Source organism: Hemitrygon akajei, chromosome 1, assembly GCF_048418815.1.
Source record: "Hemitrygon akajei chromosome 1, sHemAka1.3, whole genome shotgun sequence".
Lineage (NCBI taxonomy): Eukaryota > Metazoa > Chordata > Chondrichthyes > Myliobatiformes > Dasyatidae > Hemitrygon > Hemitrygon akajei.
In genome coordinates this window covers 174573516-174645604 of record NC_133124.1, presented here as the reverse complement: position 1 = coordinate 174645604, position 72089 = coordinate 174573516, and the positions used below count along the sequence as shown (strand labels likewise).

Below are 72089 nucleotides of genomic sequence, written 5' to 3'. Positions count from 1 at the left end.
CAGAATGTTTCATTGTGACCATAAGTCCATAAGACAGAGAAGCCGAAATAGACCATTCGGCCCATTGAGTCTGCTCCGCCATTCCATCATGTCTGATTTATTATCTCACTCAATCTCTCTCAATCTCTTCATTCTCCTATCTGCTTCCCAGTCAGATAGAGCTCTTAAGGATAGCGGAGTCAAGGGATATGGGGAGAAAGCAGGAATGGGTTACTGATTGTGGATGATCAGCCATGATCACAGTGAATGGCGGTGCTGGTATGAAGGGCCAAATGGACTACTCCTGCACCTATTGTCTATTGTCTATAACCATTGACACTCTGACTAGTCAAAAACCTGTCAACCTCTGCTTTAAATGTTTCCTGAGACTTGGACCCCACAGCCATCTGGGGTACTGAATTACACAGATTCACCACCCTCTGGTTAAAGTGATCTCTAGCTTCTGTCACTATTCAAAACATTTCTCGAGTCACTTCTTCACCTGCCTTGCCCCCTGTGATGAACTAAGCACATTCTCTCAGAGTCTTTCTCCTTTATAGTACTGTTTCCAGAATTGCATCCTCTTTTCTTTCCTCCTCCCTGCATTTAGCACTTCTCCTTTCTCAGTGAAAACCTATGCCTGTCCCTTCTCTGCTACCTCCCCGTCCTATATTTATCTCCTTGAATTCTCCCATGGTCCTCCTCTTGATCCACCCCTTCTCCAAGTTCACTTCATCTATCAGCTTGGAAACTCTGTCAAAATTTCCAGACATTAACATATATTCATAAAGAGAATGCACTTCAAAAGTGCAAAGCTGAAATAAATTTATTATCAAAGTATATATGTGTCACCACAGGCAACCACGAGAATGAATTTCTTGCGGGCATACACAGTTATTCCAAGAAGCACAATAGAATCAATGAAAGAGCACACCCAAAAGGACGGACAGTCATCTAATGTACAAGGAAAATAAACTATGCAAATAGAAAAGAAAAAAAATCGAGAACATGAGATGAAAAATCCTTGAAAGTGAGTCTATAGGTTGTGGGAACTGTTCAGTGATCTGATCCACTCTGAACTTCCATTTATTCTGAAAGACAACATTTTCAGATTTAATTGTTTCCTGTTGCTCAACAAATTCTCAGTCCAGTCTGTTTACAATTCCGTACCTCCTGAGGACATTGGAGACATTTGGCCCATGGAGTCTAAATCTGACAGTTTATGGTGTGATCCCAACACCCACAATCTATTCGTAAATTCCCGTCAGTTCCTCTCAGACTGTACTGAATAGCTGTTCAGTCGGAATGGTTTAAAATGGCCAATTAACCTATCTGGGCTGCACCTTCAATCCTGACGTGGTCTCGCATCACTTGCCTTTTCAAAACTATCAGCTGGATTCCCCTCATCATCCCTATTTATTGATCAAGAGACTCTGAAATTTGGATGAGACAACTGGTCCAGAGGGGGTTGGGTTGCAGAGACAGGGAGGGGTGTGTGGTCCAGAGTGGGGTTACAGAGAGAGGGAGGGCTCTGCCTGAGAGTCCTATCCCACAGTGCAGCAGTCCCTAGGCTAAGCAAAAATAATGTTACTGTTGGATTGAATGGGTTAATCATTTGTAAATACTTCCTCATTTTGTTTCCCTTTCCTGATTTAAGTATTCTCTTCAACAATTTTATCCACACAGTGCAGCTGCTGCAGGAGAGGGCAGTGACCCCTGAAGTGTCTGTCTGATTAACTCTGGAGACGAGCAGTGGACTGATCCTGGGTATGTAATTCCATGCTTGTAGCCAACTCTGGCAAGAACTGGTGGTGTGAGATGTTGTACAGAGTCTGATCATTGATGCAATTTTTGGGGTTCTACGTCCTGTTTAACGGTGGTGAGACGTTGTACAGGGTCCGATCATTGATGCAATTTTTGGGGTTCTACGTCCTGTTTAATGGCGGTGGGATGCTGTACAGAGTCCGATCATTGGTGGACTTGGTTGTGGTTCTCAGTTCCTGGCTTTATCCAGGACAGCAATGGGCTCTCCAGCCCTCCTCACTCCTGCTGTCTCGTCTGCCCTTTTGCCCACTTTAGGTCTGTATCCTTCTGTTCCTGCCCATTCTAGTGCCTGTTCCAATGCCTCCTTGGCACCTTCGCCCTGCATCCTCTTGTTGCTGACACCTCACCATGACAAAAATACATTCTAGGGATCAACCCTCTCTGTGCCTCTCCTGGCATTCTATTCCTATCAGGTCACCCCTTGTCCTCCTTCACTCCAGAGAGAGAGAGGGTGAAAGGGTGAGAGGGAGAGGAAGGGAGGGAGGGACTGTGGGAGGGAGATGGAGAGGGTGAGTGTGAGGGAGAGGATGAGGGTGTAAGTGAGGGAGAATGAGAGGGTGAGGCACAGGAAGATGGAGAGGCAGAGGGGGGGGGAAGAGGGGATGGGAGTAAGGGAGAGAGGAAGAGGGGAAGAAAGGAGGAGAGTGAGGGGGAGAAAAGGAAATGGATCTCCTGCAATCCAGGAGGAGGCATTCTGGTGAATCTCCACTGAGTTCTCTCCAGCACAATAACTTCCTCTATATAGTGTGATGGCCGTAACTGCACAGTTCTCCGAGTGCAGTCTGACCGGTGGCTTGTAACATTGCAACATATCATCCCAACTCTGATACTGTGCACACTGACCCATGAAGGGAAGTATACTGTAGCCTCTTTCACCATCCCATCCACCTGTGTTACTACTGTCAGACAACAATGGTCTCAGAGTCACTGCTTATAAACACAAGCCATTCTGCAGATGCGGGAAATTTGAGCGACACATAGAAAATGCTGAAGGAACTCAATGAGTCAGACATTCTGTGAGATTTGCTGAGAGTCTCTAGTATTGTTGAAAGTTCTCTGCTTGTCACCTTTCCTTGTGGCCCCACTATTTAGTGTCGGCATTGACTTTCCAATATCCATCACCTCACACTTGTTCGGGTTAAATTCCATCTGCCATTGCATCACCGAACTTTTCACCTGCACTTTGTCCTGTGGCAACATTTGACACGCTTCCCTGCTAAGGACAATTTCATCAATTTACATGTCGTTTGCATACCTACTGACCTCCGGCCTCTGGAGACACAAAGGACGGCAGATGTGGGAATCTGGAGCAACAAACAACCACAGGAGGAACTCAGTGGGTCAGCAGGTCTGTGGCAGGAAAGGAATCGTAGATGTTTTGGGTTGAGACCCTGAATCCGGACTGAGATTGGGGGGTTGGGGAGTGGTAATAAAGATAGTCAGTACACACATAATACTAGAGGAACACAGCAGGTCAGTCAGCATCTATAGAGAGGAATAAACAGTGCGTTTGTGCTGAGACCCTTCATCAGGATTGGTAAGTCAGGGGGTCGGAGCCAGAATAAGGTGGAGGGAGGAGGGGCAGATACTACACCTGCCCTACACCCAGCTGCCCCTCAACCTCCTTCCTCTCCATCATTCAAAGCCCCAAATAGTCCTTCCATGCTCTTCACCACACTTCCCACACTTCACCTGAGGTTCCGTCAGGGTCATCAACTGTACTCGATGCTCTCGGTCTGGACTGCTCTACATCAGTAAGACCCGACACAGATTGAGGAACTGTTCTGTTGAACATATTCGCTCCATCCACTGCAAAAGGCAGATCCTCCATCGGTGACCCAGTTCAATACCCATTCCCATTCTGACATGTCTGTCCATGGCCACCTCTACTGTCACAATGAGGCCAAACTCAGGTTGAAAGAGCCACACCTCATATCCATCTGGGTCAACTCCCACCTGATGGCAAGAATATCGATGTCTCTAACTTCCAGTGATTTCTCTCCCTTACCCCTTCTCTCTCTACCAATTCCCTATTCTGGTTCCCCTCTCACCCCTTCTCTTCTCGTGCCCATCACCTGCCTCCAATGCCCCTCCTCCTTCCCTTCTTCTGTTTAAATTGACCAATTAACCTGGCAATCAGTGTGTCTTTGAATGTATGAGGAAGCCACACAGAATGTACAAACTTCTTACAGAGAGCAGTGGGAATGGAACCCTGGTCACTGGTACTGTAAAGTGTTGTGCTAACCACGATGCCACCTTACCTCAGTGGACTGTGTCGCACATCAGACAAACCACCGCAGAGTCAGTGCTCAAAGAGTCTCACACTGTCGAACGATGGTCGAGTCAAACAGCACAGGAACCCGGAGTTCAACCCGGAGAAGGGTGAGGTTGTACACTTTGGAAGGACAAACTCCAAAGCAGAGTACAAAGTAAATGGCAGGATTCTTGGTAGTGTGGAGGAGCAGAGGGATCTGGCAGTACATGTCTACAGATCCCTGAAGGTTACCTCACAGGTAGATGGGGAACTTAAGAAAGCTCATGCTGTGTTAGCTTTCATAAGACGAGGGATAGAGTTTAAAAGTCGTGGGGTAATGATGCAGCTCTATGAAACTCAGGTTAGGCCACACTTGGAGTGCTGTGTCCAGTTCTGGTCACCTCACTATAGGAAGGATGTGGAGGATTATATGAGAGGCAGGGATTGAGGGTTGGCACAACATTAAGGGTTTAAGAGACTCCACATTCCCCTTGGCTCCAATGAATGAATCACAAAATACACAACCTCACTGAATAACTCAGTCCCCCCCGAGTTTGATCAACACACTCCTAAATCTACCGTGCACTCTTTCCACGTAATAAGCTTTGTACTTCGAACGAACAGTGACAGGGAACAGAGAACATTTTTCGAGTGATGGAAATGAGGAAGTGTCACACTGTCAGAGGGACAGTACTGACGGAGTATCACACTGTCAGATGAACAGTACTGAGGGAGTGTCACACTGTCAGAGAGACAGTACTGAGAGAGTGTCACACTGCCAGAGGGACAATACTGAGGGGGTGTCACTGTCAGATGGCCAGTACTGTGTGAGTGTCACGCTGTCAGAGTGTTAGTACTGAGGGAGTGTCACGCTGTCAGAGGGACAGTACTGACGGAGTGTCAAACTGTCAGAGGGACAGTACTGAGGGAGAGTCACACTGTCAGAGTGTTAGTACTGAGGGAGTGTCACACTGTCAGAGGGACAGTACTGACGGAGTGTCAAACTGTCAGAGGGACATTACTGAGGGAGTGTCACACTGTCAGAGGGACAGTACTGAGGGAGTGTCAAACTGTCAGAGCGACAGTACTGTGGGAGTGTCACACTGTCAGAGGGACAGTATGAGGGAGTGTCACACTGTCAGAGGAACAGCACTGAGGGAGTGTCACACTGTCAGAGGGGCAGTACTGAGGGAGTGTCAGAGTTTCAGAGGGACAGTACTGAGGCAGTGTCACCCTATCAGAGGGACAGTACTGAGAGAGTGTCACACTGTCAAGAGTGTCAGTACTGAGGGAGCATCACACTATCAGAGGGACAGTACTGAGGCAGTGTCACCCTATCAGAGGGACAGTACTGAGAGAGTGTCACACTGTCAAGAGTGTCAGTACTGAGGGAGCATCACACTGTCAGAGGGACAATACTGAGGGCGTGTCACTGTCAGATGGCCAGTACTGTGTGAGTATTACGCTGTCAGAATGTTAGTACTGAGGGAATGTCACACTGTCAGAGGGACAGTACTGACGGAGTGTCAAACTGTCAGAGGGACAGTACTGAGGGAGTGTCACACTGTCAGATGAACAGTACTGAGGGAGTGTCACACTGCCAGACGAACAGTACTGAGGAAGTGTCACACTCTCAGAGGGACAATACTGTGGGAGTGACACACTGTCAGAGTGACAGTACTGAGGGAGTGTCACACTGTCAAAGGGACAGTACTGAGTGAGTGTCACACTGCCAGAGGGACAATACTGAGGGCGTGTCACACTGTCAGAGGGACAGTACTGTGGGAGTGTCACACTGTCAAAGGGACAGTACTGAGTGAGTGTCACACAGTCAGAGCGACAGTACTGAGGGAGTGTCACTGTCAGAGGGACAGTATGAGGGAGTGTCACACTGTCAGAGGGACAGTACTGAGGGAGAGTCACACTGTCAGAGGGTCAGTATTGAGAGAATTTCACACTATCAGAGGGACAGTACTGATGGAGTGTCAAACAGTCAGAGGGTTAGTACTGAGAGAGTGTCACGCTGTCAGAGGGAGAATACTGAGGGATTGTCACTGTCAGAGGGTCAGTACTAAGGGAGTGTCACACTGTTAGTGGGACAGTACTGAGAGAGTGCCACACTTTCAGAGTGGCAGTACTGAGGGAGTGTCACTGTCGGAGGGACAGTACTGAGGGAGTGTCACTGTCGGAGGGACAGTACTGAGGGAGTGTCACACTGTCAAAGGGACAGTACTGTGGGAGTGTCACACAGTCAGAGCGACAGTACTGAGGGAGAGTCACTGTCAGAGGGACAGTACTGAGGGAGTGCCACACTGTCAGAGGGACAGTACTGAGAGAGTGTCACACTGTCAGAGGGACAGTACTGAGGGAATGTCACTGTCAGATGGCCAGTACTGAGGGAGTGTCACTGTGTCAGAGGGGCAGTACTGAGGGAGTGTCACACTGTCAGAGGGACAGTACTGAGGGAATGTCAGACTGTCAGAGCAACAGAACTGATGGAGTGTCACACTGTCAGAGGGACAGTACTGAGGGAATGTCAGACTGTCAGAGCAACAGAACTGATGGAGTGTCACACTGTCAGGTGATATTCTCGTGAATCTTTCCTGCATTATCTTCAGCTTAATGACATCTTTCCTGTAGCTGGGTGACCAGAACAGCACAAAATGCTCCAATTGCAATCTACCAACACATTGAACAGTTTTAAGATAACGTTCTAACTTTAGTTCTCATGTCCTGACCAATAATTCCAATGTGCGAAACTCCTCCTTCAACACTTCGTGTTAGTTTAATGTTCACTTCCGATTCACTGGGGCCCAGTTCCTCATTCATGTGTCCTCGTTTTCAAAGCTCCCTTTAAGATGTCCAGTAGAACATTAAAATGGAATGAATTCGTAGTGTGTGGGATTACTAATGGGAATAGCGTGGAACAGATTGGAAATCCACATCCCTCACACTGATGTTGGATCCATGGCAGTTTGCTGGAGATTCATTGTAACTACTTTCTTTTTCAGTCTAAGGGTGGAAAACTGACAGAATATGCTGGATCTGAGAAAAATCGGAAAGGTGTACTTCCTCCTGCCACTTCTTCAAGATTAATCAGCAGCAGCTCGGGCAGCAAATCCCTGATTTTCCTCTAGTCTGGCTGGTGTGACACTAACCAGGGTACTCAGGGCTGAGTAGGGGGCTGGGCTGTGTGTCCGACTGGTTAGCTGAAAGAAACAGAGTCATACAACATATAAAAAGGCCCTTCAGCCCAAATTGTTCCTGCTGACCACGAATCCCATCTAAATTATTCAAAAGCACAAGAGATTCTGCAGATGCTGGAAATCTTGAGTAACACACACAAAATGCTGAATGAACTCAGCAGGCCAGCATACATCTCTGGGGGGGGGGGGGGAGGAAACATTTTTGGCCGAGACCCTTCAACTAGAAATTCACCCACCTTTGCCGCATGTCCTTCTAAACTTCTCCTCTTCATGTTCTGGTCCATATGTTGTTAATCTACCTCCCTCATTAACTTCCTCTGGCAGCTTGTTCCTCATAGAGTGGACCTGGACAGGACGTTTCCTACAGAGTCTCAGACTGGAGGGCACTCCCTCCGAACAGGTTCATCCCTTTAGAACAGAGAAGAGGAAGAAATTATTCAGCCAGACTGTGTTCAATCTGTAGAATTAATCGCCACAGACAGCTGTGGAGGCCAATTCATTTGGTATATTTAAAGCAGAGGCTGATAGGTTTTTGAGTGATAAGGAGAAGGCAGGGGAATGTGGTAACGATTATGGCGGAGAGAACATACTCATGAGAGAATGGCGGAGCAACTAGATGGACTGAGAGGCCTCATTCTACTTCTATGTCTTATGGTTTTTATGGTCTTATATATTGTTCAATTCTGAGGAGAAGAAATTGCTCCTCGTGTCCCCATTAAATCTCTCCCCCATCACTTTAAACCTCTGCCTCTGTGGTCTTGATTTCCCAACTCTGGGAAAAAGACTGTGAACTTTTACCCTGTCTCTGTCCGTTATGATTTTATACACCTCAATATGATCACCCTGTATGATACACTCCGATGAAGAATGTCCCAATCAGTTCAACCTCTCTCTGTAACTCAGTCTCTCATCAGGGTAGTGGAAGCAGCTTTAACAAGATTAAATGGTGGGAATTGGATCATTCGGGGGTGGAAAGTGTGGGGCAGTGGGGCGAGAGCCCGGCTGATTGGTGAACAGCTTCACAGACACATCACTGGCTCGATAAGAATAGTCAGTGACAACTCAACAGTGTTGGTTCAGTCATGCTGACGGTGGAAATGTGTGAAACCACGGGTGTTGGGCAGCTCTCAGAACTCGGCTGGTTAGGTTCTCGATATCACACATCAGCAATTAGCTCCCATAGTTCAAAGTACATTTATTATCGGAGTATGTAGAATATATACAATCTTGAGATATGTCACGGAGCAGCGAGCTGAACCTCGTCCCCCACCCCGACACCCTTACCATTTCATTCTGTCCCGGCACTTAAATTGCCAAACTTGGGCTGTTCGCGCTCGGACCCGAACCCTGCTGCTTCGATACGCACTTGGACCCACCACTTCCACTCTGCCGCGCCTCTACTTACATCGCCTCTGTTCTACCGCATCGAATTGACTCCACGTCCTCGTTAATCTACTCCTGAGTTTGGCTAAAGTAACTATCCTGAGTCTTGGAGGTTCTGACTGGACTGACTGCCTGGTTGAGAGGTAAGAGAACAAAAAATAGACAGAGTGGAGTTGGATCAGAAGGGGAGTGGGTTTACCTGAAAATGGAAAATCTAATTATTCATCCAATTGGTCTTGTAGATGACGGCAGAATCAGACATGAAATTCTCAGCATTTCCTTTGTAGAAAATCTACCTGCCACTTCCGCTACCACTCACTCTTCCAATCATCTGGGGGGGGGGGGGCAATTTCCAATGCGGAAAGTAATTTTTATGTTCTCCCTGTAACCGTGTGGGCTTCCTCCGTGTGCTCCAGTTTTGCTCCAACATTCCAAAGACTCTCGAGTGCGGGTTTGTAAGTTGTGGGATGCTATCCCGGCGCGAGGATACTTCCCCCAGTACATCCTCGGACGGTGTTACTCATTGACGGGAATGACGCATTTCACTGCATGTTTCAATGTACATTTGACAAATAAAGCCAATCTTCTTAACCACCTCTGGACCCGACCACCCCATTCACCCTGAGTACTCCCTCTCCGTCCACTCTGAGTTCTGATACAGGGTCTGGACGTGAGACGTTGACCATTCCTTCCCCACCACACATGTTGCTGGACTCGCTAAATTCTCCAGCAGATGGCGAGTGCTCCATATCCCAGCGTCTGCCGTCTCTGGTATCTGAATATTGTCTGGTCTTGCTCTGTGTACGAATGGACTTCTCGGTTCACTGTGGAGTTGCAATTGGGATTGGACAGAGTGTGTGTGAGGGTGGGGGTAGTCGTTGGGAAAGTGGGAGAATAGAATGGGATCCTCGTGTATTGGTATTGGTTTACTATTGTCACATGTGCCGAGATACAGGGAAAAGCTTGTCTTGCGTACTGTTCAAAAATATTAAATTATTGCACAGTGCATTGAGAAAGAACAAGGATAACAACAACAATTCAGAATAAAGTGTAACACTTACTGAGAAAGTGCAGTGCAGCTGATAAAGTGCAACATCATAATGAGCTCCTGTCGATTGTGATGTCATGAGTCCAACCTGTTGTACTGGGGAACAATTCTGTCGTGTTATAAACATGAGATAGAATTTGTCCTTGAACCTGGTGATACTGTACGTGTTTAAGGCTTTCATCTCTCCTCCCCAATGGAAGGGGCTATAAGAGATAATGTCCATGGAGAGGGGGATCCTTGAGTATGCTGGGTGTTTTACTGAGACAGTGGGAAGTGTAGGGAGAGTCTATGGAGGGAAAACTAGTTTTGGGGATGTGCTGAGCTTATGTCCACGGCCAAACCGTTGCCATTCCAAGCCATGGTGCATCCATTAGAATGGTTTCTCTGGTGCATTGATAAATTTTGTTTGGGTTGACTAATTTTCTTACTTTCTCCAAAGCTTAAACAGTGTTTCCAGCTATTAGAATTCCTCTACTGTGAAACCACAGAGTAAAGAATACAGTCTGTGAGATCACAGTAAAGAATACAGTCTGTGAGATCACAGTAAAGAATAGTCTGTGAGATCGCAGTAAAGGATACAGTCCATGAAGTTGCAGTAAAGGATACTGTTCGTGAGATCGCAGTAAAGGATACTGTTCATGAGATCGCAGTAAAGGATACAGTCTGTGAGATCGCAGTAAAGGATACAGTCTGTGTACAGTCTGTGAGATCGCAGTAAAGAATACCGTCTGTGAGATTGCAGTAAAGAATACAGTCTGTGAGATTGCAGTAAAGAATACAGTCTGTGAGATCGCAGTAAAGAATACAGTCTGTGAGATCACAGTAAAGGATACAGACTGTGAGGTCACAGTAAAGAATACAGTCTGTGAGATCACAGTAAAGGATACAGTCTGTGAGATTGCAGTAAAGGATACAGTCTGTGAGATCGCAGTAAAGGATACAGTCTGTGAGATCGCAGTAAAGAATACCGTCTGTGAGATCGCAGTAAAGAATACAGTCTGTGAGATCACAGTAAAGAATACAGTCTGTGAGATCGCAGTAAAGAATACAGTCTGTGAGATCGCAGTAAAGAATACAGTCTGTGAGGTCACAGCTCTCTAGTTGTAAACAACAGAGAAGGTGTGAAAAACAAAACAAAATATCCAGTGAGTGGCCGTTCTGTGGGTAAAATATCTTGTTAATGAGAGAAGTCAGAGGAGAATGGTTAGATCGGTTCAAACTGACAGGAAGCAGCAGATGACAACTGTGGCTCGGGGAAGAGCATCTCTGAATGCACGTCACGTAAAACCTTGTGTGTATGGGCTACAGCAGCAGGAGACAATGAACATACACTCAGTGGTCACTTTATTTGATACAGGAGGTACCCCTGAGTGTGTTTCTGACCAATCAGAGCACAGGGAAATAGAGGCCACTGAAATCAATTGGGTCCACAATCGCTGATGTGTTCTCTTCTTATTCAGTATGTGGGTTCTGACCTAACAGGAAGGTAGAGTTGTCCCACTACCATGAACTGCTGCTGTTCATGTGGTGACTGAGGTGTGTGCTCATTGGCTTCTGTGGTTCCCCGTGACCACACATCGAGCATTCGTCATTGGCTGTCAGGTTTTGGGTGGAAACCCAAGGTGGTGGAAAATAATGAAATGATTGGTTTCTTTGTATCCTCCTTTCCATAGTTCCCATTCCACACCGACATGTCTGTCCATGGCTCGAGGCCACGTCTGTCACCAACATCGCATGCCCACAACTTACTCACCCTCACCCGAACGTCTTTGTGGGAGGAAACTCAGAGGAAACCCATGAAGTCACAGAGTGGACATACAGACTCCTTACAGACAGCAGCAGGAACTCAACCTCAGTTGCTGTTGCTATAATATGCAATGCTGGCCACTGTGATACCGTGTTGCTCTTCTCTAACTCCTGGTAACTATTCCCCTTTCTCTCCCCACTTCCCCCCATCTCCCCTTTTTAGTTCTATTCCTCATTACCCATTCTGGAAGCCCTTCTCATTCCCTCCCCGTTCACATGACCTGTCCATTTCCACACTCTGGTTCCCCACTGCCTTTCCTTACTGCCATGGCCCACTTTCTTCTCCTATTGGATTCCTCTTCTACCTTTCACCTCTTCCACCTATCATGTCCCAGCTTCTTACTTCATCAACCCTTCCCCACTCAGCTATCTACCCCCTCACTTGGACTTGCCTATCATCTGACAGATTGTAAACCTCTCCCCCAGCTTCTGACCCCTTCCTTTTCAGTCCAGATGAGGGGTCTTGTCTGAAATGTTTATTGATTTCCATTGATGCTGTCTGACCTGTTGAGTTCCCACAGCATTTTGTGTGAGTAGCTTAGATCTTCCTTGGTGTCTGATATCCCGTGTTAGAGAGCCACATTAATCCACGGAGAACTACATGATGGCAGTTGGCTTCAATGACAACATTTTCAAATCGCGAGGAGGCAGGAAATGTTGGAACATTTGTGACCAGGTAAAGGTCACGGAATTGTCCATCACATTGGAGGGAGAGCTCTATAGTTCCCTGTTTTATCTCTCCCTCCTTAGAGAGTGGGATGATTTTTGCCTCACGACAATCCATGGGAAGAGTTGTGAAGGCAGAGGATAACTGGAGTTTTCACTTTCTTATCAGCTCCCTCACACAGAGCTCTGAGATGTTGATGAACAGAAATACTTCAATAGGAGTTTGAGGAGAGTTGGAGTGTCACCAACCACTCGAGCAAGTTTCTACAGATGTACCGTGGAGAACATTCTGACTGGTTGCATCACCGTCTGGTATGCACAAAGTTGTAAAAAGCTGCAGAGGGTTCTAGACTCAGCCAGCTCCATCACAGGCACAACTATCCCCACTATCGAGGGCATCTTCAAAAGCTGAAGCCTCAAGAGGGCAGCATCCATCTCACCATTCAGGACATGTCCTCTTCTCATTGCTACCTTCGAGGAGGAGGTACAGGAGACTGAATAGACCCACATTCAACGTTTTAGTCAGAGCCTCTTCTCCTTTAATGTCAGGTTTCTGAATAGTCCATGAACACTACCCCACCATATTTGTTAATTTTTACTATATTTCTTCTGTTTTACACTGTACTGTTGCCACAAAACAACACATCTGATGATATATGTCAGTGATAATAAACCTAATTCAGATTCAGATTTGAACTTGGTATGTTTACCCTTCACCCTAAGAGGAAAATGCTGCCTCTGACTCTTGTTATGGACCTTCTAAAAGCCTTCCCCATTCCAGTTGACCCCAGCTAGATCCTGCCTAATGCCCTCCAAGTTAACCCTGCTCCAGTTCCAGATCTGAACCCGTGGGCCTGCACTCTATATGCACAACTATTTAGAAGCTGACACTGATACTGAAATCAGTTAATTATTTTCTCATATACCAACACACTGAAAAGCTTGTGTTGCATACTGTTTCTACAGATCAGATTATTACACAGTGCATTGAGGTAGAACAAGATAAAGCAATAACAGAATGCAGAATGCAGAATAAGCAAGCAGGATGGACAAAGCAGAATCGGATGATGTTGAGTACTTGGATTTTCAGAAGGCCTTTAACAAGGTACCACACACGAAGCTGTTTAACAAGCTACAAGCCCATGGATTTACAGAAAATATTGTAGCATGGATAAAGCAGTGACTGATTGGCAGCAGGCAAAGAGCAGGACTACAGGGAACCTTTTCTGGTTGGCTGGTTCCAGTGGTGTTCCAGAGGGGTCTGTGTTGGGACTGGTTTGACTGATATGTCAATGATTTGGATGATGGAATTGATAGCTTTCTTGCAAAGTTAGCAGATGATATGAAGACAGGTGGAGGAGCAGGTAATTTTGGGAAAGCAGAGAGCTTACAGAATGACTTAGACAGATTGGAAGAATGGCCAAGAAAGTGTCAAATGAAATACAATGTAGGAAAATAAATGTACTGACTATTTTCTAAATTGGAGAAAATCCAAAATCTGAGTTGCAAAGTGACTTGGGAGACCTTGTGCAGAGGTTAACTTGCAGGTAGAGTCGGTTGTGAGGAAAGCAAATGCAATGTTACTTTTCATTTCAAGAGGTCTGCAGCATAAAAGCTGGGATGTGATGCTCAGGCTTTATACGGCACTGGTGAGGCCTCACCTTGAGTATTGTGAACAGTTTGGGCTACTCATCTAAGAAAAGATGTGCCGGTATTAGAGAGGAGGTTTAGAAGTATGATTCCGAGAATGAAAGGGTTATCATACAAGGAACGTTTGATAGCTCTGGGTTTGTACTCAAATTTAAGAAGGATGTGGGGGCACCTCATTGAAACATTTTGAATGTTAAAAGGCCCAGACAGTGCAGCTGTGGAAAGGATGTTTCCATTGGTGGGGGAGTCTAGGACAAGAGGGGACAATGTCAGGATAGAGAGACATTCATTTAAAACAGAGATGTGGAGAAATTTCATTAGCCAGAGGGTGGTGAGTTAGTAGATTTTGTTACCACAGGCAGCTTTGGAGACAAGGTCATTGGGTGTATTTCAGGCAGAGTTTGATAGGTTCCTGATTGGGCACGGCATCAAAGGTTACAGGGAGAGGGTCAGGAAGTGGGGCTGAGGGAGGGAAAAGAGCATCAGCCATTGGTCGAGCAGATTCACTGGGCCAAATGGCCTAATTCTGCTCCTATGACTTATGGTCTATGATTTTATGGAATTCAGATGACTACAAACCACGTCTACCCTTCGGGTCAGAGACCAGGACGCCCCACTCCTCGACAGGCTGAATATCTCTGTCTGGCTGAAGCTGAGGAGAGGAAGACCCTGGCCAAGTCAACTCACGCAAAGCTGCCGGGCCCAATAATAGAGCAGGTCAGGTTCCAAATGACTGCACAGCCCAGACAACTGAGGTGCTGATGAATATATTCAACATCTCTCTGGAAATGCTCATTGTCCCCTCCGTTTACAAGATGGCAACCTTCATTCCAGTTCTAAAGAAGCTGACGGTAACCTGTCTAAACAACTATTGTCTAGTGCCATTAACATCAGCCATTATGAAACGCTTGGAGTGGCTGGTTATGGAACGTATTCAAGCCTTATTTCCAGCCACATTGGACCCTTTCCAGTTTGCCTGTCACTTGAATTGATCCACTGATGATCAGTGACCTCTGCCCTCCACTCTGTACTGACCTAATTGGAAGATGGGGGTCTCATTTGTCAGGCTGCTGTTTTAAATATTCAGTTCAGCATTTAACACCATCATATGCCAGGAAATACTGGGGGACTATGATCACTGGGTCTTAACACCTTCCTCTGTAACTGGATCCTGGACTTCTTAACAGAAAGGCCACAGTCAGTCCGTGTAGGCAATAATATCTCTAGTGCTATTACACTGAGCACGGGTACTCTCCAGGGCTGTGTGCCCAGTCCACTGGAATTCACACTCCTGACACATGACTCAACTGTATCTACTAGTTTGTAGATGACACAACATTCGTTGGCCTCATCAACAGCGATGATGAGTCAGAGTACAGAGAGGCTTCTGAACTCCCTGCCGTATCGCATTCAAAGTGTCACCGGCAAATCTGTCTGTGCCTTATAAACTGAACACAAAACTGTGAAGGTTAAAATTATTGCTTGTCCCTGCGGACGTGTAACCAGTGATTTGAAGTATGAGTGTGCTGGAGGGTGTGCAGTTATCCACTGAGGATAGTTGAGCCTTGTGTCTAGTTCTTTGCGTTTGTTTTTCCAATTCTCCACCCTCATAACTAGAGACCCTCAGAATCGTTCTCCAGTCAACCCGCAGAACTGAACTCCCTGAACCTGGAATCATTTCAATTTATCTCTACCGACAAACTGACCTTTTCCGAAAATATGATGAACAGACTAAACATTTGACCAATGGTCCCTAACCTGTGGTCTGTGGACCCTTGGTTATGGTGGGGGTCAATGGCATAAAACGGTTTGGAACCCCTGTACTAGGCTTTTCAGAATGTTTCATTGTGACCATAAGTCCATAAGACAGAGAAGCAGAAATAGCCCATTCGGCTCATTGAGTCTGCTCCACCATTCCATCGTGGCTGATTTATTATCTCTCTCAACCCCATTCACCTGCCTTCTTCCCATAACCATTGACACTCTGACTAATCAAGAACCTATCAAACTCTGCTTTAATTGTTTCCTGAGACTTGGACCCCACAGCCATCTGGGGTAATGAATTACACAGATTCACCACCCTCTGGTTAAAGTGATCTCCAGCTTCTGCCACTATTCAAAACATTTCTCGAGTTACTTCTTCACCTGCCTTGCCCCCTGTGATGAACTAAGCACATTCTCTCAGAGTCTTTCTCCTTTCTAGTACTGTTTCCAGAATTGCATCCTCTTCTTTTTCTTCCTCTCTGCATTTAGCACTTTTCTTTCTCAGTGAAAACCTACACCTGTCCCTTCTCTGCTACTTCCCTGTCCTATATTTATCTCCTTGAATTCTCCCACGGTCCTCCTGTCGATCCATCCCTTCTCCAAGTTCACTTCATCTGTCAGCTTGGAAACTCTGTCAAAATTTCCAGTCATTAACTTATATTCAGAAAGGGAAAGCACATCAAAAGTGCAAAGCTGAAATAAATTTATTATCAAAGTATATATGTATCAACACAGGCAAACCTGAGAATGAATTTCTTGCGGGCATATACAGTCAATCCAAGAAGCACAATGGAATCAATGAAAGACCACACCCAAAAGGACGGACAAACAACTAGTGTGCAAAGAGAATAAACTGTGCAAATACAAAAGAGAAAAAAAAATATTGAGAACCTGAGATGAAAAGTCCTTGAAAGTGAGTCTATCGGTTGTGGGAACAGTTCAGTGATCTAATCCACTCTGTACTTCCATTCATTCTGAAAGATAACATTTTCAGATTTAATTCTTTCCTGTTGCGCAATAAACTCTCAGTCCAGTCTGTTTACAATTTCTTATCTCCTGAGGACATTGGAGACATTTGGCCCATCGAGTCTAAATCTGACAGTTTATGTGGTGATCCCAACACCCACAATCTATTCATAAATTCCCGACAGTTCCTCTCAGACTGTACTGAATAGATGTTCAGTCGGAATGGTTTAAAATAGCCAATTAACCTATCTGTGCTGCACCTTCAATCCTGACGTGGTCTCACATCACTTGCCTTTTCGAAACGATCAGCTGGATTCCCCTCATCATCCCAATTTATCGATCAAGAAACTCTGAAATTTGGATGAGACAACTGGTCCAGAGGGGGTTGGGTTGCAGAGATAGGGAGGGGTGTGTGTGCACGAGTCTGCTAAATTAGCTGATGAGTATGCTTTATCCATAAGAATTAATTACCTCAGGGCAGAACTTTTAAAAGGAAAAATAACAGTGAATGAAGGTAAATCAGAAATTAAATCAGAAGTTAGTGAGAAAGGTAAGGAGGAAGGAAAACCTGTGAAGGAAATACAATTTGGTCCCATTTGTAACTATTGTAAGAAACCTGGTCATGTAATAGCTACCTGTTTCCGATTGAAAAAGAAAGAGAAGGAAGCAGTCCCAGATGCTTGTGTGCAACATACTGAAATACCTGTAAATCCACAGCGTTTAATAAACACAAATGACGTTTTGTTAAAGTCTGACCAAGTTAAAAAGGGATATGATCATTTTATAACTGAAGGGTTTGTATCCTTGGAAGAAGGATCTACTCCGGTGCTAATAAAAATCCTTAGGGATACTGGAGCTTCTCATTCACTGATGTTAGACAGTGTGTTAAAGTTTAATGAAGAGTCTGATACTGGTGAGATAAATTATATACGAGGTGTTGGGAGTGCCCTTATGCCTGTACATCTGCATAAAGTGAAATTAAAATCTGGGTTAGTTACAGGACTTGTTAAAGTAGGACCACACCCTAGCTTACATGTGAAGGATATTTCTTTATTGTTAGGTAATGATTTGGCAGGTGGACAGGTTTTCCCTTAAGTGCATTTGACAATAGAGTCAGAGGAACCATGGATGGATTCTAACACAGATTCTTCCCGTGTTATAACTCGAGCTATGGCTAAAAAGATTGATGTGCAGAATAAGGTTGCTACTCATGACAGTTCAACTCAGGATTCGAGTTTTGAGGACGTCAGAAACTTTCTTGCCTTCTTTGTTTGAACAAGAGTCTTGGAGTAAGTCTGACTATGACGATTTGTCTCTGTCCAGGAAGGAGATGATAGCAGAGCAGAGTGGAGACCCTGAGATTATAAAATTAAAAGAACAAGCTCTTCCAGATAGTGAAATTGATAAGGTGTCAGTAACATATTATTTTGAGAAAGGTGTACTGATGAGGAAGTGGTGACCGCCTACAATTCCTGCAGGTGATAAATGGAATGTTGTTCACCAGGTAGTTGTTCCTAAAGTTTATCAAAATGAGATTTTAACTTTAGCTCGTAGTGTGCCCTTGAGTAGACATCAAGGCATAAGGAAAACTGTGGACAAGATTTTAAAATATTTTTACTGGCCTGGTTTAAGAAAAGATGTGGTGATGTTTTACAGAACGTGCCATACTTGTCAAATTGTGGGCAGACCAAATAAAGTTATACCACTGGCTCCATTGCAACCTATTCCAGTATTTGGTGAAACATTTTCTAAAATTATTATAGATTGTGTAGATCCATTACCAAAAACAAAAACTGGTTATCAGTACTTGGAGACTATCATGTGCACTGCATCTAGGTTTCCAGCGGCAGTACCACTTAGGAATATAACAACTAAAACTGTAATAAAGGCTCTTATAAAATTCTTTACTTATTTTGGGTTGCCTAAGGAAATACAATCTGATCAAGGCAGTAACTTCATGTCTGGATTGTTTCAACAGATAGCTTATAAATTGGGAGCTAAGCAAATCACTTCATCTGCATACCATCCAGAATCGCAAGGTGCCTTAGAGAGGTTTAATTTTACCCTCAAGACTATGATTAGGACGTATTGTGTGGAAAATGAAAATGATTGGGATGAGGGTATACACTTACTTCTATTTTCAGTAAGGGAGTCGCTGCAAGAATCCTTAGGTTTCAGTCCATTTGAACTTGTATTTGGGCATAGAGTTAGAGGACCTTTAGCCTTACTAAAAGAACAATGGATTAATAAAGGGGTACACACTAATTTGTTGGACAATGTTTTAAAATTTAAGGACAGATTACATAAAACTTGTAGCTTAGCTAGCGAAAATTTAAAATTGGCTCAGGAGAAAATGAAAACCTGGTGGAATAAAGAAGCTAGGATGAGGAAGTGTAAGCCTGGAGATAAGGTGCCGGTTCTTTTTTCAGTGCAAACAAATCCTTTACAAACTAAATTTCATGGTCCTTATGAAATTGTGTCTACAATCAATGATGTGGATTACGTGTAAAAACTCCAGATCGTAGAAGGCCAACTGAACTTTGCCATATGAATATGATAAAACCATATTATGAGAAACAGTCTGCTACTGTGACTGTTGTGGTTAATGATGATGAGTCTGATCTCACTAGGAACATAATAGATGATTAATCTGAAACTCATTCTAAACCCAACGTTGTTTCTGTCAGATTACCAAACTCAACCATTCTGGAAAATATTGATGAGAAATTAGCACATTTACAGCCAGAGCAGAAGTAGCAAATGAAACAATTAATTTTTAAATATAAGGATTTGTTTTCAGACATTCCTAGAAGGACCACTGTAGCTTCACATGATGTAGATGTTGGAGATGCCAAACCCATTAAACAACATCTATATAGGATGAACATGGAAAAATGTGAACTTGCTGAGAAAGAAATTAAATATATGCTAGGGAATAATATTATTTGACCTTCTAACTCGAATTGGAGTTCACCTTGTGTTATGGTGCCAAAACCAGATGGTAGTATTATGTTTTGTATGGACTATAGGAAAGTGAATGCTGTAATGAAAACAGATGCATATCCAATTCCTAGAGTAGATGATTAAGTAGATAAAGTTGGAAAAGCAAAGTTCCTTACAGATTGATATATTGAAAGGGTATTGGTATGTTCCATTAACGGACAGAGGTAGAGAGATTTCTGTGTTTGTAGCTCCATCTGGGTTATATGAATATAATGTTCTTCCATTTGGAATGAAGAATGCCTCAGGTACTTTCCAGCGGATGATTAACTCTGTGATTCAGGGATTAAAGGATACAGATGATTTGGTGACAGGAAATTATACTTGGGAAGCACACGTTACTGTGGTGGAGAAATTATTTTAAAGGTTTTCAAAAGCTAACTTAACTATTAACTTGGCTAAAAGTGAATTTGGACATGCCACTGTAACTTACCTTGGTTATGTTGTGGGTCAAGGTAAGGTAACTCCTGTTCAGGCAAAAGTTCGGGCAATTTTAAAGATGCCCACTCCAACTGGGAAAAAACCTCTCAGAAGATTCCTGGGAATGGTGGGATATTACTGAAAATTTTCTAAGAATTTTGCTAATGTTGCCATTCCATTAACTAACCTCTTGAAGAAGAATGAAAAGTTTGTGTGGACAGTGCCTTGTCAAGAAGCATTTGAGAAATTGAAAACAATGATATGTCAACAGCCTGTGCTCAGGGCACCTGACTTTGACAGACCTTTTTCATTAGGGGTAGATGCTAGTGATGAGGCTGCAGGAGCAGTATTAATGCAAAGGGGTGAAAGTGATGAGGTTGATCATCCAGTAGCTAACTTTTCTAAGAAATTTAATGAGCATCAAAGAAACTATTTGACAATAGAAAACGAATTGTTATCTCTTGTTTTAGCCTTAGAACATTTTGATGTGTATGTTGGTACAATTCAAAAACCACTTATCGTTTACACTGATCATAATCCGTTAGTGTTTGTGAGTAAGATGAAAAACAAAAATAGAAGATTATTAAATTGGAATTTAATGTTACAAGAGTACAATATTTTGATAACTCATATTAAATGCAAAGATAATGTAATTGCTGACTGTCTATCTCGATGTTGAATGTACAATGTAATATTTTATGGAGTGATATTTTAACATTTGTAACACTCCTGTGTAATAATTTGTCAGTTGATGTATGGTAATACTATGTATACTGAGTAGATTGTAAATTTTGTATGTTTGTATTTCTTCTCCTGTAAATAGTTAATTGTTAAAATTTTGTTCTTGACAAATCAACATTTTTTTTGGAGGAAGGTGTTATGTACCCGTGGGTATCTTGTACCTGTCACATGGCCATGATGTAATTGAAGCTATGCTGGAGATGAGGTAATGGTCTTGTGATGGTGGAGTGACATCATTTTACCGCCAGTGAGAGGTCGTGTGATAGATTTTTTTTAAACAGGGTATAAAGATAGATAGATAGATAGATAGATACTTTATTCATCCCCATGGGGAAATTCAACTTTTTTTCCAATGTCCCATACACTTGTTGTAGCAAAACTAATTACATACAATACTTAACTCAGTAAAAAACAATATGATATGCATCTAAATCACCGTCTCAAAAAGCATTAATAATAGCTTTTAAAAAGTTCTTAAGTCCTGGCGGTAGAATTGTAAAGCCTAATGGCATTGGGGAGTATTGACCTCTTCATCCTGTCTGAGGAGCATTGCATCGATAGTAACCTGTCACTGAAACTGCTTCTCTGTCTCTGGATGGTGCTATGTAGAGGATGTTCAGAGTTATCCATAATTGACCGTAGCCTACTCAGCGCCCTTCGCTCAGCTACCGATGTTAAACTCTCCAGTACTTTGCCCACGACAGAGCCCGCCTTCCTTACCAGCTTATTAAGACGTGAGGCGTCCCTCTTCTTAATGCTTCCTCCCCAACACGCCACCACAAAGAAGAGGACGCTCTCCACAACTGTGAGAACCCCAACCTGTGACCTGGGCAGTTCATGGCTGAACTGACTAGTGACTTCATATTTTGCTGCGTATTCTAAGTTATGATGCAGTTTCATTCAAAAGTGGAGTTTTACATTCTGTTCTAAGTCTCAAAGGTTATTGCCGGCAGTTTTGCTACAATACTGCCAGTTAAAATCAAGTTGGAGAGTGAAGATTTTAAAGGAGTTCAGAAATCCCGAAGGATTGGGAAAGTTAGTGTTGACTGTGAAACAGATTCGACCTTTGTTTAATCTTCACACAAAGAATTAGTAACCTGTGTCCATGTTAACTCCTGCTAAAAGGGGCAGAAAGAGTTGCATGCAGAGTTTCGTCAAGGAAAGGTCAGTGCCTTCAAGCCATTTTATTTCCTTTAATCGGAAATCCCTTGGCATACTTCGGCTGGGATCTGCAGAAAGTCGTGAAAGAGGATTTAATCCAAAAGAAGTCTCTCCTTTAATTGGCTGGAAATCAATTTGGACTACTTGGTAATACTTTTTGAAGGAACAGTGTTTGCATTATTGCTTTAAGAACTGTTCGAGCTGCCGCACAGCAGCCGACTTCTGGTTGCGTTAGTCGTTTGTTTACTTTTGTTTTTTAATAGTGTTTAATGTTTTATCCTGTCTCAATTATATATTAATTGTTGCTGGATTGTAACAGTTGTGCTAACCACGATGCCACCGTACCTCAGTGGACTGTGTCGCACATCAGACAAACCACCGCAGAGTCAGTGCTCAAAGAGTGTCACACTGTCGAACGATGGTCGAGTCAAACAGCACAGGAACAGGCCCTTCAGCCCATCCAATGCATGTCAACTCAGCCAGTCCCCTATGCTAGCATTTCCCCATATCCTTTTAAAATTTTCTGATCAATGTACCGTTTCTGTCTGACAGCAATTTAAAAGTAACTGTACTGCCTCATGATCTTTCTCTGTCAGCCTGTTCCAGGTACAGAGCACCAACTGCATGAAAAACTTGTCTCTTCAGGTTCCATTAAATCTCTCCCCTCTTACCTGAAACAGGAGCCTTCTGGTTCTTAATTCGGCAGTCCTGGTAGAAGACTGGGATTATTCATCCAATCTCTACACCTCATGATTTTATGTAACTCTACAAGACACCCCACATTCTCCTTGGCTCCAATGAATAAATCCCAAAATAAACAAACTCTCTGCTTAATTCAGTCCCTCAAGACTGATCAACACCCTCCTAAATCTACCCTGCACTCTCTCCGAAAGACCAGTGATATGGAATATCGAGTTATTCAAGTGATGCAAATGAGGAAATGACACAAGGCCAGAGGGTCCGTATTGAGGGAGTCTCACACTGTCAGAGGGACAGTACTGAGGGAGTGTCACACTGCAGAGGGACAATACTGAGGGAGTGTCACACTGTCAGAGGGACAGTACTGAGGGATTGTCACACAGAGGGAAAGTACTGAGGGAGTGTCACACTGTCAGAAAGACAGTACTGAGGGAGTGTCACACTCTCAGCTGGACAGCACTGAGTGAGTTTCACACTACCTGAGGGACAGTACTGAGGGATTGTCACACAGTTAGAGGGAAAGTACTGAGGGAGAGTCACACTGTCAGACGGACAGTACTGAGGGAGTGCCGTACTGTCAGTGGGATAGTACTGATGGAGTGTCACACTGTCAGAGGGACAGTCCTGAGGGAGTGTCACACAATCAGAGGGACAGTACTGAGGGAGTGTCACACTGTTGGAGGGACAGTATTGAGTAAATGGCTCACTGGCAGAGGGTCAGTACTGAGGAAGTGTCACACTGTCAGAGGGACAGTACTGAGGGAGTGTCACACAGTCAGAGGGACAGTACTGAGGGAGTGTCACACAATCAGAGGGACAGTACTGAGGGAGTGTCACACTGTCAGAGGGACAGTACTGAGGGAGAGTCACACTGTCAGAGGGACAGTACTGAGGGAGTGTCACACAGAGGGAAAGTACTGAGGGAGTGTCACACTGTCAGAGAGACAGTACTGAGGGAGTGTCACACTCTCAGCTGGACAGCACTGAGTGAGTTTCACACTACCTGAGGGACAGTACTGAGGGATTGTCACACAGTTAGAGGGAAAGTACTGAGGGAGAGTCACACTGTCAGACGGACAGTACTGAGGGAGTGCCGTACTGTCAGTGGGATAGTACTGATGGAGTGTCACACTGTCAGAGGGACAGTCCTGAGGGAGTGTCACACAATCAGAGGGACAGTACTGAGGGAGTGTCACACTGTTGGAGGGACAGTATTGAGTAAATGGCTCACTGGCAGAGGGTCAGTACTGAGGAAGTGTCACACTGTCAGAGGGACAGTACTGAGGGAGTGTCACACAGTCAGAGGGACAGTACTGAGGGAGTGTCACACAATCAGAGGGACAGTACTGAGGGAGTGTCACACTGTCAGAGGGACAGTACTGAGGGAGAGTCACACTGTCAGAGGGACAGTACTGAGGGAGTGTCACACTGTCAGAGGGACAGTACTGAGGGAGTGTCACCCTGTCAGAGGGACAGTCCTGAGGGAGTGTCACACAATCAGAGGGACAGTACTGAGGGAGTGTCACACTGTTGGAGGGACAGTATTGAGTAAATGGCTCACTGGCAGAGGGTCAGTACTGAGGAAGTGTCACCCTGTCAGACGGACAGTACTGAGGGAGTGTCACACTGATCGTTAATGTTCCCCCTGTTCAGTCTCTGCTTATAACTCAAACCCTCCAATCCTGATGGTATCATCGTGAATCTTTCCTGCATTCTCTCCAGTTTAATGACATCCTTCCTGTAGCTTGGTGACCAGAACAGCACAAAATGCTCCAAGTGCAATCTACCAACACATTGAACAGTTTTAAGAAAACATTCTAACTTTAGTTCACCACTTTGTGTCAGTTTCCTGTTCCCTTCTGGTTCACTGGGGCCCAGTTCCTCTTTCATGTGTCCTCGTTTTCAAATCTCCCTTTAAAATGCCCACTATATCATTAAAAAGGTATCAATTAGAAGTGTGTGAGATTGCTAATGGAAATAGTGTGGAAGAGTCTGGGAATCTTCTTGTCTCTCACACTGATGTTGGAACAACAGCAGTTTGCTGGAGATTCATTGTAACTACTTTCTTTTTCAGTCTAAGGGTGGAAAACTGACGGAATATGCTGGATCTGAGGACAATCGTAAAGGTGTACTTCCTCCTGCCACTTCTTCAAGGTAAATCAGCAGTAGCTCGGGCAGCAAATCCCTGATTTTCCTCTAGTCTGGCTGGTGTGACACTAACCAGGGTACTCAGGGTTGAGTAGGGGGCTGGGCTGTGTGTCCGGCTGGTTAGCTGAAAGAGCCAGAGTCGTACAACGCATAAACAGGACCTTCAGCCCAAATTGTTCCTGCTGATCAAGATTCCCATCTAAATTATTCACAAACACAAGAGATTCTGCAGATGCTGGAAATCTTGAGCAACACCCACAAAATGCTGAAGGAACTCAGCAGGTCAGCAAGCATCTCTGGAGGGAAATAAACCTTTTGGGCTGAGACCCTTCATCTAGACATTTGGCCACCTCTTCCGCATATCCTTCTACACATCTCTGCAAGTTCCTGTCTATGTGTTGCTAATCTACCTGCCTCAACAACTTCTCCTGGCAACTTGTTCCTCATAGAGTGGATGTGGAGAGGATGTTTCCTACTGGAAAGGCAGAGTCTCAGACTGGAGTGCACTCCCTCCAGTCTGGATCATCCCTTTAGAAGAGAGAAGAGGAAGAAATTCTTCAGCTGAAGTGTGGTGAATCTGTAGAATTAATCGCCACAGACAGCTGTCGAGGCCAATTCATCAGGTGTATTTAAAGCAGAGCCTGATAGGTTTTTGATTGGTAAGAACCTCAAAGCTTACAAGCAGAAGGCAGGAAAATGGCAGTGAGAATGATAACATGTCACTCATGAGAGAATGGTGGAGCAACTCGATGGACTGAATGGCCTCAACCCGACACCCTCACCTTTTCAATCTGTCTCAGCACTTAAATTGCCAAACTTCGATATTGGGCTCGGAACCAGGTCCCACCGCTTCCACTCTGCCTTCCTTCCGCTCACATCGCCTCTGTTCCACCGCATAGAATTGCCCCCAATTTGCCCCAACAATGGTCAAGCATTGGTTCATTCCCCACTCTCAAGACCAGATCCTGATGAACTGCGAAAGGGAAGTTACAGATTATCGATTACTGTGATAGTATTCAAGAAAAAAAGTGTGATTAATACCATAATTCACAGCTTTGTTATCAGCAAGTCATCGCTTTGCTTCACCAACTCCCCCTTAAACCGAAAAGGTAAGATAGCACTGTGTGAGGGGCAGTGCTGAGGGAGAGTCACACTGTGTGAGGGGCAGTGCTGAGGGAGATTCACACTGTGTGAGGGGCAATGCTGAGGGAGGGACACTGTGTGAGGGGCAGTGCTGAGGGAGAGTCACACTGTGGGACGGGTGGTACTGAGCGAGGGTCACACTGTACGAGCTCTCTCCCTAATGTTGGAAAATTGCAGGACAATCTGAAAGAACAGGTTCAGAACCACCAGAAGGTTTTGGGAGAATGGAGTCTCATCTTGGATGTGGACTGGAGCAGTTTCTCTCCCCGGAAGGATTCTGTTTGTGTAGTTTTTGGTCCGTGTATCGAGCGCCGAGTCGTGGCCGCAGCTGACAGATTGCGAAGGATCGTATCTTAAACTTTATCAGCTGCGGGGACAGATATATTCAGTTTTGTAACAGCGAAAAATCCCTCCCTTTTGGAGTGTCTACCCAGGGCGATGAGGGAAGGGGAGTTTAGACTTTGATTTTCTCAGTGACATGCACATCACTGAAATTTTTCTCCCACCACGAGGACATCCCTGCCTGTCCACAGATACCTCCGTCTTTACCTCACCTGGTCTGTAAAGAGTTTGGGCATACTCGCAGGCTGCGAACTTCACTTCGGAGACACAGGGCAGCACTGCTGAGCCTTCCCAACCGGTCCCTACCCCTGCTGTTTCCCCCCACCCACCAGTGGTGTTGAATGTCGGGGATGGGCGCAGCGCAGATGACGGTGAGGGGTGGGGTCAGGTATCTGGTAGGAAGTCCAAGAAAAAGAAACCATCTCGAGGCCTCTCCCCCTGAGGAGAGGGGCAGGAGGTTCCTCCTGAACCCAGCCCGAAGGGCCCTGTGGTGTCTGAAATTCAGCAAAGGCCTGGGGAAGCCGGGGTACGGAAAGTGGTTCCCGAGTCTGAGGGAGCCTCCGATATGGAGGTCAGCGTGCCACAGCACCCCTGTGGTCTGAAGATACGGAGAGATGTGTCTCTGAGTCTGCAATCCAGGGGAAGGATTTACCTCCGGTTAAGGCCGTATGCTCAGAGTATGTCTCCCCAGAGCTGGAGGAAAGCCCTGTCACACAAGGGCCTCTGGCTGGGTGGCTTCTCTTCAGCATGCAAAGTCCAGGCTGGTGCGCGGCGCCATTTTAGAGAGAGCGTGTGAGGTGGCAGAATTGCCTTCGGTTGAGACTGTGTGCCCAGAACACCCATCCTCTGGGGAGGAGGAAAGCCCTGGAGAACAGGGATCGCCTGTGAGTGGAGAGTCACCGGTGGGGTTAGTCTCTCAAACTGTTGCCTCAATCGAGGCCGTGCCCTGCTGAGGGGGTCCGGTCCTGGTGTATGAGGGGAACCGGAGTAGCCCTGGATCACCATCCCGTGCAGTTATTCAGAAGGAGGGTGTCTCAACAGGCGAGGAGGGAGGGGACTCTGATAATGCTGCTTCTGGGGAGGGTGACAAGTGTGTAGAGGTGAACATGTCCCGGACGGATCGTGACCTCTAATCGAATTCCAGGAGGATCAGTGGGGTGTCTACTCTGAGATCGGATTATACGGCACTGGGTGGTGGCAGTGAGTGGGAGACCTGCCCTGTCCCGCCTCAGGACCTGTCTCTGGGAGGGATTCTGGATCCTGGGGTGGTGGGGCCTTCCTCTGTCATTGATCCAGTCTGATGGGAGCTGTGGGAACATGGCATGGTGTGGACTGTGGGGTTGTTGGACGATGGACATTGCCTTCTTGGGGTAGCGCCTGTTGTGGAGACTTCCGATGGTCGGGAGGGAGGTACCTGTGACGTATTGTGCTAAGTCCAGCTTCTTATGTTCCAGAAGATTCAAATCACCGTAGTGTGATATACAGTGATGATGCACATTAACTGGGCTGTGGTATGAGCAGGACATGGCTGTGTGATTGCTGTATTGTTGAATGGGACAGGTTGTGAGAAAGCTGCACTGATAACTGTCAGAACGGAACTCTGTTCCAGTCTGTCTGTGTACTCGATCACAAGGACGTCACCTCCTTGTACCTGTGGGGGTCCAACAGGGATCACTTAGATAATAATGATCCACAATCATTCCTAGTTCCATAAGATCAGATAGATCCAATGTAGTAGATGGATGGAAGGAGCAGAGACAGTGACATGTTGTAGAGCAAACAGGAAGTGATTCTGAGTAGAGGAGAGGAAACCAGTTTTGGCCTCTCCATTTCTTCCTGCATGTTAGACGACACCCCGTCGTTGATTCTTCCTGACAGTTCTAGACCAACTTCATCGGTCCTGAGGCCAATGAGACAACAGAGAACGAACCTGCTCCACCCCACCCCCCATGACTACCACATCCCCTCCATCCGTGACGAGACCTGGTAGGTTTCTTTGTGTCTCCCACACTCGGTACACACTGTGTCCACAGTGCAGGAGTGATACAGGGGGTGGATATCAAGTCTGGTGTTTTGACTCATCCATTACCAAACATTGTTCATTCTCTCCTCAGCCGCAGTGTCGAATGAGTGGACAGCTGACAGACCATCACAAGTGACAGCACAGAGAGGCTTGTGTGCCCGGATTCCATGCCACTACCATTATCCATCAAATGTCGATAAGTCGTCCTGGACTGGTATCTGGTATAACAGTGACAAGTCAAACACTGGACCTATAGTGTTTCACTCCATCGATCACAGTCAGGAGACACAGAAGTTTCATTCTCGGACCCATCTGTCTGGAAACTTGAAAGACGGTGACTGTTCCCTGGTGATCGTCAACATCAGTCAGAATGATGAAGGGCCGTACTTATTTAGGATTGAATTTGTCGGAGGTGCCCGTTACAACTATCTCCCTGCCACGCGGCTCCGTGTTTCTGGTAGGTGTTCTGTGTGGTCATTCAACAGCAGACATTCAGCAGTCAGTGGGGAATAATATAAACGTACTGGGTCCATATTTACATCGTCACTACTCCTGATTTTCAGGAAACTTCCAATTCATTCCTGAAGCAGCCTCTGTACTTTCAGCTTGTCGATTGTTACTATGTTATGAAAGCCAATCTATGTTACTAATCATATTGAAGTACAACTGACATGGACACGTGAGGCTCTCGGAGTTATGTGCAGTATCTTCCCGAATTAGGTCTCTCTGCATCTGTTAGTGTTCGGCTTCCCACCGTCCCTCCACTACTTCTCCATCTTCATCCCAACCATCCGCACATCCTTCCTTTCCATTGTCCTTTGTGTTTTTATCCACCATCCAGGCCATGCCCTGATCTCACTACTAACATCGGACAGGAGGTGCAGAAGCCTTGTGTCCCACACCACCCAGTTCCGGAACAGTTATTCCCCTTCAAACACCAGTCTCCTGGAATGGTGTCGATAACCTCAAACACCCCTACTCTGAGCTGATTCTGTGCCCTACAGGCTCACTTTCATGGACTCTTCACAACTCACATTGACCGCACTGTTATTTTTGAATTTGCAATTTGACTTTTTGTTGTCAGTCTTTGTCTGCTTGTGTAGATTTTTGTCAATTCTATTTGATTTCTTTTTTTCTTGTAAATGCCTGAAAGAAAATTAATCTCAAGGTAGTACAGTATATGGTAACAACCTGTATATGTACTTTGCTAATAAATTTAATTTGATCTTTTTGAACTCATCTCCCCCATGACCAAGTCCACTTGGCCCATGTCTCACTGTTTGGGGAAGGACGTACCCCACTCGATGTATCAGTGACTGTGTGATATTGAGGCTCTCAGTGGAGGACTCTGTTTCCCATATCCCCTCTCAACAGCTTTCAGAACAGTAATGAACCCCACACTGTTCAACTTTCCCTCACACTCTACCCTCATTGTTCAGGGATCATCCTGTAAACACCTTTTCTCTTATGGACCTGGGATTTCTATCTGAGCTGATGCATCTGGTGATATTGAACTAAAAGGATCCAATTTTCTGTGTTAGATTTCACAGATAAACCCATGATATTCGCTGCTGAAATTGTTGAAGGAAAGTCTGTGAACATAACCTGCATCTTCAACACCACGTGTAATGGAACTTCACCCACCTTAACCTGGGTCACCCCCACGGATATACCACCATCAGTCTCAAGCAGTGTAACTCGGTGGCACAACAATCTGACATATACTTCTGTCCTGACCATGACCCCAGCGCTCAAACACCATGGGCAAAATCTCACCTGCAGAGTCAGATACCCATCTGTTTCATCGGAGCAGACCCTCACACTAACTGTGCAGTGTAAGTATGGGGATCAGTTATCATACAGGTACAGCAATACTCCGCAGAGTACACAGAAATAGTCTGCAAATTTCAGTATGAGGATAAGTAAATTATGTATTTATTGACAAATGTTGCCCTGAATATCCATAAAAAGACCATAAGACATAGGAGCAGAATTAGGCCATTTGGTCCATCGAATCTGCTCCACTATTCAGTCATGGCTGATCCATTTTTCCCCTCTTCAGCCCCACTCCCTGGCCTCTTCCCCATAAATTTTGATGCCATGGCCAATCAAGAACCTATCAACCTCTGCCTTAAATACACCCAAAGGCAATGACCTGGCTTCCACAGTGGCCTGTGGTAACAAATTCCTGAAACTCACCAACCTCTGGCTACAGAAATGTCTTTGCCTCTTTGTTTTAAATGGACACCCCTCTACCCTGAGGCTGTATCATCTTGTCCTAGACTCCCCCACCATGGGAAACATCCTTTCTACATCTACTCTGTCTAGGGTTTTCAACATTCAAAAGATTTGAATGAGATCCCCCCTCATCCTTCTAAATTCCAGCAAGCACAGGCCCACAGCCATCAAACATTCCCCATATGATAACCCTTTCATTCCCAGAATCATCCTGTGAACCTCATCTGAACCCTCTCCAATGCCAGCACATATTTTCTTAGATAAGGAGCCCAAAACTGTTCACAGTGCTCAAGGTGAAGCCTCACCAGTGCCTTTTAAAGCCTTCGCATCACAACCCTGCTCTTACATTCTAGACCTCTTGAAATGAATGCTAACAATGCAGTTTCCTTCCTCACCGACTCTACCTGCAAGTTATCCTTTAGGGTGTTCTGCAGACATTTTGAATTTCTCCCCGTTTAGAAAATAGTCTGCAGGTTTATATGTCCATGCACTTTGGAACATTGTATTTCATGTGCCACTTGCCCATCCTTCTGATCTGCAATCCTTCTGTAGCCTTGCTCTTTCCTCAACAATATTCATTATCAAACTATTCAATATCCCTGCAAACTTGGAAGCAAAGCCATCATCTAAATCACCTATACAGCATAAAGATAAGTGGTCCCAAAACTGACCCTATGTGTCACTGCCAGTCAAGCAGATCCTTTTATTCCCACTCGCTGCCTCCTACTACTCAGCCAATGCTCTAACCATGGGCTCTGAACTTAATAAGCAGCCTCATGTATGGCACCTTGTCAAATTCCTTCTGAAAATCAAAATGTACAACATCCACTGCTTCCCCTTTATCTATCCGACTTGTCATCTCCTCAAAGCATTCCAACAGGTTCATCAGGCAAGGATTTCCCTTAAAGAAACCATGCTGACTTTATCCTATCTTGTCCTGTGTCACCAAGTACACCATAACCTCGTCCTCTAATAATTGACTCCAACATCTTCCCAACCACTGCGTTCAGGCTAACTGCTCTATAATTTCCTTTCTGCTGCCTCCCTCATTTACAGTTTTCCAGTCCTCTGGAACCATCCCTTGATTCTGGCGTGGTCCTGGAGGACTGGAAGATTGCAAATTTCACTCCACGTTTTAAGGGAGGAAGGTAAAAGAAAGGATATTATAGACCAGTTCGCCTAACCTCAGTGTTTGGGAAAGTGTTGGAGTCTATTATTAGGAATGAGGCATCGAGGTACTTGGAGCCTAATAATAAAATAAATCAAAGTCAGCATGGTTTCTCTAAAGGGAAATCTTGCCTGATAAATCTGTTAGCATTCTTCGTGGAGAAAAACAGAGTGGTCAAAGGAGATGCAGTCGATATAATTTACTTGGATTGAAGGAAGGCATTTGATAAGGTGCCACACATGAGGCTGCTTAACAAGATAAATGGCATCACAGGAAAGATACTAGCACAGAGAGCAGAATGGTTGTCAGGCAGGGGGCAGTGAGTGGGAATAAAAGGGGCCTTTTCTGCTTGGCTGCCGGTGACTAGTGGTGTTCCAGGGACAGTATTGCGACCGCTGCTTTGCATGTTGTTCGTCCATGATTCAGATCATGGAATTGATGGATTTGTGGATGATACAAAGATAGGTGGAGATAGGTAGTGCTGAGGAAGCAATGAGATTGCAGCAGGACTTTTGGAAGAATGGGCAAAAAGGTGTTTTTGGAAATGTATGATAATGCATTTTGGTTAAAGGTACAAGAGTGTGGACTATCATCTAAATGGAGAGGTTCAAACATCAGAGGTGTGGAAGGACTTAGCCCTCCTCGTGCAAGACTCCAAGAAGGTTAATTTACAAGTTGAGTCTGTGGTAAAGAACGCAAATGCAAAGTTGGCATTTATTTCAAGGGGAATAAAATATATAAACAAGGAGATAATGCTGAGCCTTTATAAGACATTAGTTAGGCCAAATTTTGAAATGACTAGATAGGGTGGATGATCATTGGAGCGGATGATTCCTATGGTGGGGACATCCAGAACTAGAGAACAGAGCCTCAAAATTGAGAGAGGACCCTTTAGAAGAGAGGTAGCAGGAATGCTTTTTAGCCAGGGAGTAGTAAATCTGGGAATGCTCTGCCACAGGCTGTGGTGGAGGTTTGGTCTGTGCGTATATTTAGGGCGGATTTTGATTATATCCTGATCGATCAGATATCAAAGAATATAGTGAGAAGGAAGGTGTATGGAGGTGAGTGGGACCTGGAATCAGCCATGATGGAATGGTGGAGCAGAGTCGATGGGCTGAATGACTTAATTCTCCTCCTATGTCTTATGGTTTTATGCTAAAGTCCAGTGATTCATGAAAGATCATAACTAACGCCTCCACAATCTCTACTGCTACCTCTTTCAGAACCCTATCATGCAGTTCATCTGGTCCAGGTGACTTGTTTACCTTTAGGTCCTTCAGCTTTTTGAGCACCTTCTCCCTTGTAATAGTAACTGCATTCACTTCCCTTCCCTCACACTCGTCAACACCTGCCACACTGCTCGTCTCTTCCACAGTACAAAATACTCATTTAGTTCATCTGCCAGCTCCTTGTCCCTGTTATTATTTCTCCAGCCTCATTTTCTAATGGTCTTATATCGAGCAACATTGCTATTTTTCTTTTTGTATACTGGAAAATACTTTTCCTATCCCCCTTGATATTGTTTGCTAGCTTTCTCTCATATTTCATATTTTGCCTCATAATGATTCTTTTAGTTGCTCATTGTAACTTTTTTAAAAAGCTTCCCAATCCTATATCTTCCTTCTAATTTTTGCTTTGTGGTATGCCCTCTCTTTAGCTTTCAAGTTGCCTTTGACTTCCCTTGTTGTTCATGGTTGCACTATTTTGCCATTTGAGTATTTCTTTGTTTTTGGAACACACCGATCCTCAACCTTCCTCATTTTCCCAGAAACTCAAGCCATTACTGCTCTGCTGTCATGTGTGCCAGCATCTCCTTCCAATTTACTCTGGCCAACTCCTCTCTCATACCACTGTAACTTCCTTTACTGAAATACTGCACTGTCAGACTTTAATTTCTCCCTATCAAATTTCAAGTTGAGCTCAATCAAATTATGATCATTCCATCATTCCATTCTAAGGATTCCTTTACCTTCAACTTCCAAATTGCCTCTGGTTCATTTACATCACACCCAATCCATTGTAGCTGATCTCCTAGTAGGCTCAATGACAAAATGCTTTAAAAAGCCATCTTGTAGATATTCAACACATTCAGTATCTTGGGATCTATTACAAACATGATTTTCCCAATCTAACCACTTGTTAAAGTTCCCATGTCTATCATAATGTTTCGCTTTTGACACACCATTTCTATTTCCCATTGTAATCTGTCGTCCACATCCCAGCTACTGTTTGGAGCCCTGAATGTAACTGTCGTCAGGGTCCTTTTACCCTTGCAGTTTCTTTACTCAACCCACAAGGATTCTCCATCTTCTGATCCAATGTCAGATCTTTCTAATGATTTGATGACATACTTTACCAGCAGAGTCACACCATCCCCTCTGCCTACCTTCCTATCCCACCAATACAATATGTAACCTTGGACATTCAGCTCCCAACTGCAACCATCCTTCAGCCAAGATTCACTGATGGCCACACCATCATACCCGACAATCTGTAAAAGTGCAAAAAGATCATCCAACTTATTTTTTATACTCCATGCATTAAGATATCACACTTTGAGTACTGTATTTGTTACATTCTTTGACTCTGCATCCCTAATTCACTGATACTCACCCTATTGTCTGCAATTTTGTCCTCTCATCTGCCTGTCCTTCTTGGGAGTCCTATCCGGACTCCCCTCATTCTGGTTCGTATCCCCCGCCAAATTAGTTTAAACCCTCTGCAACAGTTATAACAAACCTGCCTGCAAGAATATTAGTTCCCCTTGGGTTCCTTTTCTACAGGTCGTATCTCCCCCAGACCAATGATCCAAGAACCTGAAGCCCTGCCCCCTGCATCAACTTCTCAACCATGCATCTATCTGCCAAATCATCCTGTTTTTACCCTCACCGGCAGGTGGCACAGGTCCAATCCGGAAATTACTACCCTGAATGTCCAGCTTCTCAGCTTTTTGCCTCACTCTCTAAATCCTCTCTTCAGGACCTCTTTGCTTTTCCTTCCTATGTCATTGACACCAATATGTACCAAGACATCTGGCTGCTCTCCCTCCTCCAAAATGCTGTGGATGTGAACCGAGATGTCCCTGACCCTGGCACCTGGGAGGCAACAAACCATCCAGGTGTCCTGTTCACATCCACAGAATCTCCTGTCTGTTCCCCTGACTATTGATTCCCCAATCACTACGCTCCCCTCTACTCCCTCTTTCCCTTCTGCACCATGGACCCATGCTCAGTGCCAGTAAACCTGGTCTCCATGTCATTCCTGTGGAAGGTCATCCCCCACAACAGTATCCAAAACGGTATACTTATTATTGAGAGGAATGGCCACTGGGATGCTCTGCATGAACTGACTTTTCACATGTCCACGTCTCCTGACAGTCACCCAACTACCCTGTCCTCCTGCAACATCAGGGTGACCCGCTCCCTGTAACTCTAATTGATGATCTCCTCACTCTCCCGTACAAGCCAAAGGTCATCCCCAGCTGCTCCTCCAGTTCCCTAACATGGTCTACTGTGCCATTTGAAATAATCTCACTAGCGGCCGTCAGCATCGTCCTCCAGATACTGCAGCTTTACCAAAGCATCACCCTCCACCTCCCGACCTTGGGGCAGAGTTTGTTCCCCGCCAGCACCCAGTGCTCTGGCGCCACGCACCAGCCCGGAGGACGCACGCTCAGCAGATGCCGCCACGGCTGCGGGATCCTATACGGTAGGAGTATCCTCCAGCTCTGGGGAGACAAATTCTGCGTATCCGGCCTTAACCGGAGGGTAAATCCATCCCTTCGTGTGACTCCTGGTCTCCTTCAGACCACAAATGTGCAGAGGTACGCTGACCTCCATTTCGGAAATGTCCGCAGCCTCCGGCACCACTTCCCCTTTCCCGACCGTAACTGGAACTCAGAGGCCTTGGGGCCCTCCAGGTCGGGTTTAACAGGAACCGTCCGCCCCTTCGCAGGGGAAGAAGCCTCGGGGTGTTTCTTGTTTTTCCTTGCCTTCCTACCTGAACCTACCCCTCATTTTCATCAGTGCCGCGCCCATCACCGACGTCCATCGCCAGGGCAAGGGGAGAAGGAGGGGGGCGACAGGAGGAACAGAAAGAGGGGAGCAGCGGGGGAAGCCCAGCGGCGTCGGCTTCTGCCTTCGTGATGGAGTTAGCAGCTTGGCGGTTACGAATATGTTCAAACTATTTGCATCGCGAGCGGCCGGTAGCCATGGAATCGTGTAACATTACTCCTGAAATTGTACCCGAAAGCAGCCCTCGACATCCCTACCCCGCTTCAGCTGCATAAGCAGACGGCGCGGAAAGGAGAAAAGGTGGTTAAATCCCCGCGGAGGTGCCGTCCCTCATTGAGTTATATTTAACCGCACTTCACCCAGAGAGCTCTGGCGGGGAGGAGGGCCACATCAGCGACAGTGGACGTCGGAAATTATAACCATCTGCACGGGAACCAACACTGGCTCCACCGTTATGGAAACCCTCCCCACCTTTAACCCCCAACTCTGGACCAGAAACACAGACCGCAGATAGAAAACGGTCTTCCAGTTCGATCTCTCAGATGCAACAACTCATTCACGACCCCCAACAGCCTTAGCCATGACTTTTAAAGCGTCATTCCTACTGACTGAAGTCGGTACAGTACATTTCAGGGCTATTAATTTGAAAGGGTGACCCACTCCGCGAGATGTAACTCCAGAGCCCGCATCCTCCGCGCGATCCCGACATCTCGGAGCTGCAGCCTGCCATGACGGTCACCACTCAGTCCGAAATTCGACAGCACCGCTGAGACTAAACACAGCGAGACCCCAGCAAGTAATCTCTCAAAAAGAAACAGTTCAGAGAGGGGAGGGAGATGGGAGTTATCCGTGGATAGGCTGGATGTCCGTCTGGTTGAAAAACCTCAGCGCCATCCGTGCTGCGGCAAAAACGAAGGTGTCTCCCAGGTCAGTCCGCTCTTCCTCCGGCCGCTCCGAAGTCTTCCCAATCGCCCTGGGCTCGGCAATCTAAACGGGAGGGGTTTCCGCTGTTTCAAAACGGAATTAATCTGTTCCCGCTCCCGACAAAGTTAAAGACTCGAACATTGGCAATCCGTCAGCTGCAGCCACTGCTCAGCGCTCGAGAAACACGGACCGAAAACTTCAAAAACCGGGTCCTTGCAGGAAAGAAACCGCTCTCGTCCACTGTCAATATGACACCCCACACTCCCAAAACCTTCTGGAGGTCTCTAAACTTGTTTTTTATGATTTTGCCGCTATTTTCAACTTTAGGGGAGAGAGCTCACACACTGTGACCCTCCTCCGTTTCGCCGCTGCTTCAATGCGACTCTTCCTCAGTACTTCACCTCCTGCAGTGTGACTTTTCCCCAGTATCGCCCCTCCCACAGTGTGACCCTATCTCAGTAACGTCCCTCCTGCAGTGTGACTTTTCCCCAGTATCGCCCCTCCCACAGTGTGACCCTATCTCAGTATCGCCCCTCCCACAGTGTGACTTTTCCCCAGTATCGCCCCTCCCACAGTGTGACCCTATCTCAGTATCGCCCCTCCCACAGTGTGACTTTTCCCCAGTATCGCCCCTCCCACAGTGTGACCCTATCTCAGTATCGCCCCTCCCACAGTGTGACTTTTCCCCAGTATCGCCCCTCCCACAGTGTGACCCTATCTCAGTATCGCCCCTCCCACAGTGTGACTTTTCCCCAGTATCGCCCCTCCCACAGTGTGACCCTATCTCAGTATCGCCCCTCCCACAGTGTGACTTTTCCCCAGTATCGCCCCTCCCACAGTGTGACCCTATCTCAGTATCGCCCCTCCCACAGTGTGACTTTTCCCCAGTATCGCCCCTCCCACAGTGTGACCCTATCTCAGTATCGCCCCTCCCACAGTATGACCCTATCTCAGTATCGCCCCTCCCACAGTGTGACCCTATCTCAGTAACATCCCTCTGACAGTGCGGCGCTCCCACTGTGTGACAACAATCCATTGATGATGTTCCGCATTGCATCTTTGCCCACATCGCTCCCTCAGCACTGTCTTTCCAATACCACACTGTTACTCGTTTCTGCCCTTCAAAGTAGACATCACCGTATTCCGTAATCAGTGCAGGGCTGTCCTTGGCTGTGAGCTTGTGGCGAGGAATTTGGACCATGGACCATATGACATAGGACCAGAATTAGGCCATTCGGCCCATTCACTCTGCTACGCAAATTCCATCATTGCTGACTTGTTATCCCCCTCAACCCCATTCTCTGGTCTTCTCTGTAATATTTGACACCTTCAGCAAGAACCTATTAACCTCCGTTTTAAATATACCCAATGACTTGTCCTCCACAGCCGACTGTGGCAATGACTTACACAGATTCACCACCCTCAGGCTAAAGAATTGTCTCCTCACCTGCTTTCTAAATGGACATCCCTCTGTTCTGAAGCTGTTCCCCCTGGTCCTCGACCTGCACACTACAGGAAACATTATCTCCACGTCCTCTCAGTATAGGCTTTCAATATTCACTAAGTTTCAGTGAGATTCCCCTCATTCTTGTAAACTCCAGTGAGTATCGGCCCAGAGCCATCAAACACTCCTCATACGCGCAAGCCCACAGAGACCTGCCTCCACTCACTCCGTGATCTCTTGCTCCGCAGACCTCACGACAGGCCCAGCTCACTTTTAAAACTGATTTATGATCTTTTATTGTTTTGACACTGTTGCACTGTTAACCATCTGTTTGTCTTTAGATGCCCCACAGAATTTCTCAATTACTTCCAACAACAGTGTGAACAATTCCTGGGTGAATATAAAGGAAGGGATTCCTACATCGATCCTCTGCTCCGTCCAGAGTTTCCCAGTGTCTAATCTAAAATGGAGACATCTCGGTGTCACACTGAACACAACAAGTTCCAGCAATGAACTGTGGCTGGAGTTTCCTCAGGTGACCCCCCAGCAGGCCGGAGTCTATGAGTGTGTGGCGGAGAATGAACACGGGACAGCGGAGAGGGCCATCACCCTCAGTGTGGAGTGTAAGTGGATGCATTGCTACATCTCTAAGTACAAATGCAAAGTCAGTGGACTATTTATCCTTCGATACACAATACACACTCAGTGGCCACTTTATTAAGCACCTGCACACCTGCTCGTTTATGCAAATATCTAATCAGCGAATCATGTGTCGACAACTCAATGCATAAAAACATGCAGACATGGTTAAGCGATTCTGTTGTTCAGAGCAAATATTGGAATGGGGGAAGAAATATGATCAAAGTGACTTTAACCATTCTCTGCAGGCACTCTTAGGAAATCCATAGAACAGTAACTGCTAACTGTAAACAAACTGTGCAAATGCAGATATAAATAACTCCTAATAAAATAACGAGCATTAAGTAATGAGTGTAGCTATCCTCTCTTGTTCAAGAGCCTGATGATTTCAGGACCTGCTAATCTTCTGGAAAATTTCATGCACAATAGTCTTTAGAGTTTACAGAGAATGGTGTGAAAAACAAACAGAAAAAAATCCATTGAGTGTCAGTTCTGTGGGTGGAACACTTTGTTAATGGGAAAGGTCAGAGGAGAATATCCAGACTGGTTCAATCTGACAGGAAGGTGACAGTAACTCAAACAATCACACGTTACAGCAGTGATATGCAGAAGAGCATCTCTGAATGTGGAGGAGGGGGATCCAACGCATCAAAGTGGAGACAGCCTCAGTTTACAGAGAATGGAAAGGGGGGTCTAACAGAGGACAGCTGATGCTTCAGAATAACACTGGACCATTACAATATATCAGTGCTACCAACATCTCCTGCCTGTTTCTTCCCAGATAAGCCTGAGATTTCTCGGGACTCAGGATGCACTCGGACTCCCGAGGTCATCACATGTGTGTGTGCGGCCAGATCAAACCCACCCGGAGAGCTCACCTGGCACCTCCCCCTCGCCAACCTCAGCGGGAACCAGACACACGGTCGTTTCCAGACGTGGCAGGTGGCAGACGGGCAACTGGTGACTGGCTCGCTGACCTTGGGTGTGGGCGAGGGAGAGGAGGATGTGACTGCCTTCTGTACTGTCCGAAACCAGCATGGAGAGGTCATGTTCGCGGTGTCCGTGTGGATGACAGGTGAGGATAACACGGGGAAATATCCTTCATTCAGCACAGTGCAGCCCTAAGCTCAGCAATTCCCTTTGTTTTCCACTTGAGCTCCATCTGAGCAAAGTCCAGCTTCCCTTCTGGCAGGATGGGGAAGATCACATGGACAGAGGGGAGTTTACGACAGTTTTCTGACCACACAAATGGTCATTGTCACATTGCTAGCTACGGGATCTTGCTGTGTACAGACTGCTGCCCTGCTTCCCTTGGGATCAGATCACAAGCTGAGGAACACACTGGGATAGTGAAATGGGAATCACACTTTCCACTCTCCTTTAAAACCCCACTGCCTTCATCCAAGGATTTAGGTTTTTCACTCAATGCGTGAAGGACAAAGCCCCAGTAAAATCAGGAAGCAACACATGGGACCGGATGACAACCATACATCAGAAGCTGAGGAACACATTGGGATGGTGAAGTGAAACAGTGGGATGTGACTTGCACTCTCCACTCTCCTTTAAGACCCCACTGCCTTGATCCAAGGATTTAGCCTTTTCACTCAATGTGCTGAGGACAAAGCCCAAGTAAAATCGGGAAGGAACACATGGATCTCTTTCTCCCACAAAATGTTGGCTATGAAAAGCCAAATGTCCTAGATATTACATCGGAATCAGGTCCAGTATCACCGGCACATGCTGTCAAATGTGTTGTTCTGTGGCAGGACTACATGGCAATGTACAGTACAATATCTATAAATTACAATAAGAAATATATATACAGTGCCTAGAAAAAGTATTCACCCCCTTGGAAGTTTTCATGTTTTATTGTTTTACAACATTGAATCACAATGGATTTAATTTGGCTTTTTTTGACACTGATCAACAGGAAAAGACTCTTTCATGTTAAAGTGAAAATGGAACTCTACAAAGTGATATAAATTAATTACAAATATAAAACACAAAATATGTAATTGCATAAGTATTCACCCCTTCAAGTCAGTATTTATTAGATGCACCTTTGGGAGCAATTACAGCCTTGAGTCTGTGTGGATAGGGCGCTATCAGCTTTGCACATCAGGACACTGCAATTTTTCCCTATTTTTCTTCACAAAACTGTTCAAGCTCTTTCAGACTTCATGGGGCTCACGATTATACCATCTTTTCCCAGTCCAGCTACAAATACTCGATTGGATTGAGGACTCTAATCCGACTTGGCCACAACAGGACATGAACATTGTTGTTTTTAAACCATTCCTGTGTAGCTTTGGCTTGGGGTCTTTGTCTTGCTGGGAAACAAATTTTCTTCCCAGTCCCAGTTCTCTAGCAGACTACATCAGGTTTTCCAACAGGATTTTTGTACTTTGCTGCAATGATTTTACCCCCTACCTTCCAAACCTACCAGGGCCTGCCGCAGTGAAGCACCTCCACAGCACGATGCAGTCACTGCCATGTTTCACTGTAGGGAAGGTGTGTTTTTGATGGTGTGTGGTGTTTGACTTAGGCTAAACATAGCGTTGACTCTGATGGCCAAAATGTTCAATTCTGGTTTCATCAGACCATAGAACCTTCTTCTACTTGACTTCAGAGTCTCCCACATGCCTTCCAGCAAATTCTAGCTGTGATTTCATGTGAGTTTCTTTTCAACAGTGTCCTTTTGTTTGCCGCTCTCCCATACGCTGAAACTGGTGAAGCACCCGGGCAACAGTTGTTGTATGCACAATCTCTCCTATCACAGGCACTGAAGCTTGTAACTCCTCTAGTGTTGTCATAGGTCTCTTGATGGCCTCCCTCACTAGTCTTCTTCTTGCACGGTTACTCACTTTTTGAAGACAGCCTGCTCCAGGCAGATGTACAGCTGTGCCATATTCTTTCCATTTCTCGATGATTGACTTAACTGTTCTCCAAGGGATAGTCAGTGACTTGGAAATTTTCTTGTATCCTACTCCTGAGTTGTACTTTTCAATAACCCTATCAGGGAGTTTCTTGAAGCATTCTTTTGACTTCATGGTGTAGTTTTTGCCAGCACCCCTGTCTCACAACAGTTGGATCTTCCTGGTTCAGGTGCATTTTTACCACAAACAATTAAAGCAGCTTGACTGTACACAGGTCTCCAAAATCAAATCTTCACTTAACTAATTATGTGACTTCTAAAACCAACTGGCTGCACCAGTGATGATTTGGTGTGCCGTTGTTAAAGAGGGGTGAATACTTATGCAATCAATTATTTTGTGTTTTGAATTTGCAATTAATTTAGATCACTTTGCAGAAATCTGTTTTCGCTTTGACATGAAAGTCTTTTTTTATTGATTAGTGTCAAAAAAGCCAAATTAAATCCACAGTGAATCAGTGTTGTAAAACAATAAAGAATGAATACTTTTTATAGGCATGATATATATTTATGGAAAGTAAATTGAATTAAATAAGTTGTGCAAAGAGAGAGCAAAACAAAAAGTGAAAAGAATCGTGAGGCAGTGGCAGTGAGGATGAAGCTGTTCCTCACACATGAGCGTCTGTCTTCAGAATGTACTTCCTCCTTGACGATAGCAATGCGAAGAAGGCATATCCTAGGTGGTGGGGTTTTATAACGATGTCATTTTGAGGCTTCATCTTTTGAAGATGACCTAGGCACTGAAGAGGCTAGTGACCATGATGCTGAGTTTAGAACTTTCTGCAGCTTTTTCCAGTTCTGTGCAGTGGCCAGTCCATAAGTGAGAAAGGGTTTGACTTGTACAGTGGACTACTCTGAAGCTGTCCTGTTGCTTGATGTTACAGGTGGGGTCTCTACTGTCTGGATCACAGTGTTACTCACGAGCAATGTCATTCTCAGTATGCTACTGGCTGGATTCTTCATCTCCAGGTACATCCAGAAGTAAGTCCAGATGAACATTCAAGTTCAGTTTTATTGTCATTTCTATTGTATACATTTATACCATCAAATGAAACAACCAGGGTACACAACACAGTGCATACAACACACACAACACATAAAACAACATTCCCAAATAAATTAACAAATAATTAAATATATTCTATAAGATTGACATCGATCATAAGGTGCAGTTACAACACTTTATACGTGATGAGATCTGGGTGGTGTCAGGGGGTTCAGTGGTGGGGAAGAAGCTGTTTCCAGTCCTAACAGTCCTTCTCATAATGCTACGGTTCCTCCTGCCTGATGGTGGGGTGCTGGAGGGGACAAAGATGGTCAAAGAGATTGTGAGATGGATGGGAGGGATCCTTGACAATCCTAAGGGTCCTGGTAACCATCTTGGATGGGTGGAAGAGATACCCCGATGATCATCTCAGCAGCCCTTGTAATCCTTTGTCAGGTCTTGTGGTCAGATGCTTTTCAATTGCCATACCAGATGGTGATACAGCTGGTCAGGACACTCTTGATGGAGCTCCTGTTAAGAATTGTTTTGAATAGAGGGAGGAGGTAGCCTCGCACGCCTCAGTCTCTTTAGGAAATAGAGACGTTGCTGTGCTTTCTTGACAAAAGAGATGGTGTTGTGTGACTAGGTGAGATTGTAGGTGAGGAATGTCCAGCTTCTGTTCAAATCCTACCCTCTGCTGTCTGCCTGTGGGTGACTGCTTCACCGGGTCTGTGTCTGTTCCTGTCCCTGTCTCCCCTACTGACTAGCAACCAACAAACATTCACGTTCATTGTTACATCCTACATACTGGTGGTATACAGTGCCTATCAAAAGTATTCACCCCTCCTTGGAAGTTTTCATGTTATATTGTTTTACAACATTGAATCACAGTAGATTTAATTTGACTTTTTTGACACTGATCAACAGAAAGACTCTTACGTGTTAAAGTGAAAACAGACCTCTACTAAGTGATTTAAATTAATTACAAATATTAAACACAAAATAACTGATTGCACAAGTATTCACTCCCTTCAAGTCACTATTTAGTAGATGCACCTTTGGCAGCAATTAGTCTTGAGTCTGTGTGGACAGGTTTCTTTCACCTTTGCACATCTGAACACTTCAATGTTTCCCATTCTTCTTTAAAAAGCTGCTCATGGTCTGTCAGATTGCATGGCGATTGTGAGTGAAAATCCCTTTTCTAGTCCAGCACAAACTCTCAAGTGGATTGAGGTCTGGACTCTGTTTGGCCTCTCCAGGACGTTACATTTGTTCCTTTTAAGCTATTCCTGTGTGGCTTTGGCTTTATGCTTGGGGTCATTGTCTTGCCAGAAAACAAATCTTCTCCCAAGTCCCATTTCTCTGGGGAAATAAGGATTTTCCTGTATTTTGCTGCATTCATTTTACCCTCTACCTTCACAAGCCTTGCAGGGCTTGCTGCAGTGAAGCATCCCCTCAGCATGTTGCAGCCACCACCATGTTTCATGGTAGGGATGGTGATTTTTGATGTGCAGTATTTAGCTTATGGCAAACATACATTTAGTCTGTAGGCCACAAAGCTCACTTTTAGTTTCATCGTACCATAGAACGTTCTTTCATCTGACTTCAGAGACTCCCACGTGCTTTCTGGCCAACTCTAGCTGAGATTTCATGTGAGCTTTTCTCAACAGTAGCTTTCTCTTTACCAACCTCCCATAAAGCTGGGACTGGTGAAGCACCTGGGCAACAGTTGTTGTTTGCGCAGTCTCTCCCATCTCAGCCACTGAAGCTTGCAACTCCTCCTGAGTTGTCACAGGTCTCTTAGTGGCCTTCCTCACTAGTCCCCTTCTTGCACAGTCACTCAGGTTTTTGAGGATGGTCTGCTGAGGCAGATTTACAGCTGTGCCATATCCTTTACATTTCTTGATGATTAACTTAACTGTTCTCCAAAGGATATTCAGTGACATGGAAATGTTCTTTTATCCATCTTCTTTTATCTTGTGCTTTTCAATAAGCTTGTCACAAAGTTGCTTGGAGTGTTCTTTTGTCTTCATGGAGTAGTTTTTGCCAGGATACTGACTCACCAGCAGTTGGAGCTTCCAGATACAGGTGTATTTTTACTACAATCAATTGAAACACCTTGACCGTACACAGGATTCCAAAAGCACATCTCCATATAACTAATGATGTGACTCCTGAAACCATCTGTGGCACCAGTGATGATCTGGTGGTCATTTTAAAGGGGGGGGTAAATACTTATGCAATCAGTTATTTTGTGTTTTATATTTGTAATTTTGTTGAGATCTGTTTTCATCTTGACACAATTTTTTATTGATTAGTGTCAAGAAAGACAAATTAAATCCAATTAATTCAAAGTTGAACAACAAGAGAACATGAAAACTTCTGGGGTGGAGTGAATACGTATTGGAGACACTCTATACTACAATCAATTGAAACAGCTTAACCATACATAGGTCTCCAAAAAGAGATCTCCACTTAACTAATTATGTGACTTCTGAAACCAATAGTCTGGACCAGTCATCATATGGTGTGTCATATTATAGGGGGTGAATACATACGCAATCAATTATTTTGTGTTTTATATTTGTAATTGAATGTAGATCACTTTGTACAGATCTGTTTTTCACCTTGACATGAAAAAGTTGTTTACTATTGCTCAGTCAAAAAGGCAAATTAAATCCAGTATGATTCAATCTTGTAAAACAATAAAACATGAAAAATTCCAAGGTGGGGTGAATAGCTTTATAGGCACTGTATATGCTTTGGTAAGTAGCAGGAACACTGTACATTACAGACATGACAAAATAATTTATTAACAGACACAGCACGGAACAGGCTCTTCATTCCCAAACCCGAGCCGATCACAGTACAATTTACAATGACCAGTTAAGCTTCTAACTGGTACGTCTTTAGAATGTAGGAGGAAACTAGAGCACCCGAAGGAATCCACGTTGTCACGGGGAGGATGTCCATGGTGTCTGTATGTTATACATAACTTACATGATAAAATAAACCAACCTAAACAAAGGGAGCTCCAGATCCAAAAGCACGATGAGGGAGACTGGGAATTCCCTGCCTTCCAGTCTGGTCCTTGTCATCCTGTGGTCACACAGCGCTTGGGTGGTCACACCTTGATCAGTGGTCAGTTGTCAGCACCACAGGTGAGGCGTCCAAACCAAGAAGGAAACTATTAAACTTTCAGCTATATTTCCTCTATCTGTCTCCCATGGGTGGAGGAGGGTTAAGGGAGGTGATGGGAAAGGGGAAGCGGGTGGAGGAGGATCGGGAGAAGGGAAGGAAGGGGGTGGGGAAAGAGGGGAGAAGGGAAGGAGGATGGAGGAGGAGGGGCAGAGTGGTGCCACTCCACAGCCTCAGTGGAGGATGTTGTATCAGAGGGTCTGGATGTCACAGTGAGGTGGGATCGGGGTGGGGATTAGGCTGACACTCTGATGTTCTGTAACCCTGGGCCAAACTTCTGCTGTTCCAGACGGGATGCACGGACCAAGGAGAGAGCCTTGGAGATCCTGGACACCACCGTCAGCGCCAGTCCATACTTGACCACACCTCGGGTACAGGTCAGAGCTCAGTCCAGTAAAGGGCAGGACACCGGGAGCACAGTGCAGCGGGAGGGACATTGAGGGGGGAGTGTCGCACCATGGGGTGATGCTCACAGACTACCACGGTTTGGGCTTTAGGACGATGGGCGAGTGAATGAGAGGGAGGGAAGGAGCAAAAGTGAGGGAGGATGAGAGACTCGCAGGGAATTGGGAGGAGAGAGTAACTGAGAAGAAATGAGGGAGGGGAGGGGAAAGCACAAGAGGACTGTGCCCACAGCAGGGTTCCAGCCTGTTATTCACTAGCCAGTGTTCGCAGCATTTTAATATCTTCATCCTCAGTGTTCAAAGTTCAAAATAGATTTATTATCAAAGTACACCACATTCTATCCTGAGATTTATTTTCTTGTGGGCATTCACAATAAAAACTAAGAAACACAATAGAATCAATTAAATCTCCACACATCATTGATGCAAACAGCCAATATGCGAAAGACAACATTCTGCAAATAGAAAATAAAAAGTAACAATACACAAATAAGTAATAAATATTGGAGAGCCTGAGTTGTAGAGTCCTTGGAAGTAAATCCAGAGGTTGTGGAATTAGTTTCGTGATGGGGTGTGAGCAGTTCAATGGTGTTTGATGACGAATTGAGATTTGCTTTTATTTCTGCCCCAGGACATGGAGAGGCAGAGGAGGATCCGGATCCCAAAGGAAGTTTCACCAGTAATGCCCGTTGGAGAGGGGAAGGAGTGTGACCCGGTATATGCCAACGTGTAGGAACTGCCCGGCGGTGGGGGCCCTGTTCGCAGGGGGGAGACGGTCATATATACAGAGTTGCATTTCCAGTCAATCGGGCCAGCCTGAGGGTTCGCAGCGCTAGTGGGTGGGGGGGGGGGGGAGGTTGGGGAGAGAGGCTTCTGGTTCTCCGGGAGATGGCCAGTGCTGTAGGGGACATTGAAGCCAACTACACAGTAGGATCCCACAAAGCACTGGGTCCCACAGACCCAGGTTACCACCTATTTTCTAATCATGTTATTCATATCAAGCAAAACTGGAGACTTGCTGATTCAGACAAATAAATTCTTATTGCTTCTATTTGGGGGGCGTGCAGGGTGCGCAGTGAAGAGATAGCATCGCTCAGGGAATGCCGCTCGAGAGTGGGGGGAGCTGTTCAGGGGGAGTACAGTGGGAGGGATGGTGAAGAGAATGCGCCACTGTGGTGAACTACATATACCTGTCTGGACACGCCCCCCCGCTGACTGCTCCTCCCACTGACCGTGGCTCCTCCCACGGACCCCGGTATAAAGGCGATTGGAGCTTGTTCTTTCTTCCAGCCAATAAAAGCCTATATCTCGCCTCACGACTCCGAGAGTTATTGATGGTGCATCAGCCACGTTGTGGAAAGGGTGGGGAGGAGGGAGCACTGTGTTGGGGGGAGAGGTAAGGAGATTTGAAGGAATCTATTGAGGGGGGAGAACAGTGGATCACTGTTGGGAAGAAGGACCTTGGTTCCCATCAGCTGAGGGGTGGGGGGCCATGGCCAGTATTCATCGGTCTACTTAGAGACGATTTGTGTCACCCTCGCTGCTGTGGACTGATTACCACATTCCCCACATGAAATCAGTGAGCGGACTTCAAGACATCTGAGTCCTGGGGGTGGGGGGTTTTGGGGATAAATTAGGACTGTCCCAGAGGGCTGCTAGGTCCCTCCACCAGGTTACCTTCTCATGTTGGAGTCACAGACAGAGGCAGAATAACTGGGTCTGTGAGGAGGACAGAGAACATGTGGGGGTGTGGAGTGGGTGTAATGTACAAACACGTGAGTGGGCCCAGACTCTGCAGCTCCGATATCATTTGGGACAAATCTCTTCACTGTGCACAGGTTGCTGATGGTTACAACGCAGGTACGCTGGGCATGTGAAGGTAAATACTGCATTGGCACTAATTGTATGGGGATCCAAGTTCAAGGGCAGAGATATCTTGCCAAAATCATACGTGCTCCTCAAACATTGACCTGTTTCTCCTTGCACAGAAGGTGCCTGGACGGTTGGAATATCGCAGCCAGCTCTGGGCTCCGTGTGAAGGGGAGTCTACTCACGGGGTGGTGGGGGCTGAGACACTGACTGTGTTCAGTGATAGTACTGATTTGTTGAATATGAATGGAATCAGCAGGCATGGGGTTTGGGAAGGGAAGTGACGATCAGGTCAGTTATCAGTCGTATTCATTGAACAGTGGACAGAGGCTGTCTTGTCCTGATATTATGGGTTATGTAGCCTTCTGCGACTATAATCCACCCACTTCAAATTTCAACCTGTTGCGTGCCTTGTCACAAAATTGCAGCTCACCAGTTTTTTTTTTGTTTGTTTTCACACCACATGCTGTAAACTCTAGAGACCGTTGCACATGAAAATCCCAGGAGATCAGCGGGGTCTGAGATACTCAAACCACCCTGTCTGGCACCAACAATTATTCCACAGTCAGTCACTTAGATCACATTTCTTCACCACTCTGTTGTTTGGTATGAACCTCTTGACCATGTCTGGATGCTTTTAAGCATGAAGTTGCTGTCAGATGACTGGATCTCCCTAATAAAGTAATCACTGAGTGCATGTTCCACAGAGGATTTGTCTAATGTTACATTTATTAAGAGTGGGATTAAAGGTCTATCAGTTTTACATCTCTGAACTGTTTGCTTCTATTGGATTTCCTTCCTCTCCTTGACAATGCAGCTCCCTGTGTTCGTGTTTCTAATGTCAACATGTCACACTGTCTGAGCACACTCCCACCTGGGACAACTTCTGTTGAAATGTGCTCAGTGGAGCAGAACACATGCTTCAGTCCAACGACTATGCATTTTCTCTCTCAGCCACAGCCGGTCCAATTTATGTGGTGCTTTGGGCACAGTGTGATGCCCTTAATGCCAAAGTCATAGTAAATTTTTTATCAATGGACTGGAAGGCAGGGTGTCTTTGATGATGAATGCTGGTTTCTTTTGGCAGCACTCCATGTAAACGTGCCCATTGGTGTGTGATTGAGTGATGTTGCCGCTTGCTGAGAGTTTGCAATTGCTTATTGATGGACAGAACCACACTTGTGTGACCAGAATTATGTACCAGGCATATGGGTGTTGTCTGAAGTTGTCCAGGGGCACCTTGGCTTGGGACAGGGATGGCACCCGAGTGTTCCCCAAAACTGTCAGGTGACAAGTGGCATTTGTCCAAAATGTTGCCAGGAAATGACCACCTACAACCTGCTACCCCTTACCTTAGTGGTGGCCCCACATTCAACGCCCCTCAGGATGTTCAAGGTGAGGTCATCATCACTTACCGTACCCTGAACATTCTGGGGGGTGTTCACCAGACACTCATCTCGACCATCCACATATGGTGGGGTTGGTCTGGGACTGTTACCCTGTGTTGAGTCTCTCACTTCCTGATACCCAAAGCCACTGTCAACCAGACACAGGAGTGCAATTGAATACTCTCTGCAAGACTACATGAGAGAAGCTACAACGTTCAAGTCTCTCTCCACTGGTGCTGGAATCTGATCAGTAATAAAGGTGATAATGGGAATCATTGGGGGAAGGGGAAAGGCAAACAGAAACAGCGTTAGATGGGGAGGAGGGGGCGGAGAGTCGGAGTGAAATGGGTGGGTGGATGGGTGATGGAAGGCTGTGGGGGTGGGGTAGGACAAAATAGAAGGACGGGAGGGGGATGGAAGGTGATGGAGTTAACTGCAAATTGAATATGCATTGGGATTGTAGATGAGCCCAGGAGATAATGAGGTGGTTTTCCTTGTTTCCTCTGAACTTTGATTTGACCTTCCCCTCCCCTATCCAGCTCACTCAGCCCATCATTCAACCCCTCTCTCACCATCCCTCCCAATACACCCACATCACTCAACTTCGATACTGATCTCTCCCCTTCACTGTGAGTCCCAAAGCATTAACACTTCCTTCCACAATCCCTCCCCCACCCCCACACATAGATGCTGCTGGATGCATTGAGATCCCCGAACAGAGTTACTGTATTCCACATTCAGACACGAACGGATAACTGGAGATAACGTTCTGCCATACAAGTGCCTGGCAACAACCCGCTGCAACCGGAGAGATCAACCTCCCGTTGAGATTTAATGACAATCCTGACACTTTGAGTCCCCACCATCAACATCCTGGGGATCCCCAGTGTCCAGAAACTCAAGGGGACCAGCCATATAAACCTTCAGATACAGGAGCAGGTCAGAGACTGGGTACCTGCACAGAGTAACATCCTCAAACTCCTAATGAAATACAGTCAGTGGTGTGTCTTCTTCGTGATTGATTCAATGTGTTGGATCCAGAACAGATCCTCTGAGATGCTGATGCCCAGAAACTTGAAGCCTTTCCACCGCTGACCCCAGGATGAGGACTGGAGTGTGTTCTCCCGACTTCCCCTTCCTGAAGTTCACAGTCAGTTCCTTGGACTTGCTGAGGCTGAGTGTAAGATTGTTGTTGTGAGACCATGTGGAGGGTCTCACTGTGAACTGGGAGACATACGACCACCTCTCAGAGCAGAAAGATACTTTTCACCACCACACTCTCCTCACTTCCCCACCCACCCTTTCCCCCTCCTGCTCTACTTGTTCCTTCCTCTCCTTCCCCACTCCAACAACACACCACTCCTCACACAAACAGACCCTTCACTCTCTCTTCACACCCTCTCTCCCTACTTGGAACCCCTTCATCCCCCACCACTCAGACCCCTATTCTCTGACCACTGATATCCCTACCTCCACATCCCTCTCCCAATCTATTCCAACACTCAATACTCACTGTGACACCTCTTCCCTCCTCTGACATCCCCTCCCCACTTGGAACCAGAGCCTCCTTCATAACTTTGAGGATCTATGAAGGTGAACCCCACGATCCCTCTCTCTCTCCACACTGACAAGAATCATGCCATTAACCCTGTAATATACCTTCAGGTTCAACCTTCTCAAACACATCACTTCACACTTCTCTGCGTTGAACTCCTTCATGTTTCTACAAACTTACTAACCCACCCTTCCACTTTCTAATCCAAACCAAATATAAAAATCACCTAGAGCAGGGTCTCAGAACAGATCCCTGTGGAACACCACTGGTTACTGACCTCCAGGCAGAATACACTCAATCTACAACCACCTTCCGTGAGCAAGCCAATTCCGAATTCAGGCAGCCAAATTTCCCTGGATCTCATGTCTCCTGACTCATGTACCTCACTATAAAGGATCAATAAGGAGGAAGCAGTGCACTATTAAATGGTCAGGGAAGAAGGAGCACTTTAATATGAAGGGTTCAGTGAAGAGGGAGCACTTCTGTATGAAGGGATCAGATGAGGGAGCACCTCACTATGAAATAGTCAGTAATGAGGGAGCACATCACAATGAAAAAGTGAGTGATGAGGGAGCACCTCACTATGAAAGGGCCAGTCACGAGGGAGCACATCACAATGAAAGAGTGAGTGATGAGGGAGCACCTCACAATGAAAGGGTGAGTGATGAGGAAGCACCTGAAAATAAAAGGGCTCGTGATCTGGATCTACTAACCATGCACAATAAATGAGATTGATACTTAAACAGCACAATTACTGAGGGTTAGACTGAGAACAAAGAGAAGGGGAATCTGTGAGTGTAAATCTGTGTCTGATAACACATTTCTGCATCTCAGAGGCACATCTGTGTACTTGCACGTGATGTATCTGTGTGTGTATAAACACACATCACACAAAGAAATGTGATGTATGTTTATACACACACATCAGTACAATTGCAGAAGCACACACAGATACATCACGTGAAAGCACACACTCAATTTACAGATGTGCCTCTGTGTGTGAGTGGTGCTGGTGAATACCTGCTCCTCCCATGTGCAATGATACATCTGTGTTTAGAGACGAGTGCTGGGCAATGTCCATCACCTTCCACACTGAGAGTGATGACCCTCTCCGCTGTCCCACGTTCATTCTCCGCCACACACTGATAGACTCCAGCCTGCTGGGGTGTCACCTGAGGAAACTCCAGCCACAGTTCATTGCTGGAACTTGTTGTGTTCAGTGTGACACCGAGATGTCTCCACGTTAGATTAGACACTGGGAAACTCTGGACGGAGCAGAGGATCGATGTAGGAGTCCCTTCCTTCATGTTCGACTAACATGAAGGAATCATGAAGGGTGTTCAAGGAATACCAAAAAATTGTTTACATGTTGGGAGAAGTGATTGAGAAATTTTGTGGGGTGTCTAAAGACAAACAGATGTTTAACAGTGCAACAGTTTCGATGCAATAAAAGATCATAGCAACACACACAAAATGCTGGAGGAACTCAGAAGGCCAGACAGCATCATTGGGTAAAATGTACTGTCGACATTTCGGGCTGGTACCCTTCAGCAAAACTCGCCGAAACGTCAACTGTACATTTTTTTTCCCGTGGATAATGCATGCCCTGCTGAGTTCCTCCAGAATTTTGTGTGTTTTGCTTGGAATTCCAGCATCTGCAGATTTCCTCTTGTTTAGGATAAAAGATCATAAATCAGTTTTAAATAGTGAGTGGGGCCTGTTGGGACAAGTCTACGGAGCAAGAGAGTTGAAGATAGTTCTTTGTGGTCTTGGAGGTATGAGGAGCATTTGATTGCTCTGGGCTTATATTTTATAAGAATGAGGGAATTTCATTGAAACGATCGAACGTTGTAAGCCTATGTCGAGAGGATGTGAGGATAATGTTTCAAATAGTGCGTCGTCGAGGACCAGAGGGAACAGCCTCCGAATTGAGGGATGTCCACGTAGAAAGCAGATGAGGAAGCATTTCTTTAGCCAGAGGGTGGTGAGTCTGTGAAATTCATTGCCACAATGGCTGTCCAGGCCACGTCACTGGGTATATTTAAAACCAGACGGATATCCCAGCCTATCCAGGGATAACTCCTATTTTCCCTTCCACTTTGAACTGTTGCTTTTTGAGAGATTAGTTGCTGGCGCCCCGTTGGGTTCAGAGTTGTGTAGCTGTCGAATTTCAGACTGAATAGTGACTGTCATGTCAAACTGCATCTCCGAGATGTTGGTTGCAGTCGAATACAGAGGATGCGGGCTCTGAAGGTACATCTCGCGAAGTGGGTCACCCTTTCAAATTAATGGCTCTGAAAAATGCTGTACAATGTACTGTACCAACTTCAGTCGGTAGGAATGACGCTGAGAATATCATGGTTGAGATGCGGGGCGGCTGGTGGGTCTTGAACGCATTGTTGCATCTGAGAAATCGAACGGGAATACCATTTTCAATATGTTTGGCCTATTTTGTAACCAGCAGGCTGCTAACTCCATCACAAAGACATAAACTGATGTGGCTGGGCCTTCCCCCGCTGCATCATCATTCAGTTCCTCCTGTCGCCCCCACACCCACTTCTTTTCCCCGTAACTGTGGCGCTGGAGGTCGGTGATGGGCGCAGCACGGACGAGGGTGAGGGGTGGGTTTAGGTAGGAAGACAAAGAGAAACAAGAAAAATCTCGAGGCTTCTTCCCCTGCGAAGGGGCGGGCAGTTCCTGTTAAACCCGACCTGGAGGGGCCCAAGGCCCCTGAGTTCCAGTAAAGGCCGGGAAAGGGGAAGTGGTGCCGGAGGCTGCGGACACATCCGAAATGGAAGTCAGCGTACCTAGATAGATAGATAGATAGATAGATAGATAGATAGATAGATAGATAGATAGATAGATAGATAGATAGATAGATAGATAGATACTTTATTCATCCCCATGGGGAAATTCAACTTTTTTTCCAATGTCCCATACACTTGTTGTAGCAAAACTAATTACATACAATACTTAACTCAGTAAAAAATATGATATGCATCTAAATCACTATCTCAAAAAGCATTAATAATAGCTTTTAAAAAGTTCTTAAGTCCTGGCGGTTGAATTGTAAAGCCTAATGGCATTGGGGAGTATTGACCTCTTCATCCTGTCTGAGGAGCATTGCATCGATAGTAACCTGTCGCTGAAACTGCTTCTCTGTCTCTGGATGGTGCTATGTAGAGGATGTTCAGAGTTTTCCATAATTGACCGTAGCCTACTCAGCGCCCTTCGCTCAGCTACCGATGTTAAACTCTCCAGTACTTTGCCCACGACAGAGCCCGCCTTCCTTACCAGCTTATTAAGACGTGAGGCGTCCCTCTTCTTAATGCTTCCTCCCCAACACGCCACCACAAAGAAGAGGGCGCTCTCCACAACTGACCTATAGAACATCTTCAGCATCTCACTACAGACATTGAATGTGCGGGCGGGGCGGAGATATGACCTGTACAAAAGGGATGGGTTGCACCTGAACCCAAGGGGGAGCCAATATTCTCGCGGGGAGGTTTGTTATCGCTGTTGAGGAGAGTTTAATCTAATTTGGCAGGGGGATGGGAGCCAGAGTGAAGGGACTCAGGATAGGATGGATGGTCAAAAAAAACAAAGGTAACACGCAGTCTGACTGCCAAGAAGGACAGGCAGATGATAGGACAAAATTGCAGCCAGCAGGGTGGGTATTAGTGCATTAGGGAAGCAGAATCAAAAATGGTAACAGAACAGTATTCAAGGTGTTATATCGCAATGCACTGAGTATCATAAATGAGGTGGATGATCTTATTGCACCTTTACAGATTGTCAGGTATGAAGGTGTGGCCATCAGTGAATTGTGGCTGAAGGATACTTGCAGTTAGGTGCCGGATGTCCAATGTTACACACTGTATCAGTGGGATAGGTAGGTAGGCCGAGGGGATGGTGTAGCTCTGCTGGTAAAGAACAGCATCAAATCATTATAAATGTGACATAGGATCAGAAGATGTTGAATCCTTGTGAGTTGAGTAAAGAAACTGCAAAGGTAAAAGGATCCTAATGGCAGTGATATTCAGGCCTCATAACAGTAGTTGAGATATGGACAACAGCATTCCAATGGGAAATGGAGAAGTTGTGTCCAAAGGCAATGTTATGATAGTCATGGGGCATTTTAACATGCAGGTAGATCGGGAAAATCAGATTTATAATGATTTGTAATGGTTTGTGGAGAATTTGTTGAATACCTATAAGATGGCTTTTTAGAACAGTTTGTCCTTGAGCCTACTAGGAAATCAGCCATACTGGATTGGGTGTTATGTAAACAAACCGGGGCAATTAGGGAGCTGAAGGTAAAGGAACCCGTAAAATGGAGTGATCGCAGTATGATTGAGTTCAACCTGAAGTTTTATAGGGTGAAAGTAAAGTCTGACTTAGCAGTATTTCAGTGGAGTAAAGGAAATTACAGTGGTAGGAGAGAGGAGCTGGCCAAAGTAAATTGGAAGGAGATGCTGGCACACATGACAGCAGAGCAGCAATGGCTTGAGTTTCTGGGAAAATGAGGAAGGTGCAGGATAGGTGTATTCCAAAAACAAAGAAATACTCAGAAGGCAAAATGGTACAATTGTGGCTGGCAAGGGAAGTCAAAGCTAATATAAAAGCTAAAGCGAGGGCATACAACAAAGCAAATATTTTCGGGAAGATAGAAGATTAGGATGTTTTCAAAAACCTACAGAAAGGAACTAAAAAATCATTGGGAGGGAAGGCTGGAAATAAGTAAGCAATCTAGCAAACAATATCAAGGTGGATAGAAAAAGCATTTTCAAGGATATAAAAAGTAAAAGAGAGATGAGAATGGATATGAGGCCAGAGAAATAATAACAGGGGACAAGGAGTTGGCAGATGAACTAAATGAGTATTTTGCGTCAGTCTTCACTGTGGAAGACATGAGCACTGTGACAGGTCTTGACGGGTGTGAGGGAAGAGAAATGAGTATTGTTACTATTACAAGGGAGAAGGTGCACAAAAAGCTGAATGACCTAAGGGTACATACAGAACCTGGATCAGATGCACTGCACTCTAGGGGTCTGAAAGAGGTAGCAGTAGAGATCGTGGAAGCATTAGTAATGATCTTTCAAGTATCATTGGGCACTGGCATGGTTCCAGAAAACTGAAAATTTGCAAATGTCACTCCACTCATTCAGAAAGGAGGGAGGTGGCAGCAGAAAGGAAGTTGTAGAGCAGTTAGCCTAACCTCAGTGGTTGGGAAGATGTTGGTGTCAATTGTTAATGATGAGGTTATGGCATATTTGCTGACACAAGACAACATAAGACAAAGTCAGCATGGTTTTCTTCAGGGAAAATTGTGCATGATGAACCTGTTGGAATTCTTCGAGGAGATGATAAGTAGGATAGATAAAGGGGAAGCAGTGGATGTTGTACATTTGAATTTTCAGAAGGAATTTGACAAGGTGCCACACATGAGGCTGTTTACCAAGTTGAGAGCCCAAGTTACTAACATGGTTAGAACATTGGCTGATTGGTAGGAGGCAGCGAGTGGGAATAAGAGGATCCTTTTCTGGTTGACTGGCAGTGACTAGTGGTGTTCTGCAGGGGTCAGTGTTGGGACTGCTTTTTATGCTGTATATCAATGATTTAGATAATGGAAAAGATGGCTTTGTTGCCAAATTTGCAAATGACACAAATATTGTTGGAGGTGCAGGTAGTGTTTGTGAAACAGGAAGGCTGCAGAAGGAGCTGGACAGATTGGAAGAATGGGCAAGAAAGTGGCAAATGAAATACAATGTTGGAAAATGCATTGACATGCACTTTGGTAGAAGAAACAAATCTGCTGACTATTTTCTTAACGGGGAAAAATTCCAAAAACTTGAGATGCAAAGGGACTTCAGAGTCTTTGTACAGAACACCCTAAAGTTAACTTCCATTTTGACTCGGCAAGGCAGGCAAATGCAACATTAGCTTTCACTTCTAGAGGTCTAGAATACAAGAGCAGTGCTGTGATGCCAAGTCTTCTGGTGAGGCCTCACCTTGAGCATTGTGAACAGTTTTGGGCTCCTTATCTAAGAAAAGATATGGTGGCTTTGGAGAGGCATCAGATGAGGTTAACAAGGATGATTCTGGGGATGAAAGGGTTATCATGTGAGGTTTGTTTGATGGCTCTGTACCTGTGCTTGCCGCAATTTAGAAGGATGCAAGAGGATGTTCCTGAAACCTTTTGGATTTTGAAAGGTCTAGACAGAGTAGATGTGAAAAGGATGTTTCCCATGTGGGGGAGTCTAGAGCAAGAGTGAACAGTCTCAGGATAGAGGGGTGTCCAGTTAAAACCGAGAAGTGAATAATTTTTTTAGCTAGAAGGTGATGAATTTGTTACCACAAGCAGCTATTGAGATCAAGTCGGTGGGTATATTTAAGGCAGAGATTGATAAGTTCTTGATTGGCCATTGGCATCAAAGTTCATAGGGAGGAGGCCGGGGAGTGGTGCTAAGGAGGGGCAAAGAAGGATCAGCCATAACTGAATGGTGGAGCAGATTCAAAGAGCTAAATAGTTTCATTCTGCCTCTATGTCTTATAGTCATATGGTCTTGTCATGGATATTCAGGGCAACATTTATCACTAAGTATATAATTTAGTAATCATACTGAAATTTGCAGACTATTTCTGTGTACTCTGCGGAGTATTGCTGTACCTGTATGATAACTGATCCCCATAGTTACACTGCACAATTAGTGTGAGGGTCTGCTCAGATGAAACAGATGGGTATCTGACTCTGCAGGTGAGATTTTGCCCGTGGTGTTTGAGCGCTGGGGTCATGGTCAGGACAGAAGTATATGTCAGATTGTTGTGCCACCGAGTTACACTGCTTGAGACTGATGGTGGTACATCCGTGGGGGTGACCCAGGTTAAGGTGGGTGAAGTTCCATCTCACGTGGTGTTGAAGATGCAGGTTATGTTCACAGACTTTCCTTCAACAAGTTCTGCAGCGAATATTGTGGGTTTATCTGTGAAATCTAACACAGAGAAATGAATCCTTTTAGTTCAATATCATGAGTTCAATCAGTTCAGGTAGAAATCACAGTCCCAGAACAGAAAAAATGTTTAAGGGATGATCCTGGAACAGTAAGAGTTTAATGGTCAGAGAACATTGAACAGTGTGGGGTTCATTACTGTTCTGAAAGCTGTTGAGAGGGGAAATGGGAAATCCTCCACTGAGAGCCACAATATCACACAGTCACTGATACATCCAGTGGGGTATGTCCTTCCCCAAACAGTGAGACATGGGCCAAGTGGACTTGGTCATGGGGGAGATGATTTCAGAAAGTTCGAAGTAAATTTACCAGTAAAGTACAGATACAGTATTTATTTCCTTGCAGTCATTTACAGGAAAAAAGAACTAAATTGAATAGAATTTACAAAAATCTACTTAAACAAAGACTGACAGCAACTGATATACAAAAAAGATAAAATGCTAATTCAAAAAATACAGTATTGAGAATGTCAGGGCATGACCTGGATGGTGGATAAAAACACAAAGGACGGTGGAATGGAAGGAAGTGCGGATGGTCGGGATGAAGATGGAGAAGGAGTGGAGGGTCATTAGGAAGCTGAACACTGCCACTTGCAGAGAGACCTAATTTGGCAAGAAACTACACATATATTTGAGATCCTCTTGTGTCTATGTCAGTTTTACTTCAATATGATTGGGAACATAGATTGACTTTCATGACATAGTAACTCTTTTTCCATCTTTTTATTATCATTATTAATAACAACAAAATAAAATTGATACATAGATAATGAGATTACACACACACATATTTCAACTAACTATAAAAGATTACAAGAGCAATGATTACAGTATAAATGAGTATTCCCACATCGTAAATGATACAATATACAAATAGGCAAAGCAAACCTAAATGTATCATAATTAAAAATAAAAAAGAAAAAGAAAAAAAGAAAAAAATCATTATGCAAAAAACTAATCTAAAAATCTAATAACTAATAGAAGAGGACAAAAAACAAAAAAAAAGAGAAAAAGAAAAAATAAAAAAGAGAAAAAAAGGGCTGTTTATAATATCTCACAAAAATACAAAATCATCAGTGTCGTCAACTCCGATCCTCTTGACATATATGCAATCAAAACTGGAAAATCAAATAGGCCTGGAACAGGGTCCTATTACATTATATAAAAATATTGAATAAATGGTCTTTTCAAATTTAGTAGAAGTGTCAAATACACCACTTCTAATTTTTTCTAAATTTAAACATAACATAGTTTGAGAAAGCCAATGAAATACAGTAGGAGGATTAATTTCCTTCCAATTCAACAAAATAGATCTTCTAGCCATTAGTGTAAGAAATGCAATCATTCGACAAGCGGAAGAAAATAAATGAAGTGAGTCCATCATTGGTAAACCAGAAATTGCTGTAATAGGGCGGGGTTGTAAATCAATGTTCAATACCGTAGAGATAATATCAAAAATATCTTTCCAATATTTTTTCAAAAGTGGACATGACCAGAACATATGAGTTAGAGACGCTATTTCAGATTGACATCTATCACAAATAGGATTTATATAGGAATAAAAATGAGCCAATTTATCCTTGGACATATGAGCCCTGTGTACAACTGTATTAATGAATGTTTTAGCACATATAGATGATGTATTAACTAATTGAAGAATTTTATCCCAATTCTCAATAGGAATAATAATGTTGAGCTCTCTTTCCCAATCACTTTTTGTCTTATAAAGGGGCTCTGAATGTATCTTCATAATTATATTATAAAGTTTTGATATAAGCCCTTTCTGAAAGGGGTTTAATTCAAACAAATTCTCCAAAATGCCTGAAGACACAAAGTTTGGAAAAGTAGGAAGTACAGTATTTTAAAAAATCCTAATCTGTAAATATCTAAAAAAAAATGAAATCTAGGCAAATTATATTTATTAGATAACTGCTCAAAGGACATAAAACAATTATCCAAAAATAAGTCAGAAAATCATAGTAATCCTTTAGTCTTCCAAGCCAAATAAGCTTGGTCTATAATTAAGGGGTGGAAAAAACAATTGGATACAATAGGAATATTTAAAACAAACTGAGTCAACCCAAAAAATTTCCAAAATTGAAACCATATACGTAAAGTATGTTTAACTATCGGGTTGTCAATTCATTTCGGCAATTTAGAAAGAGCAAAAGGGAGAGAAGTCCCCAAAATAGAACCCAGTGCAAAACCTGGTACCGATTTAATTTCCAGGCTCACCCAATGAGGGCTAAAAGATCCATCCCAATCTTTCAACCAACATATCAAATATCTGATATTAACTGCCCAATAATAAAATCTAAAATTAGGCAATGCTAATCCACCTTCCTTCTTTGCCTTCTGTAAGTATATTTTACCTAACCTAGGATTTTTATTCTGCCAAATATATGAGGAAATTTTTGAATCAACATTAGTAAAAAAAAGCTTTTGGAATAAAAATTGGTACCGCTTGAAAAATATATAAGAACTTAGGTAAAATAACCATCTTAATAGTGTTAATTTGACCTATCAGAGATAGAGATAATGGTGACCATTTAGTCAACAAGCATTTAATCTGATCAATTAAGGGTACAAAATTAACCTTAAATAAGTCTTTGTGATTTTAATCCCTAAGTAAATAAAAGAATCATTAACTAATTTAAAAGGTAAGTTTCCATAAATTGGAACCTGTCTATTTAAAGGAAACAATTCACTCTTATTAAGATTTAACTTATACCCAGAAAAATCACTAAATTGAGCCAACAATGATAAAACTACAGGAATAGATTTCTCAGGATTGGAAATAAATAACAATAAATCATCTGCATACAAAGATAACTTATGAATATCTGTCCCACGATTAATACCAAGAATATCCTGTGATTCTCTGATAGCAATTGCCAAGGGTTCTAAAGCAATATCAGATAATAGTGGACTAAGAGGACAGCCTTGTCTAGTGCCCCAAAATAAACGAAAAAAGGGAGATCTTTGATTATTAGTAAACACCAAGGCTACTGGGGTATGATAAATCAGTTTAATCCAGGAAATGAATGTCGGACTAAAATTAAACTTCTCCAACACATTAAATAAGTATGGCCATTCAACTCTATCAAATGCTTTCTCCGCATCTAATGAAATAACACATTCTGATATATTATGTGAAGGAGTATACACAATATTCAATAACCTCCTAACATTAAAAAAAGAATAACGATTTTTAATAAAACCGGTTTGATCCTCCGAAATAATTTGGGGTAATACCTTCTCCAATCTGGATGCAAGTAACTTGGAAAAAATCTTGGAATCTACATTCAGTAAGGATATTGGTCTATAGGATGCACAATCAGTAGGGTCTTTATCTTTCTTCAATATTAAAGAAATAGAAGCTCTATAAAAAGATTGTGGCAAATTGCCCAATCTAATTGCTTCTTCAAAAACCTTATATAACCAAGGAGAGAGAGTAGCAGAAAAACATTTTAAAAATTCTGCTGTATACCCATCCGGACCAGGTGCTTTCCCTGAATTCATGGAAGAAGTAACCCCTTTGATTTCTGCATCAGTCATAGGAGTTTCCAATATTGAAAGATCATCTGGTGATAATCTTGGGAAATTCAATTTCCCAAGAAAATCACACATGGCACTGCAATCCTGAGGAAATTCAGAATGATACAGGGTCGTATAAAAATCTTGAAATGATTTATTTATCTCATCATGGTTAATTGTCAAATCCCCATTTTGCTGATGGATCTTAGTAATTTGACGTTTAACCAAAGCATTCTTCAATTGACTAGCTAATAGTTTACCTGATTTATCACTATGTATATAAAAATCAGATCTGGACTTCATCAGTTGATTTTCAATCGAAGATGTAAGTAATAAACTATATTCTGTTTGAAGTTCAACCCTTTGTTTGTAAAGCTCCTTACTTGGAGTGATCAAATATTTCTTGTCAATCGCTTTAATTTTATCAACCAATAAAAGAGTTTCCTTCTTTATGCGTTTTCTCAGACCAACAGAATAAGAAATAATCTGTCCACGTATATATGCTTTAAAAGTGTCCCAAAGTGTTCCGTAAGAAATATCTTCCGTGGAGTTGGTTGAGAAGAAGAAATCGACCTGTTCATTCATAAATTTAATAAAGTCCGGATCTTGCAATAAGGTAGAATCAAACCGCCATTGTCTAGCATTATGAACTGTGTCCATAAATTTAATAGAAAGTTTTAATGGAGCATGGTCAGAAATAGCTATACTATCATAATAACAACAATTTACCGAAGGAATCAAACAAGAGTCAATAGAAAAATAATCAATTCTCGAATAAGAATGATAAACATGTGAGAAAAAAGAAAACTCTTTGTCCTTAGGATGCCGAAATCTCCAAATATCAAAAATTCCATTATCAGTCAAAAAAGAGTTGATACAAGTGGCCGACTTATTGGGTACAGTCTGAGTAGATATAGATTTGTCCATCAAAGGATTTAAACAACAATTAAAATCACCACCCATTATTAACTTATATTCATTTAGATTAGGTAAAGAAGTAAATAAAGACTAAAAAAAATCAGGACAATCCACATTTGGAGCATAGACATTAACAATAGCAACCTTTTTATTAAAAAGTAAACCCGTAATTAACAAAAATCTACCATTCGGATCTGAAAAGATATCATGTTGGACAAATGTAATAGAGGAGTCAATAAAAACTGAAACTCCCTTTACTTTGGCATTCGAATTCGAATGATATTGTTGACCCCTCCAAAACCTAAAAAAGCGAAATTTGTCTTCCTTCCTCACATGAGTTTCTTGTACAAAAATGATATGAGCATTAAGTCTTTGGAATACTTTGAAAATCTTCTTTCGTTTAATCGGATGGTTTAAACCATTAGTATTCCAAGAAACAAAATTAATGGTCTGAGCCATAGTTCTAAAATCAACCCTTTGGTATAAAAAAAGGTTAACCAAATTACAAACTCATGCCCCCGGAAGAAGAACAAAAATAAAAAGCGGACCCGGAAGTAACGACATCGCGGACATATTTGTAGTTCAAAATCAGCCCAAATGAAAAAACTAAAAAAAACTGATAGAAAAAATATAGAATTAGAAAAAAGACCACCCCCCTCCCCTCAAGAAAGAGAAAAAAAACCAGAGCCAAAAAAAGGCCGGGAAAAAGCAAAAATGAAACTAACCCTACCCCCATATCAGCAGAAGACCACTCCAAATATAAAGGATATATATAAAAAAACCACCCAAACTTTAAAAATTATAATCACTATACTAGAACCAAACTTCTTAATATAATTGGTAGTAGAAAAAAAACGAAGAAAATATAATCACTAAAAACTTATAAATCGGGTTAAAACCCAAACAAACCAAAAAATATATTTAAACTGTGATAAGTGATGCATTGTAGGAAGAAGACAAGAGAAAAAAAATAGCGCCATCTTAAAAAAACACCAAAAATGTTTTATCAAAAAACCACCATCTTAGTAAAAAAGTATTCACCTTCGAAGGATTAAAAATACACCTTCGAAGGAACAGAAAATAGTCAGCGATACAGTATAATGGTTAAAGTGTGTAAAACAAAACGATTAATATGTCGAAAGAACACTTTAACTTGAGTATAAAGTGTAGAGTAAACCTACACCAACAACCAGAAACAAAATCTGGTTTGGAGGATCAAAAACCATCTTACATGATCGAAATCACTCATTCATTTGGCCTGAGAACCCGTAGCAGTAGGGAAGTTCTCATTCAGAAAACTTCTCGCTTCAAATGTAGAAAGAAAAACCCGGCGAGAAGCATTCGGTGGAGAGATTCTGAGCTTCGCAGGGTATAAGAGCGCTGGTTTAAAATTTTTCTCATAACATTCAGACATCAGCGGTTTAAAAAGAAGCCGTGCCCTCATTACCTCAGGACTAAAATCTTCTTCTAAGCGGAAATTGTGATCTTGAAATTTAATCATTCCTACACGTCGAGCCACACGAATAAGTTGCTCTTTAACATGTACATAATGGAACTGGACAATTACAACTGAAGGTTTAGCTGAGACACTCAATGATCGACGCATAATTCTAGGCGCGCGATCAAGTAACGGCGGACTGTCTGGAAAAACAGACGGGAACGCATCCTTTAAAAGTTGAGCAAAATACTCCCTGGGGTCGTCTTTTTTGATACCTTCTGGGAGACCAAGTATACGTAGGTTCTGTCTTCTGGACCGATTCTCAAAGTCGACACTCTTGGCTTTAAGTGTTTCCACCAGTTTAGTGGTCGAAATTAAATCCTGTTGCAATTTTTCAATTGTCAAATCTCGTTTCCGAGCTTCTTCTTGCAGAGACGCGATAAGAACTTGCTGCTGGTTAATTACTGAATCCGTCTTAACCATATAATCTTGAAAAGCCTTTATATCTTGTTTAAAAATTTGTTGTTGTTCATCAAATTTTTTATCCAAAACCTCCAATAGCAATTCATAAGTTAATTCAGTGCGTTGCGGATGAGCTTGCTTCTTTCCATTACCATTCGGGTTGCGCCCCGGTTCTCGTCCTTCAGATCTAAGAGCCATTTCTGAGTACATATCTTCAAAAATTCACAATAAACTCTTAACGATAAGTCCAAAAAAATAGCAAGAATCTTTTGGTGTAGGTAAAAATAAGTTGAATAAGGGTGATCAAAGGTTAAAAAAAGTAAAGGTTATGGAGCGAATCTAAAACAGTACTCACTCCATGAGCACCTCCCGCTGACCTCGACATAGTAACAGTCAATAAGCTGAAAGTACATAGGCTGCATCTGGAACTAAATGGAAGTTTTCTGAAAATCTGGAGTTGCAACGATGTGAATATGGACCCAGTACAAGTTTATATTATTTCCCACTGACTGAATGTCTGCTGTTGAGTGACTACACAGAACACCTACCAGAAACACGGAGCCACGTAGCAGGGAGATAGTTGTACCGATTCCTTTCGTCAAATACAAACCTTAAAAAGTATGGCCCTTCATCTTCCTGAGTAATGTTGTCTATAACCAGGGAACAGTCACTGACTTTCAAGTCACCCGACAGACAGGTTCGATATCAAAACTTCTGTGTCTCCTGACTGTGATTGCTGAAGTGAAAGGCTCTATGATGAGATTTCGAATTTTCTCTGTTATACCAGATACCAGTCCTTGACTTCTTATCCAGACGTGATGGATAACGGTACTGGCACTGAATCTGGGCACACAAACCTCTCTGTGCTGTTTACTTGTGATGGTGTGTCAGCTGTCCACTCCTTCGACACTGTGGCTGTAGAGAGAATGAACAATGTTTGGTAATGGACGGCTTGTGAACACACCGGACTTGATATTTCCTGCTGTAACACTCCTGCACTGTGGACATGGCGTGTACTAAGCGTGGGAGACACAAGGAAACGCACCAGGCCTCCTCATGGTTGGAGGGAACCTGTTAGTCAGAGTGGGGGGGGGTGGAAGGATGAGTGGTGCAGGTTCATTTTGTTTTGCCTCATTGGCTCAGGAACAAAAAAGCTGGTCTCTCACTGTCAGGAAGAATCAACGATAGAGGTGTCATCTAACACTGCAGGAAGAAATGGAGTGGCCAAAACTGGTCTGCTCTCCTCTGTTGGGAATCACTTCCTGTTTGCTCTTTAACGTGTCACTGTCTCTGCTCCTTCCATCCATCTACTTAATTGGATCCATCAGATCTTATGGATCTAGGAATCAGTGTGTTATCTGTATGTGAATCAATGTTATCTAAGTGATGCCTGTGGGACATCCCTGTGATTGAGTACCACAGCTGCTAGTGACAGACAGACTGGAACAGGGGTCCACACTGACTGTTCACACCCTAACAGTGCAGCATTCTCACAGACCGTCCCATTCAACAACGCAGCAATCCCACCTCAAAACCCTGCTGATACTGCAGCCCAGTCAATGTGTAACGTCACGGTATATCACACTGCAGCGATTTGAATCTGCTGGAACATAAGAAGCTGAGAAGAGCAGTGGACTTAGCACAATACGTTAACAGGTACATTCCTCCTGACCATCGCAAATCCCTACAGTAGGCGCTACCTCAAATGGCAACGTCCATCGTCAAACATCCCCAGCACTCGTACCGTGCCATGTTCTCACAGCTCCCATCAGGCTGGAGGGACAGAATCCTGGAGACCCACATCACCAGTTTCAGGAACAGCTACTTCGCTTCAACCATTTGGTTCTTGAACAAACATAAACACAACTCAGTATAGCAACACTATGCCAAATTTGCAATACAGTGGACATTTTTGTTCAAATTTTGTTCTTTCTTGTAAAATTGTGTATAATTAGTTTTTTCTCTGACTGTTATAATTGTCATGCTCTGTGTCTGTGATGCAGCCACAAGTAAGTTTTTCATTGCATCTGTGCTCACCTGGACTTGTGCATCTGACAACAAACTCCACTTTAACAACAAGTGCCTCTGACTGTGTCCCTCTCAAATACTTCACTATCTACAGTGAAGTGTTCCTTCTCCACCACCCATTTTCTTTTACAAAACTATTCACACAAAAATACATGATTTACAAACATAAGTATTTACAAGACAGTGAACAATTAAAATATTATTACTCTCTGTAAAACAGCTAAATCCCTGGGTGGCCCACTGCTCTCAGAAATTCCACACTGTACCCCTCAATTCCTAGACTCCTTCTCGAAGAACACCCAGGCCTGAACATGTTCGCCCGAGGAGGGAGGCAGTCAGCCCAGACAGAACCCTTTACCGGTCCAGTGGATGGCCTTCCCGGCCAGGCCAGGAGCAAGCCAACCAGAAGATCTTTTGAGCGACCCACAACCACTGCCCCGCTCCCCCTCCACCCCAAAATACTTGGTGCTCGTATATCTGAAGTGCAGCTGAAACCTGGGGAAGGGTCCCTTCAGATATTCAAATAGGGACTGCGACCTCTCACACTCCGTATAAATCTGGTACATTGACTCCTCTCAGCCACAGAGTGGACAGGTGGACTGGATGTTAGTGACCCAACCTACAAACCTGTTGCACTGTTGCTCACGTTGCGTGGGACCCTCTCCTGAGGGGAATCTTTGACTTGTGGTCCGATGAGCAGGAGTGAACACAGCTGGGACTCTCTGGATACGTGAGCCTCCTTGGGATGGGGACCAGAGCAGAATTCTCCTGCTGGTACTGGAGAACGCTGTCTGGGTGTGACTAAATCCCAGACTTGCAACAGCTCTTAATAAAACTGGAAATGCTCCTGCAGAGTGGAATGGCTGAGGTTTGCCACTGAAGCTGTGTGACCTCCTGCAGCCAGTGTCCCAGTGGAGATAATGTGTCACTGGTTCATGACATCTCCGAGGGTGCTCGGTGTACAGATGCAGGGAGGGTCCTGATGTGGGGAGCCGCTGGCTGTGTTCGTGAGCACATCAATGACTGACCACTCTCTGCAATCAGAAGACTCAGGACGGCAGCAGAGACTCAATGACTCCGATTGCCCCAGAAGTTCCCCAGCCTCCTCCGGGCCCTGGAGACAGAAACAGTGGCTGGACCACATTGACAAGATGGCGCCGGTTCATGGAGGAAACCAGCTGCTTTATTACCAGCACTCTCACCGGTATGAAATTCCCCAAAGCTGTTTCAACTGGGCAGAGACTTTTCTCCCCCAGTTCGCCAGCCAAGCCTCTTCATTGGAACGACAGGTAGCAGAGGCGCATGTGCTCCAGCAAAGGGTCTTAACCCCTCCACCTGCCACTGACCCACCAAGAGGCCAGCTCACTTTTCCCAGTTGACACAAAGGATGCAGCCGAGAAGATCTGCTGGCAGTTTCACATCTTTGCAAGTCAACAGGGTCAGTGACCATGAGGAGGAATAAACCTGTCCCTGCTCCCGACAAAGTTTAAAATGCAAGCTTTGGCAATCTGATAGCTGTAGCCACTGCTCAGTGCTCAAGTGACATGGTCAGAAATCTTCAAAAACAGTCTTTCCTGAAAAGAAACTTTTCTGGTCCACTGCCAAGAAGTCATTCCGCAGTCTCAAAGCCTTCTGGCAGTCTCCAGAACTGTTCGACTAGGATTTTGCCACAAAGTTTTCAACTTTACGAGGAAGAGCTCTTACAGTGCGACCACCACCCCCCAGTTGCAGCCTTCACTGTGTGACCCTCCCTCAGTAACACCCCTCCCACTATGTTACCCTCCTTCAGCACTTTTCGTTCAAGAGTTTCCACAACCCTCTGAGCTAATTCTGATATGTGGGATTGAGCGCCTGAACAATCTTGTGTAAGAACTGCCCAGCATCGGCGGTTTGACACATTTCAACTCAACCAACACTATTGAGTTGTCACTGACTATTCTTATCGAGCCAGTGATGTCTCTGTGAAGCTGTTCACCAATCAGCCGGGCTCTCAGCCCCACATCCCACAAGCTGATCTAATTCCAACTGGTCAAACTTGTTATATCTGTTTCCACTGCCCTGATGAGGCTGTTGCTGGGACCTAAGATACTGAGTTAAGGAGAGATGCTGAACAGTTAGCTTTCGAGTTACTGAAATAGAGCATAAAAACAGGCCTTCTGGCCCTACTTGTCCCTGCTGACCACCGCATCCTTCCTGCTACTCCCAGTTGTCTGTGTTTGGTCTGTAACCCCCCCCCCCCCAAGCCACTCCTCTTAATGCTACCATGCAAATACCCTTAAATGTCGCAATGCTGTCTGCCTGTTCCCCTGCCAGCTCATTCCCAGTACTCTCTACCTTCTGTGTAAAGATAATGCCTCTCATTCTCTTTTACATCTCCTCTCTCTTATATTGTATCACTGACTTCTAATTGTGGACCCTAACCCTGGGGGGAGGGGTGGGGGAAATTTATGACCATCTACCTTATCCACAGCCTTCATGCTATTATAAACCTATGAAGTAGAACTCTCATAAATCTCTTCTGCACCCTCTTCCGCCTGACAGTGTCTCTGACCCACACTGGCCTCCTGGTCCTGCAATGCCTCACCTTTATTATCCTTGTTTACAACTACAGCTGAGCTGCTCAATCGCGACTGATCCAGGGAACCAACACTGTACATAATACTCCAAGTCTTGCCTCAACAGTGACTTACAGAACTGAAACATAATGGCCCTGCTGTTAGATTCAGTGCCCTGACTGAAGACCTGTATGCCAAACACCATTCTTCACGATCCTCTATACTCATGCAGCCAGTTTCAGTGAACTGTGTACTTGTACTCCCAGGCTCTTGTGTTCCAAAAAACTCTCTGGTGCCCTGCCATTCACTGTAAATGTCCTACCCTGGTTTGAATGTCCAGAATGCATCACTTTACATTTGGCTAAATTGAAATCTGTTTGATTCCTCAGCCTATATCCCTAACTGATCAATACCCTTTTGCAATTCATTGTAACCTGCTTCACTATCAACACGACCTCCTAATTTAGTATAATCAGCAGACTTGGTAATCATCTATAAGAAGAAGCACTGTTGACATTTTGGGTCAAGACCCTTCGTCAGGTCTCGACCCAAAATGTCGACAGTGCTTCTCCTTATAGATGCTGCCTGGCCTGCTGTGATCCACCAGCATTTTGTGTGTGTTGCTTGATTTCCAGCATCTGCAGATTTCCTCGTGTTGAACTTGTTAATCATGCCATTTGCATTCAGATCCAAATCATTTACATATATACCGTAGATTCCGGATTTTAAGCCGCTACTTTTTTCCCACATTTTGAACAGCTTTGAACTCTGCGGCCTTTAATACGGAGCGGCTAATGCATGGTTTTTTTTCATGCCGCCAAAAACATTTTGCCTCGTAACAGTAGACCAATAAAATTGATGAGTAGTTCACAGAGGTCCAATGAAATTGTACGATAAATCAAGCGCACTTTCACAATTAAATTATTGTAAATCAGTCATTTGTACTCACCCTCATCAACTTGGAAAACACTCGAAGAAAAGCATTGTGCTGCCTTTATGGCAGTTATTTAGTTTATAATATTTTCGCTTAGTAATTCATTTGTTAGTTAAAGTTAGAACTGTTTTAACTATATTTGTTTTCTGTACTACATCCCGGGATGCTATGACGTCACACCCGGTTTCGCCGCGTCTTGTGGGAAAAATGCCAGTTTGCGATAAACGGGACGGCGGGGGGCGAGCGGCGGAGCGAAAACGCTGCTTTTAAGTTAAAGGCGATCAATAACTTTTCCTGGTAGGCTGCAGTATATATATTTTTTACCAGTCGTTAGGAGATATTGGAATGTTGTTCAGTAAAAAAGTATACGCAACGTATATTTAAAAGTAGCCGCGTTACAGGCACGGTTCGAAAAAAAGCATTTGCAATATGTATTTGTTTATGTTACCATATGGATTTAATTAAAAGTTAAAAAATCCTCACGTGTAATATCTTTCTGTGTAAATATCTCATATTACAACGTGGGACACCTGCGGCCGAAAATCCGGTGCGGCCTAAAATCCGGTGCGGCCTGTACAAGTAAAAAATTGATTTTCTTTCTAAAATTAGAGCCAGCGGCTTTTAATCAGGTGCGCTCTGTAGTCTGGAATCTACGGGTAATTAAGATAACAGAGGTCCCGACACTAACCCTGGGGTATTCCACGAGTCACAGATCACCAGTCGGAGAATCAACCTGCAAATATCACCCTCATTCTCCTACACTCCTATTCATTGGAGAGGGGTGCAATAGGAAACTGAGGGGCATCATTTTCACCCAGACAGTGGTCCGTATATGGAATAAGCTACCATGGAGAAAATCGTTTCCAGAGTTAATCAGACAGATGCTTCAGGGGCCGTTTCCAGAGTTAATCACTGACAGAAACTTCAGGGGCCATTTCCAGAGTTAATCACTGACAGTCACTTCAGGGGCCGTTTCCAGAGTTAATCACTGACAGACAGTTCAGGGGCCGTTTCCAGAGTTAATCACTGACAGACACTTCAGGGGCCGTTTCCAGAGTTAATCACTGACCGACACTTCAGGGGCCATTTCCAGAGTTAATCACTGACAGACACTTCAGGGGCCGTTTCCAGAGTTAATCACTGACAGACAGTTCAGGGGCCATTTCCAGAATTAATCTCTGACAGACACTTCAGGGGCCGTTTCCAGAGTTAATCACTGACAGACACTTCAGGGGCCGTTTCCAGAGTTAATCACAGACAGACACTTCAGGGGTCAGGGTCCTCTCCCCTCAGTAGCTGCACTGTTTGGATAAAAGTGTTGAAGAGGATACTCAAATCAGGAATCAAGATGAGGAAGTATCAGTAAATGGTGAGCCCATTCAATCTGACAGTGATGTTACTTTTGTTGAGCTGAGGGAGTGCTGCACTATGGGATCGGTCTCTGAGGCAGAACTGTCCCTCACTCTGTGACCACCTCTGGCTCCTAAACTCCTCCCTGTCTCTGTACACTCCCTCTGGACCCTCCATACATTTCTGTAACTCCCTCCAGTGCCTACACTCCTCCAAGTTTCTTCAATCCTCATCTGAATCATACACCTCACCCTGTCTAAGTAAACCCCGCTAGACCCTACACCCCTCCCCAGCTCTGTTCTGGTTCAAGAAGGGAGCTGACCTTCTCAGGAGCAGTAAGCAAAGGAGGATGAGAGGTGACCTGATAATGGAATACAAGATGAGCCACAACAGGGAGAAAACCAACTCCATGCCCAGCAGTACTTGGGTTGCAACCCAGGAGAGGTATATCTCCTCCACTAAAATTGTGGGGATATGACAGACAGACAGACACACAGTCATACTTTATTGATCCCGATGGAAATTGGGTTTTGTTACCTACATGTCTGCCTACATGGGTGAGAACCTGTATCTGAGTAGGTGTGAGTACTTGAACAGAGAAGGAGAGAGAGAGGAATGCAGACTGCAGTCAGATGTTCAATAAGATCACTACTGAGCTTTTACCAGAAAGATACTTTCCTTCAGTTTACTCAAACACTTTTGTTCATTTAACGTTCAAAATCTTTTATCAAACTCTGTCTTCAATATACTCAATATACAGAATTCCAAAATGTTGCCACTGTCTGGGTGAATAGCTTGATGCCTTGGTCTGTGGTTCTGGATAAGAGACACGAGAGATGTCAGATGCTAGAATCTGGAGAAACAATCAATCTGCAGGA

The 72089-nt window shown here is 44.4% G+C and overlaps 1 protein-coding gene and 1 pseudogene across 1 annotated transcript; one reads left to right on the top strand and one right to left on the bottom strand.

The window, feature by feature from the left end:
• Positions 1-24666: 24666 nt before the first annotated feature.
• On the top strand, positions 24667-46983 carry LOC140726461 (sialic acid-binding Ig-like lectin 13). Its single transcript, XM_073042916.1, has 8 exons — positions 24667-24721; positions 28315-28680; positions 29765-30058; positions 38352-38633; positions 39431-39724; positions 42466-42562; positions 46054-46141; positions 46800-46983. Exons 1-8 carry the CDS (start codon positions 24667-24669, stop codon positions 46899-46901), a joined length of 1578 nt encoding a protein of 525 aa, XP_072899017.1. The 3' UTR covers positions 46902-46983.
• A 761-nt stretch (positions 46984-47744) lies between these two features.
• Positions 47745-66938, bottom strand: LOC140726407 (sialic acid-binding Ig-like lectin 14; annotated as a pseudogene).
• Between the last annotated feature and the right edge of the window lie 5151 nt (positions 66939-72089).

Coding starts and splice junctions, on each gene's coding strand:
- LOC140726461 (XM_073042916.1), top strand. CDS start 24,667: ATGCTGGATCTGAGGACAATCGTAAAGGTGTACTTCCTCCTGCCACTT. Junction 24,722..28,314: donor CCTCCTGCCACTTCTTCAAG/GTAAATCAGCAG, acceptor TTCTCTCCTCAG/CCGCAGTGTCGAATGAGTGG. Junction 30,059..38,351: donor CCTCACACTAACTGTGCAGT/GTAAGTATGGGG, acceptor GTTTGTCTTTAG/ATGCCCCACAGAATTTCTCA.